Here is a 70,736-nt window from a genome sequence, read left to right as displayed (position 1 = left end):
TTCTTGGAAGCTTGCCCTTGAAAGATATCTTGTCACTGGGCAGCTCCTGTCATATTCTTTGCCCAGTCAAATGCTCTTGAGGCCACAGTACTCTGAATCACTGTGAACAAAAACAAGAGAGCCAGATTTTTATTTTTTGTTTGTTTGTTTTGGTTTTTTGATACAGGGTTTCTCTGTGTAGCTTTGGTGCCTGTCCTGGATCTCACTCTGTAGGTCAGGCTGGCCTTGAACTTACAGAGATCCACCTGACTCTGCCTCCCGAGTGCTGGGATCAAAGGCATGCACCACCACTGCCTGGCAAGAGCCAGATTTTTATGAAAGAAAGGTTTCAAAATACATTTCTCTCTTTGAAGCTGTCCTTTGTAAGTATTTGTCACAGCATGCATTTATGAGGGAGTGGATACAGTAACTGCAATAGGAATCATCTGGGGGTTATAGCAGATAGTTTAATATTATCATGACTGTGTGATAACCGTGATATCTACTGCAGTGTGAGCGTGGTGTGAGGACCTTTATAGCTTGGGGGTTGTAGGAGTTGGTGTAGTATTGTGTAGGAAGGAAGAGGCAGATTACAATGACAAAACAGCTGTGCATGGGCTCAATTGTTACAGGCTTTCCAACACAGGGCTATCAGCAGAAGGAAAAGGAAGAAAGTGCAACTGGATCATGACATTCTTGACATGTCGAGACTAGAAGAGTGGATTTGAGGGAGAGACAGAAGGGCAAATTACAGTTTGCTTTGTTGGCTCATACTAGACACTATCCAGGTGCAAGAAGATCATCCAGAATTAAACAGAGTTCAGGGGTGTGATGGGGACAGGAAATACTGTGTATCTGCAGTCCAGTATTGTCATCTTTAGCTTCAACACTGGGTGAGCTTGGCTAAAAAGAGAACAGAGGGTTCCAAGAGCCAAGCCTTGTGGCTCTCAATCATTTGGAGATGAGGAGGATAACAACATACACATGAGAGAAGGATCCAAGAGTAATAATAATAATGATAATGATAACAATAACAACAACAATAATAAATAATACAATATCCAAAGAAGCAAGCAAGCATTAAATCCCAAGAAAACAATTGATAGTTACCAGGCTGGGAATTTTTAGGTTACAAGTGAGTGTAAAGAGACTTTTTCACAGAAAGATGGAGACAATTGGAGATCCTGACTGTAGTGCATTGAGAGGAAGGTGGGAGGTGAGGGGTTTCACACAGTTTGTCAGGGTTCTACCAGGGAAGGAGCATAGCTGTTGGTAGTGTGTAAAGACAGGTCCATTGTCCGGAGTACCTCACAAGACTGGTGATGCAGGGGTTCAATGAATACAGGTCTGGAAGGACATGGCTGAATAAATAAATATTACTAGCATGGCCTACTGGGGAACCATGGAGAGATCAGGACCACTGCTACCTCTAGGTGCAGTTGTGGGCAGACAGTAGGGAAAGGATCCATTCACTGAGCTGTCTTCCCAGCCCCTTCATCTGACTGTTTTTTTCTCTTCCTTCCTCCCCTTTCTCTCCTTTCTCCCCTTCCCTTCTTTTCTCCTTTCTTTTTATTTTTCTATTCTCTTTCCACTTCCCTTTCCTTCCCCTCCACCACCTTATTTACTTTCCTTTCTTTTCTCAGAAAGACTGTTTATATATTGCCCAGGTTGGTCTTGCGATAACCATCTGAGTAACTGGGATAGTGGGTGTGCATTGCTAGGTCCAGTTTGACTTTCTAATCACCTTTTAAAACTTTGATGGAGAGCTGAGGAGATGGCTCAATGGGTAAATAACTTGCCCCACAAGTACAAAGACCTATATTCCAATCCCAAGAACCCACATAAAGATGGCTGTAGTAGCATGTATCTGCAATCCCAGTGCTCCTACAGTGAGAAGAGATAAGAAGATTCCTGGATGCTCCCAATCCAGCCAGCCTGCATATATGGTAGTGAACACCAAAGTGACCTTCTATATTTGATAGAATGGGGAAGGTAAAGCCCTACAGTGAAGATTGTGTTCTGACTTCTATATGGCATATATTCACACACCTGAATACGCACGTATATACAGGACTCACACATGTGAACATACATGCATACATGCACATACATTTTATATATATATATATATATATATATATATATATATATATATATATATATGTAATAAAATTTTGGCAGAGTGATTTCCACAGATGCCTTTCTGTATTATTCTGGTACTTTCTTCTTGCAGAAGTTTGGTGGCTTTCATGATGCCCAGTACTCACATGCCATTGGCATGGCTCCTGGTGATTAATGCTTGCAGGAGTCAATTTAACCCTCTTTTTCCCAAGATCATAAACTCCTTAATGGTACAGGCTGTGCTGGCTCAACAAATATTAGCCAGCTTCAATACAGATGGGCCCATGAGGTACTGAGTTCAAGCCTGAGAACTGCAAACTTTCTGATATGTATTTGTTTTCCACCGCTTCCTTTATTTGAGTTAAAAGGTTCCCTTGATATTTGAGCATGATTCTTCCTTCCTCCATAGTAATTCTGGATCTCAGTAAATAGATTTGTATTTGGTTTCTGTACGCTCCTTGTGAGTCTGTCAAGTGTTGCTGTAACAAGGTAATTGAGGCTGATAACTTGCTCACACTAATAAAGAGATTTGCTCACAATTCTGGGGAACATAGGGTACAAGCATAAAGGGGATAGTATTCTGGTAAGAAACCACTGTTATGATTTGAATCTAGAGTATCCTTCAAAAAAAACTTGTGTGTTGGAGGTTTGGTCTCCAGCGCAACAGTGTTCAGATATTGGCCTTGGGAAGTGATCGTGTCGTGAAGGCTGGTTCTAAACTCTGTCAATGAACTACCCCATTCATGAGTTCATAGTCTATGAGTATTTGGACTAGTTGGAAAATGAGACCTAGTTGGAGGAGATGGGGCACTGGTCCTTTTACTATTCTCTTTATGGCTGCCCTGAGTCGAGCAACCTTTTTTGCCACATGCTTTTGCCACCATGATATTGTGTCTCACCTCAGGTAGCTGAACATGGACCAAAACCTCAAAACCTCTAAACTAAAATCAACCTTTCCTCCTTTCAGCTGATTCTCACGAGTATTTTGTTTTGGCTGTGAAAGATACAATGGTAAAGAAGTAAGAAAGGAAGTGGCCATGAAAATGGACCAAATCATAGGTTGCTCCTGTTCTCACAAGACCCAATTCGTTCTTTTGAGACACCCTCATTCATAAGGGTGAAGCTTCCACTACTAATTATTATCTAGTGTCTCCTGCTTTTTTTTCTCAAGCAAAGTTCTCCTAGTATATAGCTCAGGTTGGTGTAAAACCTGTGTCTTCTAGCTTTGGCCCTCTGAGTGCTGTGATCATAGGCTTACATTACCACGCTCAACTGGTCCCCTTTAAAGGCTCTACTACTTCAACTCTGTCACACTAGGTATCAAGCTTCTAGCATATGAAACTTTGTGGCACAAACTACATCTGAAACTCAGCACTTTGTTATATCACATTTTTGATCATTTGTAATGTCACTTTTAAAGTTTTGCTCCTGTGCAAGTACTTCCTGACAGTTTAATCTTCCTCTTTAGGAAATACCTTTCTTATTGTACAGTACTGTCAAATGTTAGAGCTAAGAATGTTTGATAATGTTATGCAAATTAAAAATTTATGCTTTTAGTAAATAATGAAGTGATTCATAAAAGGAACTACATAAATTAACTGTCGTTGGTGATGAACTTAAATAAGGCAAATAGATATGAATCCTCCCTCAAATAGAAGCAGTTTTGCCTACCCAAGGTTCCCTGAAGATGGTTCTTTGTGCCCAGTATTTCTTGATGTTGTGGAGGAAGCAAAGGCTCCTTTATGATCCTAAGGTGCTAGTTTTGCCAGACAAAGACAAAGGGATATTTAACGAAAGTCTTCACACATTTAATTAGCCTTAAAATTGCTTCTCCATATTTGCACATTGTGCAATATTTCAGATCTTCAAATGTCTTTCTGTAATTGGACCTGGCTCCAAGAGGCCTTATGTTGTAAGTGTTCATTCTGTCATGAGGAAGGAGTGGGAAAGGGATTAGTTGTCTGTTTTCCCTTTCCAGAGGATTGCCAAAGTAAATTTGATTCTTGCAGATGAAGTCAGTTTTAAAATTGTGGTTCTCTGGTTCTCCTGCAGCTCATTTGGAAGAAGACAGAGTAATTCTGAGAAGACAGCAGGGAAGGCTGCCAAAATCCTCCCTGTCCTGGCTGAGGCTTTTGTTCCCTTGCACTGGGTTCAGCTTGGTAGTCTCTCTCAGTCTGAAGGACGAAGAGCCAGGTTTAAACACTGTCCTTGCTGATTTGAGAGCTCAGGATAGTCATCTGCACTTGCTGATTTTCCTTCCAGTCTGCTTACCACACCTTTTCTGGAGTTGGCTGCGGGTTAGTTGTGTCTGTTCCCAGGGATGGGTATTTGCCTGTGAAATACTGGAGGAAGTTGGCCTTGAGCTATGTTTGTAGGTGTTACCTAAATTGGTAAATGTAAAGCTATCATAAGGGAGACACTTGTATCCCTTTGGCTATTAGACTATTGAAAAAAATTGGCCTCTAAGAAATTGGAATTTCTTCAAGAATCTTAAGATGAGAGAAAGAAAACCCTGGAACCCACTGCCAGCCAGAGGAGGAACTTTTCTCCTAGGAAGAGATTTTATACAAATCTGACAACTTGTGTTGCAGAAAAGATGAGAGCTGAGACAATGATGTAATATTGACCTTGACCAGGACTACTTGGTTGTACATACCTCTGGCCCATTATTGAAACATAAACCTTGTGTTAGGACACAAGGGAAATGGACTTGAGGGTAATAAGACCTCTTTCTTCCTTTTCCTAGTGTGACCATGTTGAATAAATATTTTCTGCTTTTCACTATTACTTGTCTCTGCAAATGGCCTATTAAGGATGGTGATTGACTCTGATTTGTTAGAGCTTCCAGGGCTCCAGGCTTTGAGCCTTACAGTTCTGATAATAGGGATATGCAAAAGTTAGAGATTGCCACATCTTTGTATCTTCTCTTTTACTTGTGGGTTTGGAGACAGCAGGTGGGGACTGTAGTGCACTGTTAAATACTAGTGAGAAGCTGGGTGGTGGTGGTGAATGCCTTTAATCCCAGCACTTGGGAGGCAGAGCCAGGCGGATCTCTGTGAGTTCGAGGCCAGCCTGCTCTACGGAGTGAGATCCAGGACAGGCACCAAAACTATACGGAAAAACCCTGTCTCGAAAAACACAAAACAAAAAACCAACCAAACAAAAATGCTAGTGAGAATTACTCAGGGGCTATAAGAACCATAGGATTTCATAGTGGCGAAGTGCTGCTAGTCATGGTGGAAAGAGCAGAGATAATGAAATCAGACTGGTATGGATGGCATTAGGCAAGTCAACTGAAGCTCAATCCTACATTTGACCTCAGAATTTTCATATCTAGAGATATTGTGATATAACAATCATAAAATGGAATACTTTGTGTTCTGAAAAATCATGGTAAGTTATCTTTCTGGGCAATACTTTGCATAACCAGAGGATATAAACACTAGCATTTAGCTTCAGTTTTGTTGTTTGAGAGATGGGGCTGGGGAATAATCAGGCCATATATGGAGCAACGCCTAGCAGGTAGCAGACAGTCCCAGTAAATACAAGGTTTACTATCGTCTTTTACAATTCCTTAATTTGAAGTGGATCATACCAAAACACAGTGACAGAACTCAGGAAAAGGTCCTTTTTCCATCCCTTTCCCTACTTGACTGGCAGTCATTCAGATCTTTTAGATAAATTCTTATGAAAGAATAAAATGAATCACTTTAATTGTATTTTCAATCAAATGACTAGGCTTGGAAAAACTGCCCTTCAAAAACAAGAAACAAAGAATTTTCCAGACAAATAAGTTGAGAAAGCATACCATTAGATTTGTTTTTTTTTAATGTGAAAGGAAATTAAATTGAGAGGATGCTAAACATTGATATAAATGAATATTAAACTATAAAACTTACTAGTTAAGATAAATATACAAACATATAGGGAACACCATAGTGCTGTTATATAGAATTAGTGAATTACTTTTAATTCTAGAATTAAAAGATAAAAGCATTTAAAACAGCTAAACCTGTATGTTAATGGATAAGAATAGAAAGAGATGTAAAAATGATATCAATAACAAAATGAATGTTTGGGCAAAATAAAAGAGGAAAACTTTATGTGTGATTGGAGTTGTACTCTATCAGGTTAACATACACTGTTATTAAAGCCAACACTTGCTAGCCTGGGCACACTCAGTATTTTCTCTGCATATGCCTCTTCTCAGCCATTATTTATGACAATTTCTTCTGGTTGTTACTTTTATACTATAAAGCTACTTTTCTTTCCTTTATTCCAAACTCTGTCAGGAGGAGCTACCACCTTGACTCAGAATGTGCAAATATTAAAATGCCCTGGAGTAAAAGCATCTTTTACCTTAAGTTTCATATTAGTTTGAAGATCTGGATTACCAAAAGGTCTTTTGTACAGGTTAGAAAGTAATGATTTTTTTCTTTTGGAGAAATGTAGCCTTTAGTTTTTCATTTACAAGTGTGAGAGTATAAAAATAAAGGGGACGTCACAATATATGGAGTCATATGGGCTAGAAAATGGGCATGGAATTGACTCCCAGGTTCTCTGTGTGACTTACCAGTTGCACTTCCACTGTATCACAGATTCTCTTCTATTATGTTTATTTTACTATTTTGTGTATATGTATGTTCACCATGAGTATGCCTGGTGTCCACAGAGGCCGGAAAAGGAAATCAGGTCCCCTGGGACTGGAGTTACAGGTGGCTGTGATCCACTATGTGGGCACTGTGAAATTGAACTTGTGTGCCCTACAAGAGTAACAAGTACTCTTCACCGCTGAGCCAGCTCTCCAGCCCCCATATCAAAGACTCTTTAAATGAAAATTCCAAGTGATTTCTATGGGATAGACAACAAAGGCATAACAAATAGCTCCAACCATGCTCATCTTGGCCACCAGAACCTTCTCTTATCAGTCTCACAATAACTTTTCAGCCTTTTCTGCTTTAGTGTTGGAGTTTCTGAATTATAAACTGGAAGGCTTATTGTACTCCTAGCACACCATCCCTCCTATTGTGGTCTCATTAAAAGCTATTGAATTAAGGAGTGTAGGGTAAGAGATATACCAAGCAAGGTCTCATTCAAGCAGTGGGAGCTCAGAGGGCCAAGTGGCAAATTCATCTTGGACTCTTGAAGAAAGAGTTGTGAACAGGAAGAGGAAGATGGGCCTGGACCCCTAGAGGTCCAGAGGAGAAGAGGGGAACAGGCTGGTGGAGAGAGACATGTGAAACTTCATGTTTTAATGAATTCCTAGAGCATGGCTGACATCCAGATTTGTGATGTTGGCATGTGCAGAGTGCAAGGCTTTGAGGCACAGGCTGGGGAAAACTGTCCCCAACAACAAATCAGAGCAACAAGGATTTAAGGCAAGCTTCCAGTGGGCTAGCAGTTACCCTTACTGGGTGGTTGGCCTCAGTCTCTGTAACCATGTGTGTGCACGCTGATATGGCTCTTTATACTCAAGTGTATAGCTAGAAACTCTAATTTCTTTTTGACTTCTCAATAAGCACCATACTTTACTGAAGATGAAAATTAAAATAGATAATTCCATATGCTGGAGAGTGTGGTCATTGTATTATTCAGAGTTCTCTAGAGGTACAGATTTATAGAATGAATCTATCATCTATCATCTATCATGTATGTATGTATGTATGTATGTATGTATGTATGTATGTATCTATCTATCTGCAGAGGAGAGAGAGAGAGAGAGAGAGAGAGAGAGAGAGAGAGAGAGATAGAGAGTAGAATTTTAAAACCTCAAAGCCCACCCCTACCCTAGTAATATGCCTCCTCCAAAATATCTACACCTCGTAATCCTTCCTCAAATAGTTCCACCAACTAGGGACCACACATTGAAATATATAAGCCTATGGGGACGACTCTCATTCAAAGCACCAAGTTCCAGTCCATAGGCTTGTAGCTATATTATAATACAACATTCATTTAATCAAACTTTGAAAGTCTTCATAGTCTTTCATAGTCTCAAAATGGTCAAAAGTCCAAAGTCTCTTCTAAGACTTATGATGAACTTTTAATTGTAACTCTTATAAAATAAAAAAGAAAATTACCTATTTTTAATATACAATGATACAAAATACATGTTACCATCCCAAAAGAGAGGAATAGGGGCATAGTGAGGAAATACTGGACCAAAGCAAAATCCTGAAAAACACACTCTGAATCTTGTATCTTTATGACTGATGTCAAAGGGCTTAGATGGCTTTTTGAATCTTGTACTCCTTCCAGCTTTGTTGACTGCAACACAGTTTTCTTTCTTGGGCTTGTTCCACTTGCTGTATGCAGCTCTTCTTGGTAGGAATCCTATGGCTCTGGCACTTCCAACATGTTGGGGTCTCCATTGCTATCAAAGCTTTACCTTCACAGCTTCACACAATGACTTTTCCAGGCCTTCATTCAGAGATTCCCCTGCCACACACCTGGCCTCAACTTTTCTTAACCATAGAGGAAGATTCTACAATCTCTACTTCTGTATCCATCAAGGCTCTAGAGCCATAATCTTGTGACTGAAGCTGGCATGTTCTGTTGCCTGCTTGGGATGGAGTCTGGTCCTCCCCATGAGTTACATTTACATAAACTTGATTTGTTTATACTTTCCTTTATTGCATAAGGTTTCCTTTAATTCTATAGGCATTTTCTTTTCACAAGTTACAGGATTAGTTAGGTGGGGGTCTCACCTGAGGACAACACTCCCTTTACTCCCTTTCTTTCACTCATCTTCTTTAGCACAAATGAAAGCTTTAACATTAAATTTCCTGATGCTGTTTCTTCTCAAATTGTACATTTCATATTTCTCCCCCTACCCTTCCCCTTTTTCATTGTAGATTTGCATAAGGGTTGTCACTAATAACACATGACAGAGTCAATACTAGATTGTCTTGAAATTTCCTCTGCCAATGATATGAGTCTAAAAAAATTCAATTTATTCTTACAAGAGCAAAAGGAAGTCATATTATATAGCCAAAATATCACAAAAATGGTCTATAGCCCAGTTGATAACATTGTTCCTGTTTGAAACCTTTTGAGCCAGGCCTCCACAGTCCACACTGTTCTCAGCACCCCTGCCCCACTTTAGCCTATCCCCATTTCTAAGTGTCAGCTTGAACACCTAGAAACACATTCTTCCCAGAACCTCCAGTATACACCTGACAGAATCTCAAAAGCACTCCCTACCAGGCAATCAATACCTACCACACTCTCCTGATAACCAGAGAGGGCAACAGAAACCAATGAATGGAATAACCACTGAACAAAGACATGACCAGATATCAAGACATGGATTTATAATCATCCCAAATCTAGATCCTTGGACATTAGTGTACAAACACAATCAATAACAGCCAGGACAACAGCCAGACAATATGTCTCCACTAAACCCCAGCAACCCTGCTACAGTAAACCCTGAGAAATGCAATATCACTGAAGAACAAGATAACAACTGCACAATAGCCTTTATGAATATTTTAGAGGTCCTTAAACAAGAAATGAATAAATCCACTAATGAGCTCTACGAAAACACCACCAAAAATGGAATGGAATAAAAAAAAAGTTCAAGATATGAAAGTAGAAGTAGAAGTAATAAAAACCCAAACTGAGGGAAAATTGAAAATGAAAAATTTAGGAACTCAAATAGGAACCTCAGAGGAAGCCTCAGCAACAAAATACAAGAGATGGGGAGAAGGAATCTCAGGCATGAAGACAAGATAGAAAAAATTAGATTAAAGAAAATGATAAATCTAAAAATATGAGGCACAAAACATCCAGGAAATTGAGAACACTATGAAAAAAACAAATCTATGAATACTAAGAATAGAAGAAGGAGAAGAAACCCAGGTCAAAGGCACAGAAAATATTTTCAACAAAATCATAGAAGAAAATTTGTAAACATAAAAAAAGAGGTGCCTATTAAGGTACAAGAAGCATACAGAACATCAAATAGAATGAACCAGAAAAGAAATTTTCCATGGCACATAGTAATCAAAATACTAAATGTACAGAATAACGAGGAAATACTAAAATCTTCAAGGGAAAAAGAACAAATAACATAAAAAGGCAGACCTATTAGAATAACTCCTAGCTTCCTGACTTTTATTGAACAGTCTAAAAGCCAAAAGTGTCAGGGCAGATGTGCTACAAATTCTTAGGAGAGCACAGATACCAGCCTAGACTACCATATCCAGCAAGATTTTTAATAATGATAGATGGAGAAATATTCCATGATAAAATCAAATTAAAACAGTATCTATCTACAAATTCAGCCCTACAGAAAGCACTGGAAGAAAAATTTCAACCTGAAGATGTTAGCTACACCTGAGAAAACACAAATAACACCAGACCAGAAAATCATATGGGGGTTGGTAAACCCATACCATGACAACAAGTAACAGAATCAACAAGGACTGCTCATTGATATTCAATAACAGTGGTCTCAATTCACCAATAAAAAGATACAAACTAATGGAATGGACTTGAAAGCCAGACCATCCTTAAGCTACATTGAAGAACCATATGATAACATCAAGGATAGACTTTGCCCCAGAGTGAGGGGATGAAAAAAAATATTCCATGCAAATGGCCCTAATAAGCAAGTGAGGGTAGCTATTTTTTATATATATATATTTTTTATTTTTTATTTTTATTTTTTTTTTAAAGCCTACAGCACCCAGTATTCCCAGGCGGTCTACCATCCAAGTACTAACCAGGCCCAACCCTGCTTAGCTTCCAAGATCAGACGAGATCGGGCGTGTTCAGGGTGGTATGGCCATAGACCAGGGTAGCTATTTTAAAACCTACAAAATAAACTTCATCAGATGAGATAAGGAAGAAGTGTACGTACTCATCAAAGGAAAATCCACCAAGAGGATATTGCAGTTCTTAACATCAAAATATATAATATAAAGAATCAATAAAATAAAACAAAAATCTATAGTGTGATGAATTTTGCTATAGTTAAAGTCAGAAAATGATTCTGGGGAAAGCTGTACCTATCTACTTTTACACACAGTGTAGTTGGATTTGTTTCTCTGGTCCTGCCAGACCCCCACAGTCCCATGGGCCACTTACAAAATAATCACTCAGAAGCTTATATTATTTATAACTGCTTGGCCATTAGCTCAAGCTTATTACTGACTAGCTCTTACACTTAAATTAACCCACAATTTTTATCTATGTTTAGCCATGTGGTTTGTTACCTTTTCTCAGTTTTGCCTTGACATCTTGCTTTCTCTGTGTCTGGCTGATAACTCCTGACTCATCCCTTCCTCTTCTCTGAATTCTCCTCATCTGCTCACCCAGTCTATATTTCCTGCCTGGCTACTGGCCAATCAGTGTTTTATTTATCAATCAATCAGAGCAACACATATTCACAGCATACAAAACAACATCCCACAGCACTTCCCCTTTTCTGTCTAATCAAAAGGAAGGTTTTAACTTTAACATAGTAAAATTGCACATAACAAAACAGTTATCAATAAAGAATTACAGTTATAATATCTGGTCTATTTGTATTTGGCAAAATTAAAGAAAATATTCTATCTATCCTATATTTGTGAGTCTGAAATTCCATATCTAATTTATCTTTTATCATAACCAAGGAAAATTATAACTATCTAATCTTCAACTACATCAAAGACCCCAGAAGGACATGCTATTACCTAAGTAAACAGGAAATGCATTGTAAGCAACTTTCAAAATTCTGGAAATGACAGAGACAGCTGCCTGCCTGGACAGTCATCTAAGTTCCTCTGCAGTGTTGAGGCATCCATCTTCAGCCTATAGGCCTAGAGTCTCTCAGTTGCTTCTCTCTGTGTCCTGTAGAATATCTGGCAGTCTCTGTGAAGCAGGAACCTGAAGGACCATCTTGCCTTGCAAAGTTCAGTGGTCACCTTCCTATGGGTCCTACATGTCCAGTCGATACAGCATTTTTTCAAACAGTCCAGGCAAGAACAGTTTCTTGCTCAAATGGCTATTTTTGCCAAGAAGAAGATAAATTCCATATGGAGTGTCTTCAATGCCCATCTTCCCCTTTGAAGTAAATTGGTGCTGCCAGGAGCAGATATGTCTCATTGTCCAGAAAGTCTAAGTTTTTATAACATTTTAAATGTCATATTCTGTAGGTCTTTGAAGTGTTTGAAGATTATCTACCTAACTGAAATATATCTATATGTACACCTAGAAAACTTAACTAACAAGTGTGATTATCATAAATGACTAATTATTAATCTGTATTTCTTAATTGTATTATGATTTTAAATGAGCTGCAAAACACACCTTAAACAAGAGTAGAAATATATATATATATATATATATATATCATAACAAAATTAACTTTAATTTTATATCAATAAACTAAAATCCATAGCAATGTAAAACATTTTAAACAAGTTTTTGCTCTTTAAAAGTGGATTCAATAATCTACCCTTTTATTTTATCATATCTATATCCTACATTTCTATATCATATACCCCTTTCTTCTTTTAGAAAGAGATTGACTATGACCAATAACAATTTATAACCAACAATCTAAAGAAAGACAAACATCCATAATCCATTTTTTGGGAATGTGGTCACGGTGTTCTAGGCTACTTCCTGCTGATTGAGGGCACTGGTAGTCTTATGGGGGTACAAAGCAAATTTTAGGATTATGGCCAAGTCCTGACTGGAGTAGTCTGTGATGCTGTATTCTCTGAACTAATTGTTCTGAAGCTGTTCTGGATGTTGGATCATCTGGAGACTTCTCAGGGAGTCTTGGCTGATCAAACCATATTAGCCAGGAAGCAATCCACAAGTTCTCATCTTCTGTGGAAAAAAAAGCAGAACTTCTTTTCCAAAGCAATGTATCCTTAGACATAAATTTTGAAGTCAAGATACCTTTAAAATACATATATATTGGTTTAACTGAGCAGCCTTTACAATCAAATGTCTTTCTGCAGTTAAAAATCCCAAAGACAACATAATCCAGACTCTCTGTGTGATTTCCATCTTTATGTGGCTTATTTTTTATATTACTTTTACTGTCTCTTTAAAGACTTTATTTTTTAAAATTATGTATTTCTTTATATAACTGCATATACTCATTTTCCTCTCTCTTCCAAGCCTACATATATTTTTACATATAATGTAAACCGTCTAGAGATTTATTTCATTTGAATCTGTTTTTTTTTTTTTTTTTTTGGTGGGGGGTGCGGATCTGTTGCATTAAACTGCAGCATGACTAGGACTGAAATGGCAGCTTTGGCTGCTGGCTCCACCTGTTTCATTTTCTCAACATGGCGGAGGTAATTCACCTCCAGCTCTGGGATCCATGCTCTCCACTGACTCTGGGAGGCAGTGGGTTCATGCCTCCATCAAGCAATGTGTAGCCCAGAAACTTTTTTGTTGTTGTTGTTGTTGTTGTAGCAAAAGCTAAATCCACCATGTAGCATACTTCATTGCTTGGAGATGCCTCTGTGTACCACAGTGGGAATCTGCCATGCTGCTTAGCTCAACCCACATGCCGTGAACCTGCCATAATGTAGCTCATGGCTTGCCTGAGACATATTTAGGAAGCTGTTTTTAGCTCTGTTTTAGAATCTTTTTTTTTCTTAATTTTCTCAGGTTTATGTGGCCAATGGTGAGTGCCAAATGTAGCTGGAAGTTTTCTTGTGTCCCACCTGGTCCTGCAGCAGCTCAGACCCAAGTAAACACACAAAGGCTTATATTAATTACTAATTGCGTGGCCATGTCCTATAGCTCAAATTTCTTGCTAGCTGGTTCTTACAACTAAACTCAGCCCATTTCTATTTATCTATATGTTGCCTCATGTTCCGTGGCTTTACCTGTGTGCCATTACATGCTGGTCCCTGGATGGCAGGATGCATCTCCCCTCTTTGCCTTTCTTCTTCCTGTCTCTCTCTTAGATTTTTTTGCCTAGATATATACTGACTTGCCATAGGCTAGAGCAGCTTCTTTATTAACCAATCATAGCAACACATATTCATAGAACACAGAATGACATCCCACAGCAATGTAGAGATGTCCATTTACATAAGTCATTGAAAAGAACATGGTGCAAAGAGGTGGAATGGTGGGGCATCCAGTGGGACCAATGTTTTTAGATTTTTTTGCCAAGTTATTAAAAAGCTTATTCTTCTTTTATGTTTGTTTTATAATCCTGAAACTTAGCTATTTTCTTTATTGCTGTTTATCTATTCCAGACTTCCATTGTATTACACCATTTGGCCTCCCTCAACTCTATTACATGACAAGTACTTGCATAATTTATTAACCTCCCATGTAAGCATGACTCATCAAAGGAAATGTCAGTAACTCCAATATTCACACACACACACACACACACACACACACACATACACACACACACACACACACACACACACACAAGGGGGGGGGCACTGAAAATTATGTTCATCTCCTTGCCTGAATTTCAGGACTTGGTGAGATTTCAGTAAAACGTCTTGGGAAGAAATTTTCATCTTTAGACAGTTTTTACTTGGATTTTATTTTCAGGAGTAAAGAAAAGGAAAAAATTAAGGAAAATCAGAATGTTCTTCGTAGTAAATGTGCAACAAGGCTTAAATATGAGAAGCAACTATTAGATGTGGTGGCTTTTGTCCACAATCTCAGCAATTGGGTAGCTGAGGCAGAGGGATTATGAGTTCAAGGCCATCCTGGGCTACGTAGTGGGCTCAAAGGCAGCCTGAGACATCAACTATATACATACATACATACATGGGTGGGTGGATATGAACACATTCCTCCTCACAGATACCACCTGGTCACAAAGGCTTTGGCATCACTGAACCCAGCCAGTACCAGAATACGCATAGGATAAACTGCTTCTGATCATTCAGAGAGTTCATATCTTTCCTCCTAATGACTTCTGAAGGAAGGCTCTGGTCAACAGGATTGGAGTTCAGAGCTAAGGTCCCAGACTAGGCATACCTATAATTTGACTTCTCCTGTAGTCAGCTATGGATGCCAGGCTGTACAGTAGTTAAGGAATATGGGACAGCCCTGGTTATAAAATACAATAAGTAAAAATAATGCCCTGAAGAGACTGCCACTGTTCCCTGAGACAGAGTCTGCCAGCACCCGATTGGACTAAGCAGTGAGTCTTTATCCTCATACCTGAACACCCCAGCCCCTAGGCTTTGGGCCCAGGGGCACAACCCTGTGCCCCTACATCACCACACATTGCAGTTCCAGTTTCAGGCCAGTTGGCAGGCAGACCTCCTGCACATGGGTCAGACTACCAGCATCCCCCATCAGACCCTGTAACCCAAGCCCCACCTCCCTTAAAGAAATTGAGGAATAATTAACAAAAAATGGGAAGAAATCAGTAAATCCCTTAAAGAAAGCCAAGAGAAAGCAATTAAATAAGTGAGGGAAACAGTTCAATATTTGAAAACTGAAATCAAAAAAATAAAGAAGACACAAACAGAAGAAATGCTGGAAGTGGAAAATCTGAGTAAATGAACAGGAACTACAGATGCAAACATAACTAATAGAATGCAAGAGATGGGGGGGGGCAGATCTCTGGCACTGAAGATACAATAGAAGAAATAGATTCATCAGTCAAAGAAAACACTAAACCCAACAAAGTCATGACCCAAAATGTCCAGGAAATTTGGGGCATCATGAAAAGACCAAACCTAAGAATAAAAGGGATAGAAGAAGGAGAAGAATACCAACTCAAAGGCACCAAAAATATATTCAACAAAATCGTAGAAGAAAACTTTCCCAACCTAAAGAAGGAAATGCCTGTAAAGATACAAGAAGGTTACAGAACACCAAATAGACTGGATCCAAATAAAAGTCCCCTTGTCACATAATAATCAAACCACTAAACATACAGAATAAAGAAAAAATAGTAAGAGCTGCAAAGGAAAAAGGCCAAGTAACATATAAAGGTAGACCCATCAATGGAGACTCTAAAAGCCAGAAGGACCTGGACAGACATTATGCAGACACTAAGTGACCATGGATGCCAACCCAGACTATAATACCCAGCAAAACTCTCAATCAACATAGACAGAGTGAAGAAAATATTCCATGATAAAACCAGATTTAAACAATATCTGTCCACAAATCCAGCCCTACAGAAAGCATTACAAGGAAAAATTCAACTTAAGGAAGTTAGATACAGCCATGAAAACACAGGCAATAGATAGTCCCACACCAACAAATACCAAAGAAGGGCAACATACAACACTACTACCAAAAATAACAGGAATTAAACAATAACTTGTCATTAATATCCATTAATATCAATAGTCTCAATTCACCTATAAAAAGACACAGGCTAACAGAATGGATATGAAAACAAGATCCATCCTTCTGCTACATATAAAAAACACACCTCAACTTCAAAGACAGACACGAACTCAAAATAAAAGGCTGGGAAAAGTCTTTCCAATCAAATGGATTTAAGAAGCAAGCTGGTATAGCTATCTTAATATCTAATAAAATAGACTTCAAACTAAAATCAATTGAAAGAGATCAGAAAGGACATTATATATTTATCACAGGGAAAATCCACCAAGATGAAGTCTCAATTCTCAACATTTATGCCGCAAATACAAGGGCACCCATATTTGTAAAAGAGACATTACTAAAGCTTAAATTGCACATCAAACCCTATACATGAGTAGTGGGAGACTTCAACACCCCACTCTCACCAATGGACAGGTCTGACAGACAGAAACTTAACAGAGAAATAAGGGAACTAATAGACATCATGACTCAAATGGACTTAATATTTATCTACAGAATATTCCACCCTAACACAAAGGAATATACCTTCTTTTCAGCACCCCATGAAACCTTCTCTAAAATCAACCACATACTTGGCCATTAGACAAATCTCAACAGATACAAATAAATTGAAATAACCTATTATATCACCATGGCTTAAAGTTAGATTTCAACAACAACAAGAATTACAGAAAGCCTATAATCTCATGGAAACTGAATAATGCCCAATTGAATCACCAATGGGTCAAGGAAAAAATAAAGAAAGAAATTAAAGATTTCCTAGAATTCAATGAAAATGAATGTAACCAAATTTATGGGACACTATGAAAGCAGTGCTAAGAGGAAAATTCATAGCACTACATACCCACACAAAGAAGATGGAGAAATCTCATACTAGTGTCTTAACAGCACAACTGAAAGCTCTAGAACAAAAAGAAGCAAACTCACCCAGAAGAAACAGACACCAGGAAATAATCAAATTGAGAGCTGAAATCAATAAAATAGAGACAAAGAGAACAATACAAAGAATCAATGAAACAAAGAATTAGTTCTTTGAGAAAATCAACAAGATAGAGAAGCCCTTATCCAAATTAACCAAAAAGCAGAGAGAGAGAGAGAGAGAGAGAGAGAGAGAGAGAGAGAGAGAGAGAGAGAATCCAAATTAACAAAATCAGAAATGAAAAGGGAGATACAACAACAGACAACAAGGAAATCCAGAGAATCATCAGGTCATACTTCAAAAACCTATCTGCAAAATTGGAAAATCTGAAAGAAACGGACAATTTTCTGGATAGGTACCACATACAAAAGATAAATCAAGACCAGATAAACTATTTAAATAGACCAATAACTCCTAAGAAAATAAAAACGTTCATTAAAAGTCTTTCAACCAAAAAAAGAAAAAGGGGGGGGGCCAGATGGTTTCAGAAAGAATTCTACCAGATTTTCAAAGAAGAACTAACACCAATAGTCTTCAAATTGTTCCACAACATAGAAACAGAAGGAACATTACCAAACTCTTTTTATGAGGCTATAGTTACCCTGATACACAAACCACACAAAGATGCAACAAAGAAAGATAATTACAGACCAATTTTCCTCATGAACATTGATGCAAAAATACTCAATAAAATACTGGCTAACCGAATCCAGGAACACATCAAAAAAAAATTATCCACCATGACCAAGTAAGTTTCATCCCAGGGATGCAAGGATGGTTCAACATATGAAAGTCTGTCAATGTAATACAACATATAAACAAACTGAAAGAAAAAACCCACATGATCATCTCATTGGATGCTGAAAAAGCCTTAGATAAAATCCAACACCCCTTCATGATAAAGGTTCTAGAGAGATCAGGAATACAAGGAAGATACTTAAACATAATAAAGGCAATTTACAGCAAGCCAATAGCCAACATCAAAATAAATGGAGAGAAACTCAAAGTGATTCCTCTAAAATCAGGAAAAAGACAAGGCTGTCTACTCTCTTTGTACTTATTCAACATAGTACTTGAAGTTCTAGGTAGAGTAACAAGACAACCAAAGGAGATCAAGGGGATACAAATTGGAAAGGAAGAAGTCAAACTTTCACTATTTGCAGATGATATGATAGTATACATAAGTGACCCCAAAAATTCTACCAGGGAATTCCTACAGCTGATAAACTCCTTCAGTAAGGTGGCAGATATAAGATTAACTAAAAAAAATCAGTAGCCCTCCTATATACAAATGATAAAAGGGCTGAGAAAGAAATCAGAAGAACATCACCCTTTACAATAGCCACAAATAATATAAAATACCTTGGGGTAACTCTAACTAAACAAGTGATAGACCTGTATGATAAGAACTTTAAGTCTCTGAAGAAAGAAATTGAAGAAGATATCAGAAAATGGAAAAATCTCCCATGCTCATGGATCGGTAGAATTAACATAGCAAAAATGGCAATCTTACCAAAAACAATCTACAGATTCAATGCAATCCCCATCAAAATCCCAACACAATTCTTCACAGACCTAGAAAGAACAATATTCAACTTCATATGGAAAAACAAAAAACCCAGGATAGCTAAAGAATCCTGTACAATAAAACAACCTCTGGAAAAACAAAAAACCCAGGATAGCTAAAGAATCCTGTACAATAAAACAACCTCTGGAGGCATCATGATCCCTGACCTCAAGCTCTACTACAGAGCTACAGTAATAAAAACAGCTTGGTACTGGCATAAAAAACGACATGTGGACCAATGGAATCGAATTGAAGATTCTGACATTAATCTATACACCTATGAACATATAATTTTTGACAAAGAAGCCAAAACTGTACCATGGAAAAAAGAAACCATCTTCAACAAATGGTGCTTACATAACTAGATGTTAACATGCAGAAGATTGCAAATAGATCCATATCTGTCGCAATGCACAAAACTGAGTCCAAGTAGATCAAAGACCTCAACATAAATCCAGTTGTACTGAACTTAATAGAAGCAAAGGTATGGAGAAGTCTTGAACGCATTAGCACAGGAGACTATTTTCTAAATATAACACCAGTAGCACAGACACTGAGAGCTACAATTAATAAATAGGACCTCTTGAAGCTGAGAAGCTTTTTTAGAGCAAAGGACACAGTCAATAAGACAAAACGACAGCCTACAGAATGGGAAAAGATCTTCACCAACCCCACATCTGACAGAGGGCTGATCTCCAAAATACGTAAGTAACTCAGAAAGCTAGACTTCAAAACACTGAATGATCCAATTAAAAAATGGGCTACAGAGCTTAACAGAGAATTCTCAACAGAAGAATCTCAAATAGCTGAAAGACATTTAAGGAATTGCTCAACATCCTTAGTCATCAGGAAAATGCAAATCAAAATGACTGTGAGATATCACCTTACACCAGTCAGAATGGCTAAGATCAAAATCACTGAAGAAAGCTTATGCTGGAGAGGCTGTTGAGCAAGGGGAACTCTCCTCCACTATTGGTGGGAATCCAAGCTTGTACAGCCACTTTGGAAATCAATATGGTGCTTTCTTAGAAAATTGGGAATCAATCTCCCCAGGACCCACTCTTGGGCATATACACCCAAGGAATGCTCAATCTTACCACAAGGACACTTGCTCAGCTATGTTCATATCAGCATTATTTGTGATAGCAATAACCTAGAAACAATCTAGATACCCTTCAACTGAAGAATAGATAAATAAAATGTTATACATACACACAATGGAGTACTACTCAGCAGTAAAAAACAATGATATCATGAAATTTGCAAGCAAATGGATGGAACTAGAAAATATCATCCTTAGTGAGGTAACCCAGAATCAGAAGGAAAAACATGGTATGTACTCACTCATAAGTGGATACTAGATGTAGGGCAAGGGATGGCCAGACTGCAGCCCATGGCTCCGGAGAGGCTAGCTGACAGGGAGGGACTATGGGAGGGACACATGTATAGCCCAGCAAAGCAGAAGTAGATGGGATCTGCTTGAGTGGGCTGGGAGTTAGGGGGTGGCAGAGGGCAAGGAATGGGGAGTGAGAACATAGGGAAATGGGAGGGTCGAGCTGGAGTAGTGACAGAGTGAAAGAGTAGGAAAGGAGAGACTGTGATAGATGAAGACATCATGGGAGTGGGAAGAGGTAAGTTTCCAGGGAAGCTCTCAGGAATCCACAGGGATAAAACCACCTTGGACTGCTGGCAGTAATCGAGGGGGTGCCTGGACTGGTCTACTCTGGTGACCAATTTAGTGAATGCCCTGACTGTCATCATAGAGCCTTTATCTAGTGACTGATGGAGGCGGATGAAGGGATCCAGGTCTGGGCTCTAGGCTGAGATCCAGGAATCCAATCGATGGGAGATAGGAGGGATTCCAGGGTGGGGATGTTGAGACCATGATGGGAAGACATGCAGAGATGACCAGACACACTGGTGGAGACTCTTGAACTGTGGACTAGTGGCTGTGGAGCCCCCATAGGACTGGACTAGGCCCTCTGGATTCAGAAGACAGTTGTTTTGCTCAAACTGTTTGGGGGACACCTGAGTGGGGGGATTGGGATCCATCCCTGGTGCATGGGCAGGCTTTTGGGAGCCCAGTGCCTGTTGTGTGGCACCTTGTGCAGCCTTAGTTCGGTGGGGAGGGGCTTGGATCTGCCTTGGCTCGGTGTGCCAGGCTCTGCTGACTCCCTATGGGAGACCTTGATTTGGAGGATGTGGAGATGGGGGTGGCTGGGGAGGGGGGGCTAGAGGGTGGGAGAAGGGAGGAAGTGGGATCTGTGGGTGGTATGTAGGGTAAGTAGAAAATTTCTTAATAAGAAAAAAAATGGGAAAAAAAGTGAAAAAAAAAATACCCTGAAACATCTTTCTGCAGGTGGCAAGAATTTTGCCGAGAATGTCCTGTGTCTTTGAGATGCCACCTTAGGGACAATTACTCCCTGGTGTTAGATATGAGGACATGGTATGGCTGGGAGGAGTCTCAGGAAACTGAATTATACTCACACATTCCAACATTCCTTACAAGACTGAAGTGACAGAAGCTGTAGCTGAGCCATAAATGGCAAAAGGGAATTTTTGAAGTCATGGAAGGTACACTGAAATTACAAAAGTTCTGCCTTCCGTGTCCTTTACATATGTGCCTGTCTCTTTCATGTCCTTTACATATGTGTCTCTGATGGTTTGAATGAGAATGGCCAATTTGGTTCATATATTTGAATGCTTAGACCTCAGTCTGTGGAAACTATCTGGGAAGAATTAGGAGGTGTACCTTAGTGGGGTGTATATCACTGGGGGCAAGTTTTAAGTTTTCCTAGTTTTCTCTCTGTCTTGTGCTTGTGGATCAAGATGTAAGAGATAGGATCTCTAGCCATGCCCCCATGACCCTGCATGTGCTGGCAAGACCCTTAGTCATTTCCGGGGCCATATGTCCTACGTAATCCATGTGCTGTATGGTCATGTAATTTGCGTGCAGCATGATCACGTAATCTATGCAAATGCGTGGTGTAGCTATGTAAGCCCATATGCGCATGTGTGGGTGAATCCATAAAAGGCAGATCCCATGTACCCTCCCCTCTCTTTCCACACATGTCTTCCAAATAGACCTAAGCATGTTCTTTTCTGTCCCTTCTCCTAATAAATTCTTATAGTGGGTTTTGTTGTGCCTCATGACTTTTTCTCATAGGGTAAACAGTGCCACATAAAACTAACAGTAAACCCTCAGTTACTGCAACAGTAGCATGCTTGCCTGCCTGCTGCCATGCTTCCCACCACAGTGGTCGTGGACTTTCTAACCCTCTGCAACCATAAGCCCCAAATTAAACATTTTCTTTTTTTAAAGTTACCTTGGTCATGGAGTTTTGTCATTGCAATAAAAAAAGTAACTATGACAATGCCTTTGACAAATAAAAGCATAAACCTAACAAAAAGGATGTATAATATTAAAAAATTGAAGCATTACGTGAGTTATAATCACATGTGACTCTAGATGATGGGTGGTATCTGGAAACAGGAATAGAGCAAGTGTGAGGAAGGAAAGTCAGCAATTGCAGACATCGGAAACATGCCTCTGCTTGTGTCCATTCACAGGTAACACCCTGAATCCAACTGTGGCTGTTTACTCTTTGGTGCTGTTCACCTTTTTCTAAATATTTCCTGGTACAGAATTTAAAACAATCCCAGGGTGTGAAGAGAAAGAGGTCTTTCTTTATTTCTGGGACCTGTCTCAGCATGGAGGTATATCCATGTTAAGTCCTGGGAACAAGGGAACTTCATAGCCTGGGGCAGACATGCTGGTGAGACCAAAGAGACACCTGCTCCATGTCTGACCTACAGCAACTTGCTGTTGCCTATATACACAGAACAAAGTATTGAACTGTTGAAAAAATAGATACACACACACACACATATGCGCGCGTGCACACGTGTGTGTGTGTGTGTGTGTGTGTGTGTGTGTAGCTTGCTAATTCTGTCAGTGCAATTAACTTTATGCCAGGTCAAAACCTAATAAAATCGACAAACTTATCAAAACATCAGTTAACTTGGGCACCAGAGAGATCGTGGGGTGTATATGAGCTGTGCTGTTAGGGCGTAGGAATGCCCGGACCCTTGTTTCCAGTTATGCGGCACAGAGCAGGCAACTGGCTCTCACAGAGAGACAGATCTCTGGAGAACTAATAGTGCCTTGCTCTGAAAGTGGACTTGAAGGAGACAGGATGTCTATGCACAGGACTGAAGACACAGGCCAACTTCCATCCACTTAACAACCCTAAAATCAAACTGCAATTTGTTTGGCATCACACCCCACAACCAGTGTCAGCCCACAGGCCCAGAACTCTGTGTATGAATGCTGATTGCATCATTCCATCCCAAACTGCTCAACCCCACCCTTTTCTACAGCCCACAGTATGGTAACATTTTGGGGTTTCATGTTTTTGACTAAAACTACTTCAGCCTGTAGCTTCGTCAATATAGTTTAAGAACTTGATATTTACTAAACACTGGCACCAGCTGAGCCGTTAGGGGTGACTCATTGGAAGCTTTTGTTCTCCACTATTTGGCAGTCAGTTGGCAAGATTCAAGCATAAATAAACCCCAGTACACAACACTTTAGCCCAGAAGGGATTTTTCCCCCCCTGTGAAAACTCAGAGCAAACTATTTGGCTGCTTTCAAACTTAAAAATATAGCTTATTGGTTCCAAATGCCGTTTGTAGCAGCATAGCTCTAGGACCACTGGAGTTTGAAAATAATTTACATTTGGCCAGAATTTTGGCCACAAAAGCATCTAATTACATTTTCTATTTTGAATAACAAAATAAAAACCAAAGTATTTTGTTTTAAAAATTTGCACCTGTATAGTGAATTTTCATGAATTTTCCCCACCTTGGTGGAACCTTAAAAAGAGCTTTCAGCCACAGACAATTATCCAACCAACCACAATATTTTACCAAACATTTCAGAAATCAACACATTACATGTATTCAAATGAATGTTTAAGTTTGGGTTAAAATTAATTTGAAATCTTACAGCAACCTTTATTTAGGGCTATTCACAGTAAATGGAACAAATGGTTTCTGTTTCCTTGGAGCTTACCAATGAAGAAGGAATATTTAGAACAAGGATTAAACAAATATAAATTAAGTAGTAAAGAAATGAAGTAATTCAAGTGTGTTTTGGTAACACCAGTCTAAGCTGAGACAGAACATTTGCTTAGTGTGGTGTTCAGTGGGACTCGGTCCCCCTGGTTCCTGATATCCTGCATGTGCTAAATCACCACAGTGGCCAAGAGCCACTGCTTCTACCACACTGATATTTTCCATCTTCAAAGCCCAAACCTACTGCCATAGAAATTAGAGTAAATTATGCCTACCCTATATTCTCTCAATACATTCTTCACCTTCACAGACAAATATGGTCGTTTCCTGTTTTGATGCTAACGCAGCAGCTCTCCATAGCCATTAGCAGAGCGCTGAATCCTCAGTGGGGTGTCAAGACACTTTATAAATGACTCTCAAGGCTTCTTTTAAGTTCCTACCTCACCTCAGTCACAAAGATACAAGCTTTCTCTTTTGTGTCACCCTGGGCTTCTGTGACACACAACACTACACATGTTTAATACAAACGGATGTTAGAAGAGGGAAGGTGGCAGATCGTTTCCAGGGAATAAACCCAAAGATAAATAACAGCTTTGGGAAGAGGTGGGTGATGCCTGAGTATTTCTTACTCAAAGTAACATAGGGAACTTTGACAGGAAAGTCCAGAGTCCATTCTAAAAGGATTGGCTTGGCTTAGAGAGCCCCTCACTTCTAATGAAAGGGAGTGCCAGTAGCTGATATGGAGCCAGAGAAGCTTGGAAAATCTGCACTGTATGTTCATTAACAGACATTTTGAAAAGCCAAGGGAAAGGCCACATCTATGGCAGCAGCACAGGCAGAAGGGCCCACTAAGGAAAAGGTTCTGTTCTCTCAATGCTAGGTACTCTGAGATGCTCTAAGATGATATTTCAAAATACCCCAATGCATTAGCATCTTAGCAGCTTAAACCCTCTGTGGACATCACTATTGGGATTCTCAGAGCAAGAGTCACGGGACTACATGCTGAAATTTGGCCAAAGAACCCTGCAAGATTCTGAGGCAGAAACTCTGAATCAAAATCGTGTAGTACTCAGCAAGTTAACAGCCTGGGGGGTCTGGAGTTCACAGGGAAATTCACAATGAGCAATTTCTAAGCAGTGCGCCCGACAATGAGGTACCAAGCTGAGGAAAGGGGTGACAGTCCCAATGGGTCTCCTGAAGGACCTCCCAGCTGCACCAAGGATTCCAAGACTCCATCTGTCATGCACCACCCACAAACCAGACTACATCTGGAACCCCATCTCTGAAAGGAAGGCTCAGAAGCAAGGTTAGGCCTGAAAATACAAAGAAATTTTCTGGTGGAGATGGGATTGTGGGAGCTGGGAGTAATAACGAGAGCCTCGAAACTGACTTGAGTTCTCAAGCCCAACAACTCACCCAGCTCACTCCTTTACATCTAATCATCCTTTATTTAATGCCCAATGTCGATTTAGCATGCCAGCTGAGTCTTGCTTGTGTTTTTGCCCTATATTTCTTTTTCTTTTTCTTCTCTCTCTCTCTCTCTCTCTATCTATCTATCTATCTATCTATCTATCTATCTATATATATCCTAATATATATATGTATATATATAATTTTAATTTTTACCTTCCAAAAACCATAGACTGGTCTGATGGGAAAAGTCTCTGTGTCTCAGGCTTCTCAGACAGGACGGCTGTTGCACAATCCAATCTCTTTCTTTTTTTAAATTAAAGAACATAATTTTTAGAAAGTTAATTTTTATTGTTTTTAATTCTGTGTATGTGTGTATGTGTATGTGAATACAGATGCCTTCAGAAGCCAAAAATGTCGTGTCCTCCTGGAGCTGGTGGTACAGGTGGTTGCAAACCACTCAATATGGCTGGAATCCTAACTGGGACCTCTGGAAAAAGAAATGTTCTTAACCACTGATCTCTCCTACCCTTTTTGATCATTTTTAAAATTGCTTTCTCATTTTTTTGGCTTTAAAAATATGTTCATATAATATATTTTGGTCATATTCTTTATTCTTTCCCCTCTCCCAGCTCATCTCAGATCCTCCCCACCTCTCTACCTAACTTCATTCTCTCTCCCCTCTCCCTTCTCCTTTCTCTCTCTCCTTCCCTATCTCCCTTAAAAATCTAAACAAGCAAAAAAAATCAAAAAGTCAAATAATGCAAACAAATCAAAAGTAGAAAAAGAAGCACACAAAAAACTAGAGTCCATTTTGTGTTGGCCAACTACATCTAAGCATAGAGCTCACACTAGGCTGTGGTTGATTTATCCAGTGTCACTTCATTGGAGAAAACTGATTTTCCTTCTCCCAGCAAGTATCAGTTGCAAAAGATATTTGGCTAGGAGTGGAATTTGTGCTCGCTTTCCTTTCTCAATGCTGGGATTTTTGTCTAGTTTGAAACTGTATAGATCTGTATGTGCTATTATAGTTCTCATGAGTGCGTGGGTGCTTCAGCCCTGTTGTATGTGTAAGATACTATTTCCTTGGAGTTATCCACTACCTTTGGCCCTTTTAATCTTTCTATCTTCTCTTCCACATAGATCCCTGAGCCTTGAGGGGCAGACTGAGTAGTCCAAAATCTTTCACTCTCTGAATGTTGTCCAGTTGTGGGTCTCTGTGTTAATTACCATCTTCTGCAAGAAGAAGCTTCTCTGATGAGAGTTATGTGATGTGAGAATCTATAGGTATAGCAATATTTCATTAGGAGTCATTTTATTATATGTTTACTATATGTTCATTTAGCAGAACAATAGTAGTAGGCTTTCCTCTGGGCCCATGACCTATCTAGTCTCAGGTTCTTGGCCACTTTAACAGTGTCAGGTGTGGGTTCCATCTTGTTCCATCTTAGATTCCATCAAAAATCTTGGTTGCTCCCATAAAAGTTGCATTACTTTTGCACTAGCACATCTTGAAGATAGGCCACTATTGTAACTCAGAATCAGTATCTGGGTGAGATTGATACTTACTTTTTCCCTTTTGTAGCAAACATAAGCACCTTCCAGCACCATGAGTGAGCAGGGGTAAAGCTTCTAGTTGGGCATCAGCTTGATTTTTTCTATCTTTGATGAGATAAGTAAGTAACATCTTCAGCTATAGAACCTTACCATGAGGCCCCATTGGAGACTGATCAGTAACCTTGGTAATAGCCTGTGAGGTTTGGGTGTGGTATAGATAGAACCCTTTGGCCAATGACTCAACAAGATGCAACCAATTGGCAGAATATGATGTATGTTAGAAGCATTCTTTCCCCTATTACATGGTGACTTGATTTAAATTGCTTTAACATATGTATACATTTTAGAAGCTTCTTAGTAGATTTTCTGAAGTTCTTAGTGTCAGTTATCTCTCCCCATATTCACTCCTTTACCTTGTCCCCTCAATCTCCTCTGAATTAATCCTCCTATTATAGTTTCTCCTGTACCTCTTCATAACACTGTGTTCTATTTCTCCTTTCTTAGAAGGCCCCCTTCCCCCTCCCCCTGTACCTTACTAGCTATGCTTATTATAAATGAAATACACATATCAAAAGCATAGGAGATAACATTTACATATAAAAGAAAACATGCAATATTTGTCTTTCTAGGTCTGGATTACCCTACTCAGGATTATAGTTTCTAGCGCCATCCATTTATCTACATATTTCAGAATTTTCTTAACAGATGAATAATATTTCATTGTGAAAATGTACCACATTTTCATTATCCATTCATCAGTTGATGAACATCTAGGCAATAGAAGACATTATAACAGATACCAAGGAAATTCAGATCTAAAAATCTGTTCCACCACTGTGAGTCTCCTGAAGACCTAGAAAAGGCCCTGGAGCTCACTGGTTTGAAAGTGTTTGGCAATGAAATTAAACTAGAAAAACCAAAAGGAAGAGATAGTAAGAAAGTTCAAGCTGCAAGAATACTTTTAGCAAAAAACCTTTCTTTCAACATCACTGAAGATGAATTAAAAGAAGTAGTTGAAGATGACTTGGAGATCAGATTGGATAGCCAGGATGGGAAGAGTAAAGGGATTGCTTATATTGAACTTAAATCTGAAGCTGATGCAGAGAAAATCTTTGAAGGAAAACAGGGGGCAGAAATTGGTTGGCGATCACTGGGAAGAAAGGACAAAGGCTGGAAAGAATAGCACCTGGAGTGGTGAATCAAAAACCCTGGTTTTAAGTAACCTTTTTCCTACAGTGTAACAGAAAAACTCTTCAGGAAGTAATTGAGAAAGCAACTTTTACTAACGTGCCCCAGAATCTACCTGACAAATCCAAAGGGTTTGCATTTACGGAATTTGCTTCATTTGAAGATGCTAAAGAAGCTTTAAACTCCTGTAATAAAATGGAAATTGAGGGCCAAACAATCAGTTTGGAGTTACAAGGACCCAGGGGATTACCTAATGCAAGAAGTCAGCCTTGCCGGGCGGTGGTGGCGCACGCCTTTAATCCCAGCACTCGGGAGGCAGAGGCAGGCGGATCTCTGTGAGTTCGAGGCCAGCCTGGGCTACCAAGTGAGTTCCAGGAAAGGCGCAAAGCTACACAGAGAAACCCTGTCTCGAAAAACCAAAAAAAAAAAAAAAAAAAAAAAAAGAAGTCAGCCTTCCAAAACTCTGTTTGTCAGAGGTCTGTCTGAGGATACCACTGAAGAGACACTAAAAGAATCCTTTGAGGGCTCTGTTCGTGCAAGAATAGTCACTGATTGGGAAACTGGTTCCTCTAAAGGGTTTGGTTTTGTAGACTTCAATAGTGAGGAAGATGCCACAGCTGCCAAAGAGGCCATGGAAGATGGAGAAATGACGGGAACAAAGTTACCTTGGACTGGGCCAAACCTAAGGGTGAAGGTGGCTTTGGTGGCCCAGGTGGAGGCAGAGGAGGTTTCAGGGGCTGAGGGGGTGGCAGAGGAGGAAGAGGTGCATTTGACAGCAGAGGCTGTGGAGGCTTTGGGGGTCCAGGAGGCTTCTGAGGTAGCAGAGGAGGGGGGGGGGACTTCAAGCCACAAGGACAGGTGACTGGAAGTTTGAATAGTTCCTTCCAGGCCAATCTTTCCCAATTAATTTAAATAAAGGACTCTGGGGTTTTACACTGTTACCTGTTAAATGACAGAACCTTTTAAGGACATTTCAAGAGATTTTTTTTTCCTACAATGTTTTTTGTCTTGCATTGGGGGTTATAAAAGAATGTTTATCATGCTTTTTACTTCAGTGACTTTAGGACAAATTAAAAGTCCTAAACTCTGAAAAAAATATGTTCTACCAAACTATAAAAACTAAAAGAAATGGATAAGATTTTTTATAAATACAACCTACCAAAGTCAATTCAAGATGAAATAAACAATTCATACAGATCTACGGCCTCTAGTGAAGGAGAAGCAGTAATTAAAATCTTCTAACTAAAGAAGTCCAGGGATAGTTGGACAAAATTCTACCAGCACAAAATTCTACCAGACCTTCAAAAAAAGAAGTAATACCACTAACTCCTCAAATTATTCTGCAAAACAGAACCTGAAGGAACATTTCCTTATTATTTTAATGAAGCCAGTATTACCCATATACCAAAAATTATACAAAGACTCAACAATAAAAAAAGATTATAGGCTAATATTCCTGATAAACATAGATGTAAAAATTCTTGATAAAATACTTGCAAACCAAGTTCAAGAATGAATCAAAATTACCCACCATGATAAGGTTTGCTTTATCCCTGAGATGCAGGGATGGTTCAATATTTATAAATCAATAAATGTAATCCACTACATAAACAGATTAAAAGACAAAACCCACAGGATATAGAAAAGGCCTTTGGTAAAACCCACTACCCTTTCATGATAAAACCCTGGAGAGATTAGGGATACAAGGGACATACCATAACATAATAAAGCCAATTTATAGCAGCCCACAGTCCACATGGTAGAGAAAAACTCAAATAATTTCCAGTGAAATTAGTATGTGACAAGGTTGTCCATTCTTTCCATATCCAATATAGTACCTGAAGTATTTTTTTAAATAAATACCATTCTTATTTATTTATTTATTTATTTATTTATTTATTTATTTATTTTTTGTTTTGTTTTCAGAGATAGGGTTTCTGTTGGTTAATTTGCGGTGCTCTTACCCTGCAAGGAAATGTCACGAAACACTAACAAGAGTTTTGTTAAGATAAGAGTGAGAGACAGGTGTGCACAGGCCTGTGGAAAGACACATGAGTGAAGTGGGGCCAGGAATCATGGTGCCGGCTTACAAAGGCTGGGCCGTGCCTGCGCACATAGGCCCATGTGCCTATTCCACGCATGCACATAGATCACATGGTTGCGCTGCGTGCTTTACACAACCATATAAAACCACAGGGTCCTGGTCATGCAAGACGTTTTTGACCTGGAAATGACTAGGCAGAAGTGACTAGGTCCCGCTGGGCATGTGTGACCATGTCCAACCATGGGGGCATGTTGTGAATCCATATCATCCCAGACTCTTGTTTTCTTTTCTTTTTTTTTTTTTAAAGAAAAAATGGTGGGTGAGTGGGTATGGGGCATTGTTTCTCTCAAAGACTGCTTCTGGCTGAATGGTGGGCATCGGTTGGCTCTTGGGGAAATGGGGAGGGTAGCTTCTGAAGTCCTAGGATGATGGTGGGAGTCCTGGGATGAAGTTCTGTCATCCCTTGTTCTGCAGCTGTCCATCCTTCATGGTGTGGCTGGGAACCTTTTGTCTGACAAGATACTGGTGACATAGAAAAAGCTTAGAGAGAAAAGAATCATTAGTATTTTATTTTTTGGAGCTGACATTTATCTGAGGTAGATCTAGCCTGTCCAGATGGAGGCATGTTAAGAAGTGGCTGTGAGAGAATTAATGATTATTATGATGTTTTAGTACTCTGCTTAATTTTTTTTTACCTGAGACAAGCTTTATTAGAGGTAGTTTATTTAAGGCACTTTTTCCCTTCATTAGTTTAGCATTCAGGAAGCACAGGTGATCAGTTGTTTGAGTATTTAACAATGATAGACTGTTACATTATATTTTTTCCTTACCGCCTGGATATTTTTGATGGTCCTTTTGCCTCCGGCTCTGTGTGGCCCTAGTTGGAAAAGGAAAGGGTGACACCTTATTCCTCTGGAATTGTTGACAAGGCAGTGGATCCTGATGTCCTCTGGAGCTTGAGAGAAAAAGGCCCTGTTCTTGTCACTGTATATGAAGAGAGATTTTTCTGGGATGAAGGTGAGATAAAAGGTTTTAGATGAGACAGGTGGACCCAGTGAGGAAAGCCCTCGAGTTTAGCAGCTGTAGGAGTCATAAGAATTACCTTGAAGGGTCCCTGCCATTTAGGGGAAAGGGGTGAAGGGCACTGGCCTGGAGGGAAAAGAAGAACCTGATCCCTGATGTGGATTGGAGATGGGCAAGGATTGTCACATGGCTGAGGTAAGGAATGGTCTGCAAAGCTCCATAGGATAGACCTTAGGTGACATAGCAGGAGAGTTAACAGGCTATCTGGAATAATTGGAGGGTTGGATAGAAGACCTGGTGTTAGAACTGGCCTTCCACACATTAGTTCAAATGGAGAAATTGAAAGAGGCTTTTTAGGAAGAGCCCTGAGCCTGAGGAGAGCTAGAGGCGATAATCTTACCCAGTTGAGGTGAAGTTCCTGTGACATTTTAGTAAGAATAGTTTTTAAAGACCGGTTGGTACACTCCACCTTTCCTGAGGATTGAGGATGGTATGGGATATGAAAATGCCAAGGAATGTTAAGAGCCTTAGCTAGTGTCTGCCTCTTTGTCCCATGGCTGTAGCCAAGAGAAAGATAAAAAATTTAAATAACGCTTTTCGGAGAGCTCTCTTGGCTGAAGAGGATCGCTGAAGCAGGAAGGTATAAAAGTTACAGTTACGATCTTGCCCCGGACTTCCCTTCTGGAGCACAGGTGAGTGCCCTGGCTCTGCCCGGACCCCATCCCTGGGCACCAGCCATTCCGGGGAAGACCTGCTCAACTTGGCCCTAGGTTCTGGCCACTGGGCAGGTTCCCTTCTAGCCCCACCGGGAAGGATCCCCTTCTCCAAGACCCCCGGCAGACCCTGCAATCTCCACGCCCTGCCCCCATGCCCATCCGCCCAAGACCCCAGCCACTTCCTGAGACTTAGAGGTGGGCTCCCAGCTCCCATCCTGTCCCAGACTTCCCTTCTGGACAAGAGTGCCAATCCTGCCCTGGACTTCCCTTCTGGACAAGAGTGCCCAATCTGCCCTAGACTTCCTGTCTGGACAAGAGCTCCCATCCTGCCCCGGACTTCCCTTCTGGACAAGAGCTCCCATCCTGCCCCGGACTTCCCATTTGCACAAGAGAGCTCCCATCTGGAGAAGAGAAAGAGACTTCGTGGATCTGTCAGTTCTGTCTGAACCAAGTGTGCTGATAAGACCAAGAATGAACCACAAGGAGAAGGGCAGACATCAAGGCAGAAATACATACAACAAAATGAATAGCAATACAGCATTACCAGAACCTAGCCCTCCTCCAACACCTAGACCTGAACATCAAAAATTTGAAGAAGCAGAAGAAAACAGCCTTATGAATGACATCATGAAGAAGGTAGAGGCTTGTGTAGAGGAAAAGACAAAAAATGGGAAGAATGCTGTAAACAACTAGAAGAAAGGGCAAACAAATTAGAAGAAATCAATAAAGTCCTGGAAGAAAACAATAAAGTACTGAAAGAAAATCAAGAAAAAGCAATGAAACAAATGAAGGAAACAGTCCAAGACCTGAAAAGGGAAATAGAAAAAATGAAGAAGATGCAAATAGAGGGAATGCTGGAAATAGAAAATCTGAGTAAACGATTGGGAACTTCAGATGCAAGTATAACCAACAGAATGCAAGAGATGGAAGAGAGGATCTCTGGCATTGAAGATACAGTAGAAGAAATAGATTCATCAGTCAAAGAAAACACTAAAGCCAACAAAGTCATGAACCAAAATGTCCAAGAAATTTGGGACACCATGAAAAGACCAAACCTATGAATAATAGGGGTAGAAGAAGGAGAAGAATACCAACTCAAGGGCACAGAAAATATATTCAACAAGATCATAGAAGAAAACTTTCCCAACTTAAAGAAGGAAATGCCTATGAAGATACAAGAAGCCTATAGAACACCAAACAGACTAGACCCCCCAAAAAAGTCCCTTTGCCACATAATAATTAAACAACTAAACATACAGAATAAAGAAAGAATATTAAGAGCAGCAAAGGAAAAAGACCAAGTGACTTATAAAGGCAAACCCATCAGAATAACACCCAGTTTCTCAATGGAGACTGAAAGCCAGAAGGACCTGGACAGATGTAATGCAGACACTAAGAGACCATGGATGTCAGCCTAGACTAATATACCCAGCAAAACTTTCAATCATCATAGACAGAGTGAACAAGACATTCCAAGACAAAGCCAGATTTAAACAATACTTATCCACAAATCCAGCCCTACAGAAAGCACTAGAAGGAAAATTCCAACTTAAGGAAGTCAGATACACCCTTGAAAACACAGACAATAGATAAAGCCACAGCAGTAAACCCCAAAGAAGAGAAGTACACACACATCACAAAAAATAACATGAATGAACAATCACTGGTCATTAATATCCCTCAATATTAATGGACTTAATTCACCTATAAAAAGACATAGGCTTACAGAATGGATACAAAATCAGGACCCATCTTTCTGCTGCATACAAGAAACACATCTCAAATTCAAAGATAGACACTACCTAAAAATAAAAGGCTGGGAAAAGACTTTCCAATCAAACGGTCTTAAGAAACAAGTGGGTGTAGCCATCCTGATATCCAGAAATATAGACTTCAAACTAAAATCAATCAAAAGAGATCAGGAAGGCCATTACATACTCATCACAGAAAAGATCCACCAAGATGAAGTTTCAATTCTGAACATTTATGCCCCAAACACAAGGGTACCCACATATGTAAAAGAAACATTACTAAAGCTTAAATCACATATAAAACCCCACACATTAATAGTGGGAGACCTCAACACCCCACTTTTACCACTGGACAGATCTCCCAAATAGAAACTTAACAGAGAAATAAAGGACTTAACTGATGTCATGACTCAAATGGACTTAATCGATATCTACAGAACATTCCATCCTAACTAAAAAGAATATACCTTCTTCTCAGCACCCCATGGAACCTTCTCTAAAACAAACCACATACTTGGCCACAAAACAAATCTCAACAGATACAAAACAATTGGAATAACCTCCTGTGTTCTATCAGACCACCATGGTCTAAAGTTGGATTTCAACAACAACAAAAACTACAGAAAACCTACAGTCTCATGGAAACTGAATAATACTCAACTGAATCACCAATGGGTTAAGAAAGAAATAAAGAAAGAAATTAAAGACTTCCTAGAGATCAATGAAAATGAAGATACCACATATCCAAACCTATGGGACACTATGAAAGCAGTACTAAGAGGGAAATTCATAGCAATAAATGCCCACATAAATAAGTTGGAGAAATCTCACACTAGTGACTTAACAGCACACCTGAAAGCTCTAGAACAAGAAGAAGCAAAGTCTCCCAGGAAAAATAGACACCAGGAAATTATCAAAGTGAGAGCTGAAATCAATAAAATAGAAACAAAGAGAACAATACAAAAAATTAATGAAACAAAGAGTTGGTTCTTTGAGAAAATCAACAAGATAGACAAGCCCTTATCCAAATTAACCAAAAGACAGAGAGAGAGAGAGCATCCAAATCAACAAAATCAGAAATGATAAGGAGGACATAACAACAGACATTGAGGAAATCAAGAGAATCATCAGGTCATACTTCAAAAACCTGTACTCCACAAAACTGGAAAACCTAAAAGAAATGGATAACTTTCTGGATAGGTACCACATACCTAAGTTAAATCAAGACCAGATAAACTATTTAAATAGTCCAATAACCCCTAAAGAAATAGAAACAGTCATTAAAATTCTCCCAACCAAAAAAAGCCCAGGACCAGATGGTTTCAACACAGAATTCTACCAGATCTTCAAAGAAGAGTTAATACCAATATTCTCTAAATTGTTCCACACAATAGAAACAGAAGGAACATTACCAAACTCCTTCTATGAGGCTACAATTACCCTGATTCATAAAACAAACAAGGATACAACAAAGAAAGAGAACTACAGACCGATCTCCCTCATGAACATTGATGCAAATATACTCAATGAAATACTGGCAAACAGACTCCAAGAACACATTAAAACAATTATCCACCATGATCAAGTAGGATTCATCCCAGGGATGCAAGGATGGTTCAACATACAAAAGTCCGTCAATGTAATACACCATATAAACAAACTCAAAGAAAAAAACCACATGATCATCTCACTAAATGCAGAAAAGGCATTTGACAAAATCTAACACCCCTTCATGATAAAGGTCTTGGAGCAATCAGGAATACAGGGAACATACCTAGTCATAATAAAGGCAATTTACAGAAAGCCAACAGACAACATCAAATTAAATGGAGAGAAACTCAAAGCAATTCCACTAAAATCAAGAACAAGACAAGGCTGTTTGCTCTCCCCATACTTATTCAATATAGTACTTGAAGTTCTAGCCAGAGCAATAAGACAACATAAGGAGATTAAGGGGATACAAATTGGAAAGGAAGAAGTCAAGCTTTCCCTATTTGCAGATGACATGATAGTATACTTGAACGACCCCAAAGATTCCACCAAGGAATTGATAAAATCTTATAAACACCTTCAGCAACATAGCAGGATACAAGATCAACTCAAAAAAATCAGTACCCCTCCTATATACAATGGACAAACAGGCTGAGAAGGAAATCAGAGATACATCACCCTTTACAATAGCCACAAATGACATAAAATACCTTGGAGTAACACTAACCAAGCAAGTGAAAGACCTATATGACAAGAACTTTAAGTCCCTGAAAAAAGAAATTGAAGAAGATGTCAGAAAATGGAAATCACCCATGCTCATGGATAGGCAGGACTAATATAGTAAAAATGGCAATCTTACCAAAAGCAATCTACAGATTCAATGCAATCCCCATCAAAATCCCAACACAATTCTTCACAGACCTGGAAAAAATAATACTCAACTTCATATGGAAAAACAAAAAACCCAGGATAGCCAAAAGAATCCTGTACAATAACACAACCTCTAGAGGCATCACAATCCCTGACTTCAAGCTCTACTATAGAGCTACAGTAATAAAAACAGCTTGGTACTGGCATAAAAACCGACATGTGGACCAATGGAATCGAATTGAAGACCCTGACATTAATCCACACACCTATGAACATATAATTTTTGACAAAAGCCAAAAGTGCACAATGGAAAAGAGAAAGCATCTTCAACAAATGGTGCTGGCAAAACTGGATATCAACATGTAGAAGGCTGCATATAGATCCATATCTATCACTGTACACAAAACTTAAGTCCAAGTGGATCAAGGACCTCAACATAAATCCAGCTACTCTGAACCTGCTAGAAGAGAAATTAGGAAGTAGTCTTGAATGCATTGGCATAGGAGATCACTTCCTAAATATAACACCAGTAGCACAGACACTGAGAGAAACAATCAATCAATGGGACCTCATGAAACTGAGAAGCTTTTGTAGAGCAAAGATATGGTCAACAAGGCAAAGCAACAGCCTACAGAATGGGAAAAGTTCTTCACCAACCCCACATCTGACAGAGGACTGATATCCAGAATACATAAAGAACTCTAGAAATTAGACATCAAAATGCCCAACAGTCCCATAAAGAAATGGGCTATAGAACTAAACAGAGAATTGTCAACAGAGGAAACTCAAATGGCTGAAAGACATTTAAGGAATTGCTCAACATCTCTAATCATCAGGGAAATGCAAATCAAAACAACTCTGAGATACCACCTTATGCCTGTCAGAATGGCTAAGATCAAAAACACTGAAAACACCTTATGCTGGAGAGGATATGGAGCTAGGGGAACTCTCCTCCACTGCTGGTGGGAATGCAAGCTTGTACAACCACTTTGGAAGTCAATATGGCGCTTTCTTAGAAAATTGGGAATCCATCTCCCCCAAGATCCAGCTACACCACTCTTGGGCATATACCCAAGGAATGCTCAACCACACCACAAGGGCACTTGCTCAGCTATGTTCATATCAGCATTGTTTGTAATAGCCAGAACATGGAAACAACCTAGATGCCCTTCAACTGAAGAATGGATAAACAAAATGTGGTACATATACAATGGAATACTACTCAGCAGAGAAAAACAATGACATCATTAGGTTTGCAGGCAAATGGATGGATCTAGAAAAAATCATCCTGAGTGAGGTAACCCAGACTCAGAAAGACAAACATGGTATGTACTCACTCATAGGAGGGTACTAGATGTGAAACAAGGATGACTAGACTGCTACTCACATCACCAGGGAGGCTACCTGGAAAACAGTACCCCAAGAAAGACACAGGGATTGCCCAATGACAGAGAAATGGAAGAGATCTACATGAACAGCCTGGACATGAGTGGGGGTAATGAAGGGCGAGGGTCGAGGGAAAGAGAGCTTGGGGGAGCAGGACATCCCAGCTGGATCAAGAACAGAGAGGGAGAAAAAGGAATAGGAGACCATGGTAAATGAAGACCACATGAGAATAGGAAGAAGCAAAGTGCTAGAGAGGCCCACAGAAATCCACAAAGATACCCCCACAACAGACTGCTGGCAATGGTCAAGAGACAGCCCGAACTGACCTACTCTGGTGATGGGATGGCCAAACACCCTAATTGTCGTTCTAGAAACCCCATCCAATGACTGAGGGAACTGGATGCAGAGATCCATGGCTAGGCCCCGGGTGGATCTCTGGGAGTCCAATTAGCGAGAATGAGGAGGGTTTATATGAGCGAGAATTGTTGAGACCAAGGTTGGATAAAGCACAGACAAATAGCCAAACAAATGGAAACACATGAACTATGTACCGATGGCTGAGGGGTCACCAACTGGATCAGGCCCTCTGAATGGGTGAGACAGCTGATTGGCTTGATCTGTTTGGGAGGCATCCAAGCAGTGGGACCAGGTCCTGTGCTCATTGCATGAGTTGGCTGTTTCAAACCTGGGGCCTATGCAGGATTGCTTGGCTCGGCCTGGGAGGAGGGGACTGGACCTACCTGGACTGAGTCTACCAGGTTGATCTCAGTCCGCGGGGAAGGCTTTGCCCTGGAGGAGATGGGAATGGGGGGTGGGCTGGGGGAAGGTGAGGGGGAGAACAGGGGAATCCGTGGCTGATATGTAGAACTGAATTGTATTGCAAAATTAAAAAAAAAAATTACGGTTACATCTAAAGATGGCATTGTAACATCACCCAGAAATATTTTTGAAGTCGTCTCAATAGTTTTTCAAATATACAGCTTTATCATCAAGTAATTAGGGATTCCCAGGTATCCACTTTTAAACTGACTATTACTTAAGTATTTGTGGCTGGAGAATATTTGAATAATTCTACCTCTGTTAAATATATTGTCTTTTTATGATATAACAAAGATGTATTTGGTATGTCTTATGAACATGAAAAGAATGTGTTTTCAGTTACTTACAATGTAGTAAAATTGTTGATTACACCAACTAGAAGATAGCATTTTCAAGCTTTTTATTTATTGTCAATTACATAACAATGAGTATTTATTGTCTAGATTATAACTAAGAATCTATTTTCCCATCCTTTCTTTCAAGCTTATCCAGTTTGGCCTAGAGTTCAGAGATTTGCCTGGCCCTGCCTCCAGAGTGTTCTGATATGATTTTAATCTGTTGTTTTATGTACTTTTGTAATTGTTATATCTTCCCCGTAAGCAGATTTCACATCATTTGAAATTTTTCTATTCATGGAAATATATTTTATTCATATGTATAATTTACTATATAATTGTAGAACCACTATAAATTTTTTTCACAGTTTGTGTTTACCTAGAATGTCCTGACAATTAGAGATTAGCTTGCTAGGAAAACATAGCATGTGTATTCTTCAGAATTTCCTGGGCCATCAGAGAGAATCTGTCGTTATGTTTTTAAACAACAGCAATAAAGCATTTCACAGACCTCCAAAGTCAGACATAGCACTGAAGATGACGATGTAGTACAATAAAAAAGTGTCACTGAACACTTAGACACGGAACTCAGATTGTTGAAACTGGATGTCACCTGAAAGCCTGTTTCCTGCCATCTAGCTTTTGTGGCTTCAGAATACTATGCAAGCTGCCAGTGGTGGAAAGCAATTAAACTGTCCAACCCATCTGCAACACCCATAAACTACAACAATTACCAGCATGGCAAGATATGCACAAAAGCTTAATAAGTGACACTCACATGTCTTTGACAACCAACAACAGTCTAATTGGACTTAAGGCCAACTCAGCAGGAGAAAAATAATGCCTAGTACTAAAAACCCAGACAGCTGCCTTGGGCTAACAAGGTTGTGGACCTTAGAAAAGAATCTCCTACTGCTGCTTTGCTAGACCAGAATAATTCATTACTACATTTGAAATCTTGTCTTTATACTCATAGGTAACTGTAGCTACTACTTCTCCTTAAAGAAGCCTCTTTTACAGCAAATGGAGTCCATCTCAGAAAAACTTGAACCACATACCAAGAGAGGGAGCCCATGCCTGACACTGCCTGGGTGGCCAGGAAACAGAGAGTGGGTAGCTCTACATAGGGTAGAACCAAACATGGCTGGCAAATTAAAAAATAATCCATGAAATGGTTCCAAATCATATGCTACTATACTCATAAATCACCGCCTTTTCCAGTCGTCATCAGAGAGGCTTCCTCTGACAGCAAATGGGAGTGGATACAGTGACCTACAGCCAGATATTATGCAGAGAGAAAGAGAGAGAGAGAGAGAGAGAGAGAGAGAGAGAGAGAGAGAGAGAGAGAGAGTATAATTGGAGGTCTTCATTGCGTCCCTCTCCTTGGAGATCAGTGAAACAAGCAGAAGAAGGGGAGAAAAGACTGTAGTAGTCAGAGGGGATAGAGGTCACTAGGAAAACATGGCCCACCAAATCAACTAAGCAGGACTCACAGAGACTGAAGTGGGAAGCACAAGGGGCCTGTATAGGTCCTCTGTGTATATATGATGTCTATTAACTTGGTGTTTTTGTGAGACTCCTGACAGTGGGAGTGGGTATATCTCTGACTCTTTTGCCTGCTCCTGAGACTCTTTTCCTCCTATTAGGTTGCCTTGCCCAGCCTCGATATGAGGGCTTTTGCCTTGTCTTATTGTATCTTGTATTTGTTGTGTTTGGATGTTGTCTCTTGGAGGTCTACTCTTTCCTGAAGAGGAAATGTGGGGGCGGGGTGGATCTAGAGGAGATTGTAGATGAGAATGAGCTAGGAAAAGTGGAGGGAGGCAAAACTGTGGTTGGGATGTATTTGTATGGAGAGGAGGATGTATTTTCAATTTAAAAAATAAACTGCTTTTTTAATGAAAAAAAATTAAAATAACAAACTGAGATCATACTCCAATCTCGGGCATCCCCAAGGAGTGAAGAAAGATCTATGAATCAGCTCAAGTTAGCCATCCTCTTCATCAAGGGATGCTAAGGGCTGCAGCTGTGCTGCAGGTGGTCCACGGTGAACCTGAGACAGCATTGATCCCCTCATCAGGAGCGAAAATGTGCCTGCCGTTGCCAGTGCAGTCCAAGGACACCCCCCCGGGGTGTCCGATGCAAAGAATATAGCTCAGACTACAGCCGAATGGTGGACTCACTGTGGTGAAGAATCATGGCAGTAGCAGTAGAGGTAATTGCGTGGGGGTCCAGTGGAGGCGAGCTCATTCATGGTCTCACAGTCTCGTGGTCTGGCTGGCTCGTGGTCTCACTGGACGGGGGGAGGAGGTGCCAAGTGGCAGCAGGTCCTCATTGATCTATCTGAGTCACAGCACCAGATGTCGGTTAAGCGGTAGTGCTTGTGGCTGGACGCAGCCCACGGTGGCCATGTCAACACATGTTGTGGTGGCAGAAGAATCACGAGCCATGGTAATCTTGAAAGGTAATCATGGTTACCTTTCAAGAGCTTTATTGGGAGAGAGAGGGAGAAAGAGAGAGAGAAAGAGAGAGAGAGAGAGAGAGAGAGAGAGAGAGAGAGAGAGAGAGAGAGAGAGAGAGAGAGAGAGAGAATACAGAAGGGGAGAGAGTACGGAAAGAGAGGGCACAGAGAGGGCATGCCTGCTTTTTAGGCTGGAACACCATCGCAGTCTAGTGACGTAATAAGAACATAATCCTTACAGTTTCTCTGTGTCGCTTTGGACCCTGTCCTTGAACTTGCTCTGTAGACCAGGCTGGCCTTGAATTCACAGAGATCCACCTGCCTCTGCCTCCTGAGTGCTGGGATTACCGTTTGGCCCATACTTGACATTTTAGCTAAAGCAATAAGACAAATTAAGGAGATCAAGAGGATATACATAAGAAAGGAAGAAGTCAAAGTATCCTTATTTGCATTATGTGATTTTATATGTGAAAGACCCTAAAGACTCTACCAGCAAACTTCTACAGTTGATAAACACCTTCAGCAAAGTTGCAGGATACAAAATTAACACATGAAACCCAGTAACTTTCCTATACACAAATGACAAATACACTGAGAAAGAAATCAGAAAAACAACACCTTTCACAATAGTTTCAAAAAATAAAATAATATGTCTTAGAATAACTCTCGAATCAAGGGAGTGAAGTATTTATACAATAAAACCTTGAAAACATTGAAAAAAGAAATTTAAGAAGATATCAAAAGATGAAAACACTTCCCATGCTCATGAAGTAGTAAGAGTAATATTGTTAAAATAGCCATTCTACCAAAAGCAATCTACAGATTCAACACAATCTCCATCAAAATTCCAATGCAATTCTTCACTGAAATTGAACAATAATCTTAAACTTCATTTGGAGAAACAAAAAAACTCAGTATAACTAAAACAATGCTGAATAATGAAAGAATCATTGAGGTATCACTGTCCCAGATTTCAAGTTGTATTACAGAGCTGTAGTAATAAAACCAGATTGGTATTGGTATAAAAACAGACATGTTAATCATTGGAATAGAATTGAAGAACTGATAATGTCACATATGCATGGACTCATAATTTTTGATAAAGAAGCCAAAAGTACACACTGGAAAGAAGGAAACATTTTCAACAAATGGTGCTGGTCAAAGTTACCATTTTGTCTTTTCTCTTTTCAATATATTTTCAGCCTAAACTTCTTCATTCGTTCTCACCTTTTTGTACCTGCCAGTCATTTTATTTTTATTCCCTCCTCAACTTTCTACCAACACAATATTAATTAGTCTTACTCGATTTCATTTTTCCTTTTCACTAGAAAATACATTACCATCACTTCTCTGTTACTTTCTAAAGTGATTGGCACTTAAGAGATAATTGTTAATATCTGACTATTATTGTAGTTTCTTTCATAGTGAGTCTTCCCACTATCAAAGAAGCTCTTGTTGCAGAGAGTATCTTGTTCTCAGGGGAGTACTAAGGATTGACCCCAGGTTCCTGAAAGTTAGTCCTACTGAGGAAAATTGCACATCAACTCTACTGTAACCTAGCCCCTCTTGAACATTATAAACATTTTTCTGAAGGAATAAAAGTGACTTAAAACTGTTTAAAAATCAACCAATTATCATACTTCAGATGTACAAATCCCACCACAAAATTGAAGAAACATAAATATTGACACCAGTGAAAGTTAATTATATTAAATTCTGTAAAAAGAATTCAAAAATGTTTATAAACATGTTCAATAAAATTGAAGAAAACACAAATAAACTTCTGAATGAATTCCAAGAGAACACAAACAGTTAAAGAAATGAGGAAGTCAATACAGGATATTAAAGTAGAATTCAATAAAGGGGAACACTGGAGAAAAAACAAACTAAAATACTGGAAATAAATATTCAATAAGTTAAATGAATGGATCATGAAGAGGGCATAGTATTATGGATGGAAGACAAAGGAGAGGAATCAATTGTATGAATGGATCTGTGAGATCTATGAGACATTATGAAAAGATGAAACCTATGAAGCATGGCTGAGAATAGAAGAATTTCCTGTCAAAGGCATAAAAATATTCAACAAAATCAGAATAGAAAATTTCCCAAATAAAAGTTATTTAGAAATCAAATGGGCAAGACCATAAGAGTAATTCTACACTTTATAATTAAAACAATAAATTTATAACATGGTGAAAACATATTGACATTTTCTCAAGAAAGAAATACCAAGTAGCATGTAAAGGCATAAGAATAATAGTTGGCTTCTCAGCAAAAATGTTCAAAGCCAGAAGGGCTCTAATGATGTATTTCAAGTTCCAAAGGAGCATAACTGCCAACACAGACTACTGTACACTATTTGTCATAATTGAAGGAATAATATAGATCTATAGAAGTTTTAAAAGGAATCCTGCAGACTGATGAGAAAGATAAGCACATCGATGAGGCTACACAAAAGAACAAATTATACTAGAACAGTATTCAAGCAAATGAGAAATAGAAAAACAAACACAACAACATCAACAAAATCCTGAGAATTAGTCTATACTTTTCAGTAATTCTGAATTATAATGGCCTCCATTCCACCAAATCAAAAGACACAGACTAGCAAGTCAAATTAAAATACAGAGTACATACACTTCTTTCCTCTAAGAAATATATATCACCATTAAAGACAGATGATACCTTAGGGTGAAAGAATGGCAAAAATATTTCATGGCACTATTCTGATACATAACAAAACAGACTTCAAAACTAGTTAGAAGAGATCTTTGAAAACTCTACATAGTCATTAAGGGAGCTATTCATCAGGAAGACATTATAAATCTAACCATATATACATCAACATTGGTGTGACCAATTTCACAAAACAAATGCTACTCGATTGAAAGACATAGATCAACACAATAGAGGAACATATGAGATAGAAATTTACTAGGCAATTTTAGGGTAAAAATGAACAAGTTTTTTTTTCCTGGCTAAAAAACAAAATGTCCTTGGATCTGTTGGCAGCTTCGTCCTTGCCAGAGCAAGGGTGCCAGAAATGTTTAAGCCAAAATATCTTTGGTTCTACTGTGGTCAGAGGTCAGGGTGTTGAGGTGAGTCTGGGTTTTCCTCATTGTTAGATCAGGATTGACCAAGGCAATGTGGAAATGTAAGAGAGCAGACAGGCGTTTTCAGAAGCAGAACTGTTCCTTTAATCAAAACTACTGAAGGGCTATCATTTCTCAATAGAAGGGGAGACTGTGCACATGTAGCATGGATGTGCTTGGGGTTTTACAGGATGGAAAAGGGGAACGTTGGGGATCGAAGAGTCTATCTGCAAGTCAGTCTCTCTGCAGTCTGGAAGTGGCAAACACCAGCGTGTTTGGTGTGGGGGGGTCTCCTGACCAGAAGCTTCCACAATCAAGTCAGTTTTCCTGTCCAGAGTTTCTCAGTCCACCTGAGGCTTTTAGGTCATTATTAACCCTTCATTCCGAATCCTGAGGACAGATAAAAAGAAAGGTGGGGCAATGGATTTTCCCATTGGCTACTTTCTGCAGATGCAGGAGGGGCTAGGCTCTATCTCCAGGATCTCAGGGAGCATAGTTGGGTAGAATTCATATAGTAGGAGGAGAGTTTTAACTGTTAGTGTGATTGCCATAATGCATTCCTATAGAGACCTTTGAAAAATAATTGTGAGGGGCCTGGAAACTGATGGTCTCATTAGAGTGAAACTGAGAGGTTGCCCAGGCAGGTGGAGGGGTAAGGGGACTAGAAGCAAGAGACAGAGAGGAGCCTATAAGAGGACATAAGTGTATAAGGATTCCCATATAAGGTGCAGAGTGGGGATTCATATTGTCTTTTGAAGGGTTGTGGGTCAGAATGGGAAGGATGCCAATAGAGTTAATAAGTTGGAAGACAGCGATACCTCCATGTTCAAGATTGTGGAAAGAGTAGCAGATCATACAAGACTGGAGAAAGCTGAGCTACCTTGGGACATCTGTCAGTCATTATGTGAAGATGTAACTTGAGAGGAATTTGGATCCATAGTGATGAGGGGACATAGGTAGCCCCAGCACGCTGGACCTTGGTGGGCACACAGACCCAGTAGTTCGATGGGGAAGTGGAACTGGCCACCTTTAGGAGCTGGTGAGAATATTCATCTGTTTAGGGAGAATATCTAGCTCTTTTGCGCAGAGATTAAGGAAAGAGGTGAGAGTAGAGTCTACCATGATCGGGGAGAAGAGGAAGAATAAAGGGTTGTGAGTGCTGAAGAGGATAATATGTCACTTTGAAAAGTTAGAGGTGGAGCGATGCCCTAATGGATGAAGTAAGAGGGCCAGTGTATGAGGCCAAGGATTGTAGAACAAGTAAGGTCAAAAGAATGTTAGTAGAAAATTTTCCTTCCAGGTCTAGTCATTCGGGTGACAGTGCCTAGTCCCACTGCCAGGAGTGCTGTACCAAAGTAAGCTAGCAAAAGCAATGGGTGACTACAAAGCATCGAAGGAAAGGAACAGGAGAAAACAGACGAGTAATGTGAAGAACTGTATCTGGTCTGGGGCAAAGAGGATGAAGATTCCTTGCAGTCAGAGCTCCTCCACAGCATCTCAAAGGTCTTTAGCAGATATTTCAAAAGAAATGGAGCTATTGTAGGATGAGAGCCACTATGAGAACTTACATGGAACATTCCAGTTGGATTTGTTAGTGTGAAACATTGTTCCTGGAGAAGGGCACAAATTCTATCTTTAGTAGTCATCTGTTCTAGTCCTCTTTAATTTTTGAGTATTCCAGCAGACAAAGAATTAAATTGCTCCTAAAGGATGTTAAACTGATCTGAAAGTTCTCTAAGGTTTTCTGAAAGTTAATGAGACAGAGAAACTGACACAAAGAAGCCCTCAGTCCAGAGGTGTTAGCTTTGAGCCCTGAAAAAAGTGCCCAGAGTGGCAAGAATAGGGATGAGTGGGATGGCCCATTATTCACCTTTTGAGGACACCCAACTACATGTAGGGGCTTGGGGCACAGCTCTCTCTTAACTGCTTTGAGTCGACAAAGGGGCTTTAGAAGGGGCAGAAGTTAGAGTGACTCAGAGAAGGGTCAATCTCAGAGGCCATTATGAAACTTAACAGGTGGCAAAGATCCAGAACATGAGATAGCCACTGGTATGTATTACTGGAGCATGTGATTCAAAGGAGGTAGTAATTGTAACATACAAAGAGTACAGCTGTTAGGACTATTGTAATTTCTACTGAGGCAAGGTGAAGTTTTGCCCTAATTAAAGGAAGAGAACAGGCAGTAAAAACATGTAAAGAGCCCTCGATAGGCTTTGTCATGGGTGTTAGCAAGGCTATTTTTGTTATTGCTGTCAATTACAAGATGTAAGGCCTTTGGTTTGGTGGAGGAACTTGAGAAATTTTTATTGGCTAGCATAAGTTCAGAATCATCATATTACAACCTGTTGGGGTGCACCATGTAGCGTGGAAAGAAAGAAGGCACTCCAAGATCAAATTTTAAGGCCTATGTGGCAGTAGGAGGGTCCAGTCTCTTCTGATAGACCAAACCCCAAGCAGCCAGACAAAGGTGGATTATTGAAAGTTACACAAAGTATTTCCCCATGCTGTTGTGCCCAGGTCGCAAGTCCCCCAAGCAAGACCACCACAGAGCCAAAATCCAATGGAAGCACACAGAGGTTTTAATAACAAAACAAGCAAGCTTGGTCCGCCGTCCAACATCCAACACAGTGGGTAGAGGAGAGCGGCCCCGAGCACTCATTTTAGGGGTTTATATAGGAAAAATTTACATGCAGCTTGGGATTGGACAAGGGGGTTAGGGGTGAAGCAGTTTTTTGAAGTTACTGGCTGAACTATAAGCATGAGGTTACTGATGGCTAACAGGATTCAGGATATCTACAGAGACATAAATTTTTTACTCCTTATGTCCTGCTTTTGTTGAACACAGGATATATACATTCAGATTTATTGTTCCAGTCCTACTCTCTTCTATGGTCAGCTTCTGGTCAGTTGAGTCCCCATTTCTTGTTTTGCCAAGTCCAGGATACGTAGATTTATTGTCCTAGCTTTAAGTTCAACTTCTAATCACTTCTAAAATTGCTGGTCAGCAAATACTTTTGGAGGAGGGGAGGGGGAAGCATCTCTCAAGATGGCTACTGATTTTTCCCTTTCAATACCAAGGTCCATAATCTAATTTACATGTCTTACTAAAGGAGAGCATCAACATGTCCCCATGACTCTAGTACTTTATTATGTATCATTTGGAATACAAAATAATACAAGAGCCTCAAGTGCACCTGAAGGATCTTTTAAGTCATGGGATGGCTGCAATGCCCCTTTAGTAAAACAATCACTGTTTTCCACAAGGATTCTTCAAGGTCAAAGTACTTCTAAAAAATAGTTGTTCATTCTAATGTCTACCCCATACAGTGATTCTGCTAAATTCCTACAACAACCTTGTCAGGAACATTAAGAAATGAAACTAATGAGGGAAAAATTTTAATGTCATGAATAATGTAAGTTTTGTTTTACAAGGTAGAATGTAATTATATGGCTGGCTGAACCATGTACTAGATTTCTGTAGAAGTTGTTTGCTGCATCAGACTCCTGCATAAGGAAAAAATACCTGGAATCTTTGTAATACAAGTCAGTTAAAGGTAGCATTTAATCGACAATTTAAAAAAAATTAGAATTCTCTTTGATCCTATTATAGGATTGTCTAGGTATCTTGAATAATCTCCCAGACCTGTAAGATTGAGGATAGAGTATCTGGCAGTTTTCTTTAATAAGGGGCATGGGTGACTAAGACGCAGAAGGACACATTACAGCTGTAAGAAGTACTCTTCTCCAAACAGATAGTATTCCATAGTTTGTAAATACAACCTTTGGCCTCAGTATTTAAGAAGATATGGCTTTTTTTCTCATTTGTCGATAGACATTGCAGTGCTGAGGTAAGCCAAAGATCTTGTCCTGTGTCTGATACATGTGTGTGTGTGTGTGTGTGTGTGTGTGTGTGTGTGTGTGTGTGGTGTATTCAGGAAGAGAATCATTAGTGACAAATCATTATCCAAATAGCACTTCATGTGGATAAGTAAAATGTGTGTGTGTGTGTGTGTGTGTGTGTGTGTGTGTGTGTGTGTGTGTGTGGTATTCAGGAAGAGAATCATTAGTGACAAATCATTATCCAAATAGCATTTCATGTGGATAAGTAAAATGTCTAAAGACTGCTGTCCCTTGAACTGTTAAAGAAACATACTTATGTTGGTTATAATTTCTTGCTGAGTGTTTGAGACCATGTAGGTAGCCAAAATTAATTGTTGTTTTTGTACTGTCAAGACCAATTGAGGATCTGGTCCTTGGAGGTCACTTGGGCTTGTGAGGAACCCTGGCTTCTCCAGCCTTTCTTTACCTGTTGTTCCTCTATGTGAGAATAAGACAAAGCCTTGCTTGGCCTGACTATGGCTCCCTGGAAGCTTGAGGAAATCTTTCATGTGTGTAGACCTTCCTCCTTGTAGACTGGATTTTGGTTAGAAATCACTGAGTGGTGTCTCCATGGCCTCTGATAACAAGAGAACAGGTGATTTTCCACAGGTACAGAACATTTCTAGAGATGGCCACAGTCCCCTGGGACCTCATTGACCTTGGAGGATTCGAGGAAAATATTCTGCTTTTAGTACCTCTGACCACAATAGAATAGCTTCCATGTACGATTATTAGACACCCAGAAGGGCAGTTACATGAGTCTGGTACTTTAAAATACTGTATAATATTTTCATAGCCAGATATTTCTAAGTTTGATTTGACATATGTTTTTATAATTGTTGATCTTAGAAACTTTAATACCATATATGTCATTTCTTAATCTCATCCACTATGTGCCTTAAATTACTTACTCAGACCTTCATAACCTGCAAAACCTTTCTAGTTTTTCTCCCATTCTGGAAATACTCACCCAATTAGTTTTCAACGTAAATGCTTTTTTACTAAAACATTTTCCATCTCTTTATAAAATTTTTGCTTTATACCATGAGGCATAAGTTATTCTTATCTAAAAGGAGGATAGTTGTCCAATAGGAGAAACATATTCTGGAATGGGGTAATGATCTCTATTTTTTAACATAATATTTTTATTGATTTTTTTTTTTTGGAATTTTACATCATACACCCTGATCACACTCACTTTCCAGTCCTTCCAAGTGTGCCCCCCCAACCCTCATGACCTACCCCATGAAAAAGTTAAAATAAAAATTAGAAAAAAACCCAAGTCCAATTTGTGTTACCAAACTCTCAGTGGTCTGCCCCTTAAATAGAACTGAGTCCTCCCCTCCCACACCTCCATCAGAAGCCATTAATTGTGGAGAACTACACTTCAGCATGCTTATCACACTTTATAAGCGTTCTCTTCAATGACTTCCTGTTTAGGCTGTTACTATGGGGGGGAGCATTAGGGATTGTCACAGAATCCTTCCATGTCCCTCTTCCTCAGTTGTGCATCTGCAGTCATCGATAACACTGCAAAAGTAGCTTCCTTGCTTTTTACAGTCAGTGGGAGCACAGATCATGGGCTTCCACATGGTTTCTGGTGACAGCACAGACCTCAGACATGGCCTCCAGCTGCAATATACCACAGACCCAGACGAAGCCTCTGGAAACAGTCTGGACCTCCAACATCAACATTACCTGAGGTGGCAGTGCAGGCCTTTCACATCAGCCTGGTTCTCAGCTACAGCATAGCTTACAGGCATCAACATAGCTTCAGGATGCAACACAGGCCATGAACATCCACATGGCCTTAGGTGGTAACAAAGGCATCAACCCAGCTTCCAGCAGCATCAGGACCACTCATACACACATGGCCCCTCAGTGATAGCATGGACCAGGGACATCAAGTAATAATCTCTTCAAATTAATTTTTACCCTCAAATGATAGGGACCATGTGTAGAACCAGAATTGGGGTAAGTATGAAGAAGATAACACTTTGACCAGAATTGTATGATTATCTATGTCTTGTCCTTAAAAGCAGATTTCTGTTTTTTAAACTTAAAAGCTCACGTTAATTGTTCCAAAGAAAGATTCAGAACAATTATCCATTACCAGTATTATTTTTTAATTTTTAGTTAATATGAACAAAATTAAATTGGGCTAAATTAATAACTTTAGTTTACATGAGCATTTACTTATGAGTCAATTTGATACTATGTACATGGTATAAAAAATAAATTATAATTACATATAAAGAGACAGTATATATGTAATCATATATAAGACATATTTTAATAAATGAAGATTTTGAACATCATTGTTTATTGGGATTATATTTTTATAATTGTCCTTGTGCAAGGGAAATATAACATAGACATTTAAAAAAATTTTAATTTCATAATTTAATTTAATTTTACATATCAGCCACGATACCCCCTGTTCTCCCCCCTCCCAGAAACCCCTCCCCCACCTCCCCTACTCCCCCCACTCCACCCCCCATTCCCATCTCCTCCAGGGTGAAGACTCCCCTGGGGATTCAGCTCAACCTGGTAGATTCAGTACAGGCAGTTCCAGTCCCCTCCTCCCAGGCTGAGCAAAGTATCCCTGAATAAGCCCAAGGTTCCAAACAGCCAGCTCATGCACTAAGGCAAGGTCCTGGTCCCACTGCCTGGGTGCCTCCCAAACAGTTCAAGCTAATCAGTTCTCTCACTTATCCAGAGGGCCTGATTCAATTGGGAGCTCCTCAGCTATTGGTTCATAGTTCATGTGTTTCCATTAGTTTGGCTATTTGTCCCTGTGCTTTTTCCAATCTTGGTCTCAATAATTCTCGCTCACAGAATCCCTCCTCTTTCTTGCCAATTGGACTCCTAAAGCTCCACCTGGAGCCTGACCGTGGATCTTTGCATCCACTTCCCTTAGTCATTGGATGAGATTTCTAGCATGACAGTTAGGGTGTTTGGCCATCTGATCACCAGAGTAGGTCAGTTCAGGCTTTCTTTTGACCATTGCCAGTAGTCTATTGTGGAGATATCTTTGTGGATTTCTGGGGACCTCTCTAGCACTTTGGTTTTTCCTATTCTAATATGGTCTTCATTTATCATGGTCTCTTATTCCTTGTTCTCCCTCTTTGTTCTTGATCCAGCTGGGATCTCCCACTCCCCTAAGCTCTCTTTCCCTCGAACCTTGCCCTTCATTACCCCCACTCACATCCAGGTTGTTCATGTAGATCTCTTCCATTTCTCTGTCATTGGGCAATCCCTGTGTCTTTCTTAGGGTCCTGTTTTCTAGGTAGCCTCCCTGGAGTTGTGAGTAGCAGTCTAATCATCTTTGTTTTACATCTAGTATCCTCCTATGAGTGAGTACATACCATGTTTGTCTTTCTGAGTCTGGGTTACTCACTCAGGATGATTTTTTCTAGATCCATCCATTTGCCTGCAAACCTAATGATGTCATTGTTTTTCTCTGCTGAGTAGTACTCCATTGTATATATGTACCACATTTTATTTATTCATTCTTCAGTTGAAGGGCATCTAGGTTGTTTCCATGTTCTGGATATTACAAACAATGCTGATATGAACATAGCTGAGCAAGTGCCCTTGTGGTATGATTGAGCATTCCTTGAGTATATGCCCAAGAGTGGTATAGCTGGGTCTTGAGGGAGATTTATTCCCAATTTTCTAAGAAAGCACCATATTGATTTCCAAAGTGGCTGTACAAGCTTGCATTCCCACCAGCAGTGGAGGAGAGTTCCCCTTGCTACACATCCTCACCAGCATAAGCTGTTTTCAGTGTTTTTGATCTTAGCCATTCTGACAGGCATAAGGTGGTATCTCAGAGTCATTTTGATTTGCATTTCCCTGATGATTAGGGATGTTGAGCAATTCCTTAAATGTCTTTCAGCCACTTGAGCTTCCTCTGCTGAGAATTCTCTGTTTAGCTCTATAGCCTATTTCTTAATTGGACTGTTGGGCATTTTGATGTCTAATTTCTAGTGTTCTTTATGTATTCTGGATATCAGTCCTCTGTCAGACATGGGGTTGGTGAAGATCTTTTCCCATTCTGTAGTCTGTCGCTTTGTCTTGTTGACCATGTCCTTTGCTCTACAAAAGCTTCTCAGTTTCAAGAGGTCCCATTGATTGATTGTTTCTCTCAGTGTCTGTGCTACTGGTGTTATATTTAGGAAGTGATCTCCTATGCCAATGCGTTCAAGACTACTTCCTATTTTCTCTTCTAGCAGGTTCAGAGTTACTGGATTTATGTTGAGGTCTTTAATCCACTTGGACTTAAGTTTTGTGTACAGTGACAGATATGGATCTATTTGCAGCCTTCTACGCATTGACATCCAGTTATGCTAGCACCATTTGTTGAAGATGCTTTCTTTTATCCAATGTACAGTTTTGGCTTCTTTGTCAAAAATTATATGTTCATAGGTGTGTAGATTAATGTCAGGGTCTTCAATTCAATTCCATTGGTCCACATGTCAGTTTTTATGCCAGTACCAAGCTGTTTTTATTACTGTAGCTCTATAGTAGAGCTTGAGGTCAGGGATGGTGATGCCTCCAGAGATTGTTTTATTGTACAGGATTCTTTTGGCTATCCTGGGTTTTTTGTTTTTCCATATGAAGTTGAGCATTGTTTTTTCCAGGTCTGTGAAGAATTGTGTTGGGATTTTGATGGGGATTGTATTGAATCTGTAGATTGCTTTTGGTAAGATTGCCATTTTTACTATTTCGATTCTATCTATCCATGAATATGGGAGATCTTTCCATTTTCTGACATCTTCTTCAATTTCTTTTTTCAGGGACTTAAAGCTCTTGTCATATAGGTCCTTTACTCATTTAGTTAGAGTTACCCCAAGATATTTTGTATCATTTGTGGCTATTGTAAAGGGTGATGTATCTCTGATTTCCTTCTCAGCCTGTTTGTCAATTGTATATAGGAGGGGTACTGATTTTTTTTGAGTTGATCTTGTGTCCTGCTATGTTGCTGAAGGTGTTTATAAGCTGTATCAGTTCCTTGGTTGAATCTTTGGGCTCACTCATGTATACTATCATGTCATCTGCAAATAGGGAAAGCTTGACTTCTTCCTTTCCAATTTGTATCCCCTTAATCTCCTTATGTTGTCTTATTGCTCTGGCTAGAACTTCAAGTACTGTATTGAATAAGTATGGGGAGAGCAAACAGCCTTGTTTTGTTCCTGATTTTAGTGGAATTGCTTTGAGTTTCTCTCTATTTAATTTGATGTTGGCTGTTGGCTTTCTGTAAATTGCCTTTATTATGATTAGGTATGTTCCCTGTATTCCTGATCGCTCCAAGACCTTTATCATGAAGGGGTGTTAGATTTTGTCAAATGCCTTTTCTTCATTTAGTGAGATGATCATGTGGTTTTTTTCTTTGAGTTTGTTTATATGGTGTATTACATTGACGGACTTTTGTATGTTGAACCACCCTTGCATCCTTGGGATGAAGCCTACTTGATCATGGTGGATAATTGTTTTGATGTGTTCTTGGAGTCTGTTTGCCAGTATTTTATTTTTGCATCAATGTTCATGAGGGAGATTGTTCTGTAGTTCTCTTTCTTTGTTGCATCTTTGTTTGGTATTAGTTCTTCTTTGAAGATCTGGTAGAATTCTGTACTGAAATCATCTGGTCCTGGGCTTTGTTTGATTGGGAGAATTTTAATGACTGATTCTATTTCCTTAGGGGTTATTGGACTATTTAAATAGTTTATATGGTCTTGATTTAACTTAAGTATGTGGTACCTATCCAGAAAATTATCCATTTCTTTTAGGTTTTCCAGTTTTGTGGAATAGAGATTTCTGAAGTATGACCTGATGATTCTCTGGATTTCCTCATTGTCTGTTGTTATGTCCCCCTTTTCATTTCTGATTTTGTTAATTTGGATGCTCTCTCTTTGCCTTTTGGTTAATTTGGATAAGGGCTTGTCTATCTTGTTGATTTTCTCAAAGAACCAACTCTTTGTTTCATTGATTCTTTATATTGTTCTCTTTTTTTTTTTTTATTGATTTCAGCCCTCAGTTTGATAATTTCCTGGCATCTATTCATCCTGGGTGACTTTGCTTCTTTTTGTTCTAGAGCTTTCTGGTGTACTGTTAAGTCACTAGTGTGAGATTTCTCCAACTTATTTATGTGGGTATTTAGTGCTATGAATTTCCCCTCTTAGCACTGCTTTCATAGTGTCCCATAAATTTGGGTATGTGGTATATTCATTTTCATTGTCCTCTAGGAAGTCTTTAATTTCTTTTTTTATTTCTTCCTTAACCCATTGGTAATTCAGTTGAGCATTATTCAGTTTCCATGAGATTGTAGGTTTTCTGTAGTTTTTGTTGTTGTTGAAATCTAACTTTAAACTGTGGTGGTCTGATAGAATGCAGGAGGTTATTCCAAATGTTTTGTATCTGTTTAGATTTGCATTGTGGCCAAGTATGTGGTCTATTTTAGAGAAGGTTCCATGGGGTGCTGAGAAGAAGGTATATTCTTTTTAGTTAGGATGGAATGTTCTGTAGATATCGATTAAGTCCATTTGAGTCATAACATCAATTAAGTCCTTTTTTTCTCTGTTAAGTTTTGATTTGGCAGATCTGTCCAGTGGTGAAAGTGAGGTGTTGAAGTCTCCCACTATTAATGTGTGGGGTTTTATATGAGATTTAAGCTTTAGTAATGTTTCTTTTACATATGTGGGTGCCCTTGTGTTTGGGGCATAAATGTTCAGAATTGAAACTTCATCTTGGTGGATCTTTCCTGTCATGACTATGTAATGGCCTTCTTGATCTCTTTTGGTTGATTTTAGTTTGAAGTCTATTTTCCTGGATATTAGGATGGCTACACTGGCTTGCTTCTTAAGACTGTTTGATTGGAAAGTCTTTTCCCAGCTTTTTACTCTGAGGTAGTGTCTATCTTTGAATTTGAGGTGTGTTTCTTGTATGGAACAGAAAGATGGGTCCTGCTTTCATATCCATTCTGTTAGCCTGTGTCTTTTTATAGGTGAGTCAAGTCAATTGATATTAAGGGATATTAATGACCAGTGATTGTTCACTCCTGTTATTTTTTTTTTTTTGTGGTAGTGTGTGTGTACTTCTCTTCTTTGGGGTTTACTGCTGTGGTGTTATCTCTTGCCTGTGTTTTCAAGGGTGTATCTGACTTCCTTAAGTTGAAATTTTCCTTCTAGTGCTTTCTATAAGACTGGGCTTGTGGATAAGTATTGTTTAAATCTGCCTTTGTCTTGGAATGTCTTGTTCACTCTGTCTATGATGATTGAAAGTTTTGCTGGGTATATTAGTCTAGGCTGGCATCCATGGTCTCTTAGTGTCTGCATTACATCTGTCCAGGTCCTTCTGGCTTTCAGTCTTCATTGAGAAACTGGGTGTTATTCTGATGGGTTTGCCTTTATAAGTCACTTGAATAGGGCTGCCTTTATAAGTCACTTGAATAGGGCTACAATGAACATAACTGAGCAAGTGTCCTTGTGGTTGGTTGAAGTGTCATTTGGGTATATGTCCAAGAGGGTTATAGGTAGCCTTAAGGTAGATTGAATACCAATTTTCTGAGAAACCACCATATTGATTTTCATAGTGGTTGTACAAGTCTGCAATACCACCAGCAATGGATGAGTATTCTCCTTATTCCACATCCTCACTCTCATGGGCTGTCACTTGTGTTATTGATCTTAGCTCTTCTGATAGGTGTAAAGTATGTTTGATTTGCATTTTCCTGATGGCTAAGGGTGTTGAACAACTCTTTAAGTGTTTCACAACTATTTGAGTTCCTCTACAGAGAACTCTCTATTTAGACATGCCGCCATATTTAAATTGCATTATTATTTTTTATATTTATTTTCTTGAGTTCTTTATATATTTTGGATATTACCTCTCTATCAGATGTGGAGTTGGAAAAAAATTTTCCCATTCTGAAGGCTGTTGTTTTGTCCTATTGATGGTGTCCTTGACTTTGCAGAACTTCTCAGTTTCATGAGGATCCATTTGATTTTTTAGTTTTGTTTTATTGAAAGAGATTCTTCTCTCATACAATATATTCTGACCACATTTCCCCTCCCTCCACTCTTCCCAGCTCCCTTCTTTCTCATCCAGATCCATTCTTCTTCCATTTCCTCTCCATAAAAGAGCAGTCTTTCAAGAGATGGAGGTTCCATTTATTAATTGTTGATCTTAGTGCCTACACTAATAATGTTCTGCTCAGGAAGTTTTTTCCTGTGCCAAGGCTATCTGCCACTTTCTCTTCTCTCCACTTGATAGCCACTTGTAAATTAAAAATTAGTCTTCTCCAAAGGAGTCTCACTGGGTAAACAAACCCTTCCTAAGTGTAAGCGTGATGACCTACAGTAGATGGCTATCAAAAAAACAAACTCACAAACTCAACAGCATCTTTGGAGATTCTTTGTCTCATAATGTTAAATTGAGGTGTTTTTTTTATTCCTACCTTATGTTTGTGCATATATTATGGCATCTGATTTTGTGTTTTTATGGGATACCTGAGCATTTGAATGTGTTCTCTGTGTATATATGTGTTTCTTGTGCTTTTTCTTTGGTCTCTTTTCTTATTTGGTTTTTTTTTTTTGTCATATTTGATTTTTTAAAATTTTATTTTATTGTTATTTTTAAATGCCTGTTTGTTTTCTTAAGAGAGATAGAAAGAGTGTAGATCCATATGAAAGTGGAGGTATGAAGGAACTGGGAGGTGTACAGGGGTGGGAAACCATCATCACAATATACTGCATGAAAAAAATTTATTTTTAATAAAAAACAAATAAAATTATTTTCCAGACACCATGTTTCATCCTTTGATGCTAATATGTATCTTTAAACCCAAGAGTACATTTTTTTTAAAAATATGAAATTGAATGTACTAGCATTTGCTGCACATTCATTCAGGATGGTAATGTCTTTTTAGTTAACACTTCTCTTTATTAAAATAAAGTGTCCTTATTTATCTCTTCTGGTCAGTTTTAACTTGAAGTCTCTTTTGTCAGATATTGATAACAATGAGTGCTTGCTACTTGGTCCTATTTAATTGGAATGCTTTTGTCCATCCTGTTCCTCTACAGTGGTGCCTATCTTTAAAACTAAGATGTGTTTCTGTTAGGGAGCAGATAGATGGAGTTTGTTTCTTGATCCATTCAACTGGTCTCTGATTTTTGATTGAATAATCAAAGCCACTTATATTTGTTATTGAGATGCATATGTTGATTTTAGTCACTGTTGATTTTTGGTGTTCTTGTTTGTGTTCTCAGTGGTACTTTGTCTTTTAGTAATTATACTTTTGTATTTTTCCCCTAATCTATGTTACATTCATTCCTTTCTTCCTCCTGAAATATTGCTTCCTATATTTTCTTTTTGTTTGATTTGTTGCATATCAATTTTTAGAATGTTTATATCATGTAAAGTTTTTTCCATTTTGTGGAAATTGGAAATATCCAATTTTTACAATTTGGCTATTTCCTGTGGAAACATCCAACAACTGTGGATAATTTTGCTGTATATGTTAGCCTAGTTTTGCTGTCAAGGTCTTTTTTGACTTGGAATGTATTGCTCCAGGTTCTTCTGGTTTCAAAGTTTCAACAAAGAAGTCAGTTGTTTTTCTGATAGGTTTTCCTTTATATATGACTTGTGTTTTCTCTCTTGCATCTTTCATACACATTCTTTTCTCTATATATTGAGTATTTTAACTGTGATAAGCCATAGAGATTTTCTTTTCTGAAGTTGTCTATGTAATGTTGTGTATGCTTCTTACATTTGTTTGGGTATTTCTTTTCTTAGTTTGGGAAAGTTTTCTTCTGTGATCTTATTAAAAATCTGGTTTGTACAACTGATCTGGAATTTTTCTCTGCCATCTAATTCAATAATTCAAAGATTTGTTCTTTCCATGGTGTTTCACATTTATTATATGTTCCTTTCCTGTGTTCTTTAAAATTTCTTTGCTTATTTTGTTGATCTTCTAATTTATCTTCTAATCCTGATATACTGTCTTCTGCTTGATTTATTCTACTTGTAAGGTTTTACTTTGAATTGTTCAGGTATTTAAATTCCATCTTCATTTCAGCACGAGTCCTCTTCAATGATTCTATCTCTTTATTGAATTTCATTTTCAAATTCTGGGTTGTTTCTGTCATTTCTATCAGCCTTATGTTTGTGTTTTCTTGGACATCACTAGATCATCAAATGCTCCTTTTCTTTTTCTTTAAGTTTACAGCACTGTTTCTTTGTGTCTTCTTTAAACTTCTTGAATTCTTTGATGAAGTTAATGATTGTTCTTATAAATTCTGTGTCTCATTTATAAACAGTTCTACAGGATTGATGGATCTGGGGAACTTTTGGGGAGATACTGACTAGATTTTTCATATATTTCATATTCTTGTGATGAGATCTGGGCATGTAGACTTCTTTTATACATTCTCTGTCTGATATGGACATAGCATCTTGGGGCCGAAAAGAAGATTGCAGGCTGGGTTGAGATTCGAGTTTGGATACAGCTTAGGTGTAATGAAGTCAGGTCGACATAGGGGGCTGGTGTGCAGGATGTTTGTCCTGGTGCGTGGACTAGATCCTTTAGAAGGAGTTTCAGGATCTGACTGCGTGGAGAGATTGAGGAGCCTGTGAGTCATGGGCAGGCAGAGTAGATCCTGGCAGAAACCTAGAGGTTGATTGTAGCACACACAGTGGTAGACAGACTTAGCTAGGGTATTAGAAGTGGGGTCAGAGCTAGATGAGGTGGGGGGGCAGTTGTGGAGGACATTTTGAAATATCATAAAGACTTACTCAGACTCTGGAGAAAAATGATTGAAGTTTCTTTCTTTGCTTCTTATGATTAGTGTTAGTTGGAAGGTTTTTTTGTTTTTGTTTTTGTTCCCTAACAGCCTCTCTATACTTTTCTGCTTCTCTTGTTCCTGCCTTGCTGCTCTTGAACTGTTCTGCTACTTCATGGCAGGAAACTGACTGTTGATTTCTCCCACAAATTAGTGGCCACTGCCAGTACAACTCAAGGTATCTGCCACTGTCAGAATGGTGTTTGGGAGCTAGAATGAATAGAACCAAGGCACATTTGAGATCACTTAAGCAAATTTATTCTCTGATGGTAGGGTTTCCAGCTTGGGAGAGGGTTCTGGTCTTTGCCGACAGACCATAGACTTCCAGATCATTTATCAAGTAGCAATTGCCATATCTCTATACTCCAAAGGCAGGTAAGAACTCATAATCCAGAAGCCAAACACAGGATGGAATGTTCTACTGTGCAGTCTATATATAGGACCTGCTCAATGGGGACCACGCATATCCTCAGCTCTCAAGATGCTGTCATTAACACTATGGGCCTGGAATTTAGCTTTCCAGCCACCACCTAGCACTGTGGCTCAGCACTCACTTCTTTCTCTGATGTCTCTGCTGCTTCTTCATGTTGTCACATTGGCCTGTACTACTGAAAGTAGGTAAGAAAAGGCCACACATAAGAAGGCTTGAGAGATTGCTCACTGGTTAAGACTGCTTATCATTCTTGCAGAGCAACTTTTTAATCTAGGTTTCATTCACTTACATTTGGATCATTGAATACTTAGCAAAACAAAACTGAAAGCTCACTACAAGAGACATGGTTCCAGGAAAACAGCTTTCAAATTTGGCCTTAAAAATCTTTTCAGTATGAGTTCTAATGTCTAAGCCCATGTTTCTCATTAATCCAAAAAACTTAACATCTTTTTAAAAATAGAAATATTATTACTTTGTATGTCCCAAATATGGGATTCAATAAAGAGCAAATTAACTAGGTCAAACTAAAAAAAGTAATCACATGGCTCTGCTTCCCCAGGCCCAGTAAACTTGAGAAAAACGCATGTGTAATTGCTTTCCATTCTGTGGCCTTTCAGTTAACCATTAATTATAACTCACAATATCATGGGAACTGGATTGGAAAAGATGAGATGGAGGCACAGGGGGAAATTAACAATAACAACTATTATACTTATACTGAATTTATCCCATTGGAAACAGTTATATTAATTGTTTGGAGTACAAGATGTAGTTTGAAAAATTATTATTTTTTTTGTTTTGTTTTTTTTCGAGACAGGGTTTCTCTGTGAAGCTTTGCTCCTTTCCTGGAACTCACTTGGTAGCCCAGGCTGGCCTCGAAATCACAGAAATTCACCTGGCTCTGCCTCCTGAGTGCTGGAATTAAAGGCATGCGCCACCACCGCGCGGCGAAAAATAATTTTGTAATATGTCTCAAGATGTGCTTAAGAGGTTAGAGGTCCATTATGCCATATTAGTTTTCTGTTGTCCCTATAACAAATTATCACAAATCTCATAGTTTAAGGCAACACAAATGTATTATCTTCTATATATCATAAATCTAACATGGATCTTTCTTTAATTCTTTTTTACTTTATTTTTATTTATTCTATGTGTCTTTCACATCCTGCATCTTGATTCCATTCATTTCCCCATCCCATGGCATCTGCTCTTTGCCCCTGCAACACCCCCTAAAATAAAACAAAATTTAAGAGAAAAAAAGGAAAGAAAAAAAATTAAAAATCTCATCATGGTCATGGAAGCTGCAGTGTGACACAGTGAGTCATGCAGTAAACCCCTTTGTTTATATATCTTCACCTGCAAGTGTCACTGCAAAGAGTCACACTGTCTGGCTCAAGGCCCCTGGTTTCTATTACACTATCAATACTGGGCCCTCTCAGGGATTCTTCTTGGATGTCCTGTTGTTGCCCTGTGTTATGGAGATCCTGCAGCTTTGGGTCTATGGGTCAGGCTCCTTTACACTCTCCAGCAGGTCATAGATGGGATGGATGTTGGGGTGGACCAAGTCATAACTCTGGTTCTGGGCTGGGTAACTACAGGGTTGGTCAGCCTGCCAGTTCTCTCCTGTCCTCACTTCCACGGTGAGCTCCCCTGTGTAGCCCTGGCTAATTCATCCTTAGCAGCAATGAGTGAGGGGTGGGACCATTTTTCCTGCTTTCACTCCCTCAGGGTCAGCTCTCCCATTACCTACACCATCAGAGCCAGCTCTGCTGTGTTACCCAGGTGAAGTGCAGGACACTCTCCTGAGTACTGCAGCTGGAGAGGGGCAGGAATAGCCCTCCTGCTCTTATGATTCCAGGGCCAGCTCCTCCACTAGTCTCAGGCATTGATAGAAGGAGGATGGAGGGGGTACATCTCTCCTCCACTCATGCCATGGCATGTCAGATGAGCAATGGCATATGCCTACTCATGCTCATTAAAAAACTGGGCCTGCCTAAGGAAAGAACCAACAAGCTTGATAAAAATTTGAAAACTCCTTGAATTGAATCACAGAAAGAAAAATGAAAAAGATAATAGCATACCTAAGAACTTTGGGACAATTATAGAAGTTGTAATGCATACATAACTAAACAGTGCCCCCAAATACCAGAATGAGAAAGAGAGAGAGAGAGAGAGAGAGAGAGAGAGAGAGAGAGAGAGAGAGAGAGGAGACTGAGGGACAGAGAGACACAGAGAAAGACAGAAAATTAAAGTAACAGCTGCAGAGAATTTTTGAAAATGCAGATTCAGGAATCTCAGAGAATATCAAACAGGATAAATAATAATATTAAAAAACACTACCTGTGCATGTTATATTCAAACTGCAGAAAATGTAAAAAGTTGAAACAAAAGTGTAGGAGACCCTTTACTTTGGGTTTCTTTGTGGAAATGTTAAGAATAGAATCTAGAAAAACTTGAAAATGTGTATTCTAGTCTCCTTTCTGTTGATGTGATGAAACACTGACCAAAAGCACACCAGAAGAGGACAAAGTTTATTTGACTTACACTTTCATATCATGTACCATAGTTGAAGGAAGGAAGGGTAGGAAATCATGCAGGGACTTGAACAAAAACTATGGATGATGATGCTTGCATCTTTTCTTGCTGATTCATGCTTAGTTAGCTTTCTTATACATCCCAGGACCATCTGTCTAAGGAATGGGCTACCCACAGTGAGATGGACCCTCTTACATCAAACAACAGTTAAGACATCCTCCTAGACATACTGACAGGGAAATGTGATCCTTCAATTGAGGCCCCCTTAGGCCACTCTTGCCTGTGTCAAGTTTATAGTTAAAGCTAACTAAGATATTCATTATGGTTGATTTAATATATGCAAGTGACCCGTGTTTCTTGGAAACAACAGATAGCTGATTTTGGTTTTAATATACATATCTAGTCGGTATCTTTTTATTGGTGGTTGAGGCCATTTATACTTAACTTTGTTATTGATGGATAATTTTAGTAGTTGTTTTTTTTTTTAAAAGATTTATTTATTTATTATGTATACAGTGTTCTGTCTGCACGTATCCCTGCAGGCCAGAGAAGAGGGCACCAGATCTCATCACAGATGGTTGTGAGCCACCATGTGGTTGCTGGGAATTGAACTCAGGACCTTTGGAAGAGCAAGCAGTGCTCTTAACCTCTGAGCCATCTCTCCAGCCCCAGTAGTTGTTTTTCTAGTTGGTTAGATTGTTCTTGTTTTCTGTCTCCTCTATTATTAGTATTAGAAGATTTCTGGTTTACTGTTTTGGACAGAATGGAATCATTACTGTTAATATTCTGATCTGCCCCTTGGAAACCTGCTCCTTGGGGCCACCCTGCGTCCTGATGTAAAAGCCTCATCTTAAGGAAAAACCCTTTCCTTCTCTCTCTCTTCCCTCCTTCCCCCACGAGGCACGCACACCTCTGCTTCCCCTCCCTTCTCTTTCTTTCTGCCTCCCTCTTTCCCTATCTTTCTCTTTATCTCCCACTTAAATAAATTCATTTCTGCACAAATGCAATGCCTTGGTTGTGATTGACGTGCCACTGCCCACCACCCGCCACTACATCTGCCTAGCATGTGTCCTTCATGAGTGGGACACCCTGGTCTGGCCAGGCAGGAGTCCTTTACATGCAATATCATAACATTGGTGACTCAGCAGAGGCCCTCCTCGCACATTTCTCTTGCCTGCTGGCAGTCTGAGACATGATAGGGGCCCTGGAACCTTCAGGACCCTTTACTGCCCACCATTTTTCCAACTGTAGGTCCGCTGGGGACCTTTCACCCTATTGGTAAGATTTCTCTCTTCCCTTTTGGCCATTTCCCCACATGTGAGGATTCGCTCGTCTTTCTATCATTGTCTCCCAAAGTTCTGGTGCTGGCACCACACCGCGTGTCTTGCCTTTTGGGCTTTAAGCCCTTCAGCCCCGTCCCTATGTGATGGCATATGGAGACAACACGTTCCCAGTTAATTCCATGGCCTTTGGTACAACGATCCATTGGCTATCTTGTGCCATTCCTTGGTCCTCACTGACCCTCTGGGATGCTAGAGGTCAGTCAGCTGGACTTTTACCTCACTGTGGAAAATGCACCTACCCTTTCCTATCCCAGGAACTTCCTTACTGCCCCCGCCCCCATGTTCCTCCAATCTCTGCTAAACAGTTACATGTTGCCAGGTTCCTTTCTGTGACATGTAAACCTTGTTCTTTCCTTGTCCCTTGCCTCTAATTCTTCTCCTTGTTTGTAATTCTAACTCTTAAATCTTTTTTCTCTGTTGCTTAACTCTGTTGCCAGAACCTCATCTACCTGTTCCACCCTTGGGACCTTAGCACGCAGACCTGAGGTCCCCCCTCCCCCACTGGCAGCCAAGTAAAAGGGGTGGCTTCACTGCTACTCCATTTTGTGGCATGTGCACCCTTTAAAACTGCTCCTTATCTCTCTCCGCTGCATCTGCCTGGGCCTTCACTATTATGCTTTTGTCTCATACTCTTCTGTTTCTCTGTTTCTTGTTTCCCACCATTCTCTTTCCTGCTGCTGCTGTCATTGCCACTGCTTGGAGCCAAGCCCCTGGTCGCCTGCCTTCCCTCTACCACTACTGCCACTACCAGACTCCAGAGATGGCCGCATAAATGTGCTTCTACTTGACTTTTAAATGCTTCAATTTATTATGGTGGTATTGTGTTCCCCAAAATATTGTGCATGCTAATAAACTTATCTGGGGTCAGAGAAGAGAACAGCCACAATATTAAAAATAGAGGTTAAGCAGTGGTTCCACACGCCTTTAATTCCAGAGGCAGAAATTTGTCGGATCTCTGTGAGTTCAAGGCCACATTGGAAACAGCTAGGCATAGTGACACATGCCTTTAATCCCAGGGAGTGATGACAGACAGCAGAAAGGTATATAAGGTGTGAAGACCAGGAACTAGAAGCATTTTGGCTAGTTAAGCTTTTAGGCTTTGAGCAGCACAGTTCATCTGGGATTCATTCTGGATGAGGACACAGAGGTTTCCAGTCTGAGGAAACAAGATCAGCTAAGAAACTGGCCAGGTGAGGTTAGCTGTGGCTTGTTCTGTCTCTCTGATTTTCCAGCATTCACCCCAATAACTGTAACTGGCCTCAGGTTTGATTTTATTAATAAGACCTTCTAAGATTCCTGCTACAATTTATCTGTTCATTTTGTTTTAGAAAAAAAAAAAACACATGACAACATGGTCAGTCACCATATTTGATAAGGGTAGTCACGTAGTCAGGCACCATCTTAAATAAGGTAAAAATAGACAGGTCATATGGCCTTGCCATTATCTTTACTAAGGGTACCAGGAAGTCACTTCTTGACTCAGTTGTGTGTGTGTGGGGAGCGCACATGCTCCTATGCCAGGATAATGTAACAACAGTAATGCTTAAGAGATTTTAAATCCTTTTAAAATGTCATGCACTTTATTTTTGATATTGCAAGAAGACATTAGAGAAATCTTGAACCTTCCTTGGGAGCAGTTTTTAGGTCTCTTGATAAATGATTCAGGATACAAATACCAGTTATACATACCTTTTAACATAAATCTATAATTCTGCTAGAACTCAGGAAATAAGTCTACTTCTTCTGTTTTGCAGATACCCATTGTCTGCTCTTCTATGATGTGGATTTCAGTACTGATTGATAATACTAATTTATTTAAAACTTTTATTTCCTTTTATAAAATAAAAATTCATATAAACTTCACAGGATCAAAAGAAATCATTGGTTCTACTTCACAGAGGTCAAATGAGCTCCAGATCCTGGTCTCCTTTTCCCAATTACTAAGACCATGGGCCAAGAGGTCCCAAATAAATTTATAAAAATTTAACCCATGTCTCAGTCTGTATCTATTTCAGTGGACTTCCATTTGGCTGACTGACACATCCAGGCATTGGCTACTGACTTCAACCTTGAGACACTAGTCCAGCAAAACATAATTATTTCCTTTCTCTACATCTAAGTCAGATAGCCACATACTTCTGGTAAACACCCCATTGCCTGGGTTCCCTCATTGCCTTTGACTAGCCAGGGTCCTGACCATCTGCACCTCATTTCAGCTTGAAGCAGTTATGGAAGAGAATGCATCATCCTATGTTCCTTGTTCCCAAGACAGGCTAGAAGGTGGGGTTTATGGTGGAATCCCTGACATAGGGGACAAATTAGATACCAAATGACCACTGGTATACCAGGAAACTGGACCCAATATTGTCAATTGATATTTATTAGCTAAAATGGTTCTGCAACAGGATAAGACACTTGACCTTCTTTATGCAGAACAAAGGAGGTATTGTATGACCTTGGGAAATAATTATTTCTATGTAAATCATTCAGGATTATAATCTGGCTGTACTCGAAGGTCAAAACTATAGCTACAGGGCCTTAAAATAGTAATAGATAGATTCAAATATCACTGCCAATGGCTTGAAAATGTCTCTCCTTACTCAAAGTCTATTCAGGCTTAAGAATGTAAGCCACCCTGCCCTTGCTAACTTTATTAAGCTGTAACAAAATGGGAAACATATATATTCAGATTTAATTTATACATCCAACATATTTTGTTCCCCTAGTCCTCAAACACCGTTAGAGATCTGAGAATATGGCATTTAATACAAAAGCTATTTATGATAGAGAGACATGTCAGCTCCTGGCAGCATCCTGTATTTTGTCCAAGAAGATAGATGGCCACAGAAGAACTTGGAAGCTTATGGCAAGTCCAGCCATCCAGTGAAAGGCTGAGATCCTGTCCAGACTGTGAATAAGTGGAACAATAAAGGAATGATTGACCCATACTACAAAGTCAAGGTGGGTCAGTTTCCCCAAATTTCTAGTTCACAGAAAAAAATCTGTCAGATCTGGGCTTATCACCTGAACAAGTGCTGCCTTTGGGACTTCTGTCCCTACCAACAAGCATGGAGAGACTTGGGATTGCTGCCTAGGAAAGCTCTCTCACTTCTTCTTAAATTTATCTTTCTCAGATCTGATGATGTTTGATGACTAGGGTATCAGTTTAACAGCCCCCAATCCCAAGATTACAAACTCATTAATAAGTTTCCTATTAAAATTACACACAGGTATGCCTCATTCATAGACTTCATGGTACAGGATAGACTGGCTTCAGATATAACTCTGGAGGTTCAAAGTTTTAATATTGATAAATGAAGTTTTGATAAACTAATGCAGCATTAACTACAAATGCTTATTAAGAGTCCTTAAATTTCTATGGATTTTTAACTCTTTTGCTGTGATGTAAATCTATTCCAGATGTCTTACAGATACCTGCAGGTTCCTGGGAAAAGTTCTGTCACTGTATCAAGAAATCTAGTCTGATGAAAACTAACAATCTCCTGAGCCCATTTCTGACCCCACCTATTTTTTGAGCATATCTTACAGATTCACTCTTCCCGCCTGACCACCAGAGAAATAGCAGATGCCACGGCTTTTGTACTCCTCTTTTAGTGTGCCATTCCCTACAAGCTCCTGGAACATCACTGCTGCAACCTGTTCTCTTAGCCCTCTCAAGGAACAGACACCTGAAATCTTCCACCATGCAGTTTCCCCGTCCCCACTTTGCCCCTTGCCAGCTTGAAGCAGTTTCAAGAATTCAGTGCCCTTGTTCCCCCACTTGCTATCCACAACTCACATTTATAATAATCAAAATGGAGGAATGTTAATATTCTGACCCACCCCTTGGATACCCACCCCTTAGGGCTGCCCTGCATCCTGACATAAAAGCCTCATTTTAAGGAAAAACTCCTCCCTTCCTCTCTCTCTTCCCCCTTCCTTGCCACGAGATGTTCACACCTCTGTTTTCCCTCCCTTTTCTTTCTTTCTGCCTCCCTCTTTCCCTATCTTTCTCTTTATTTCCCATTTATATAAACTCATTTCTGCATGGATACAGCACCTGGGTTGTGAATGATGTGCTGCTGCTCACCACCACTGCTACATTTGCCCAGTATGTGTCCCTCACGTGTGGGACACCCTGGTCTGGACAACTGGGGGTCCCCCCTCCCCTATGTGCAACATCATAACAATTCCTACCTCTTTTTTTGTCCATTTATTCCTCTCATGAAATTGATTTTTGTGTTCTTGTGATGAAGATGGTCTTTTATTCTTTTCTGTTTACAGTACTTCTTTATGTGTTTTCTGCCATCTTGGATTCATTGTTATGAACTACCTATGTTATTGTTTTGAAATATTTTATTTTTCATTAAATTTTAAAAACTATGCTGGACATAGCATTATTGATTGGCAATAATTTATTTTTTAGGCTTCAAAATACATTTTTTTTATGCTGTCATGACTTTTATGGTTACCCACAAGAGATCTCATGTTATTCTGGTACTCATTTCTTTGTGAGTTAATTGACATTTTTCTCTCAAAGTATTTTTAATGGATTTAAAAAGATATTTTAAACATTATATTTAAAATTATATATGAATGCAGGAGCCTATGGAGGATAGAAGCTGCTGGAACTGGAGTTGCAGGCAGTTGTGAGTTTCCTGACATGGGTCCTGAGAACTGAATGTAAAGGTTCTGGAAGAGCAATATATTCTTTAAATTACAGAGTCATCTCTCCATCCCAAGAGAAGCACTTATGAAAAATGGAATATTTTTTATTTAGTCTTTGACAGTTTCACACATGTATTCAATACATATTGATCACATCCAATACAAAAACCCTCTTTTACTCCCAACTCCTCCCATACATTTTCCTCCTACCTTCATGTCTTCCTCCCTTGTCTTCTTTTTATTACCCATTAGTCTTGTCAGTGCTTCCTACATGCATGTGCCTGTGTCATAATCACTGGCTCATGAAGAACCTACCAGTGGTCAAACCCCTGACAAAAGGTTCTCCATTTCCCAACATCCATCAAATCCCAGGAGCTTCTTAGCTAGAAGTGGAGAGACTCATAAGCTCCTCTCTCATTCATGCTGGAATACAGACTGTCTTGGTTTTGTGTCAGTCTTCTTCAGAGAGCCATAGTTGCTGTAAGTTCATGTGTGCAAGGACTAGGTTATATCTAAAGACATTTCGCCTCACTTCTTTACAACCCCCAGCTCTTTTATTCTCTCTACTCTCTTTTCTGCAATGTTCCCTGTAGCATGAATCTTAAAAGTTCTTATTAATAAAATCAAACCTGAGGCCAGTTATTGGGGTGAATGCTGGTAGATCAGAGAGACAGAACAAGCCACAGCTATCTCACCTTGCCAATTCCTCAGTTGGTCTTGTTTCCTCAGACTGGAAGCTTCTGTGTCCTCATCCCAATGGCTCTCAGCTGAATTGCTGCTGCTCAAAAGCCTGAATGATTAACCAGGCCAAATGCTTAACCAGCCAAATGCTTCTAGTTTCTGGTCCTCATGCCTTATAAACCTTTCTGCTTTCTACCACCACTCCCTGGGATTAAAGGCTGCTTTATGGGATTAAAGGCATGGGTCACCATGCCTGGCTGTTTCCAATGCGGCCTTGAACTCACAGATATCCAGAGGGATTTCTGTCTCTGGAATGCTAGGATTAAAGGCGTGTGCTAACATTTTCTAGCCTAAGTATCTTGTGGCTTTTCTGTTCTCTGACCCCAGATAAGTTTATTAAGGTACACAATGTTTTGGGGAACACAATACTACCACATTTCCTCTCTTTTTGTCTAAAATTAAAAAAGGCTTATAACTAATACAAGAAAAACTATCCAATAAGTATATACAATATATACAGTCAAGATTACATTAATGATGTCTAGTCCATTAACATTTGACAGATTCAGATAAAAAAACTCCATTAATATATAACCATGTCCAGTCCAGTAACATTTGACAAATTCAGACAAAAAATTTTCATTACTTATCTTATTTAAAACAAATAATTCCTTTTTATAAGTAGATTCCATAATCTCCCTTTTTATCTTATCATAACCATATTCTCTCTTTTTTCTTTTCATAATACATTCAGTAGTCTACCTTTTGTCATACATAGTTTTAAAAAATAAAGTCTTTGGGCTGGAGAAATGGCTCAGAGGTTAAGAGCACTGACTGCTCTTTCAGAGGTCCTGAGTTCAATTCCCAGCAACCACATGGTGGCTCACAACCATCTGTAATGAGATCTGGTGCCCTCTTCTGGCCTGCAGGCATACATGCTGTATACATAATAAATAAATCTAAAAAAATAAAAAAAAATAAAGTCTTTAAAGAGACAGTAAAATTAATATAAAAAATAAGCCATGTGAAGATGAATATTACACAGAGAATCTGGATTGTGTTGTTTTTGGGATTTTTAACTGCAGAAAAACATTTGATCGTAAAAGATGTTGAGTTAAACCAATATGTATATTTTAAAGATAACTTGACTTCAAAATTTGGATGTAAGGATGTGTTGCTTTGGAAAGGAGACTCTGCTTTTTTCCCACAGAAAGCCAGAGGCCATGGATTTGTTCCAGATTAAGACACATCAGATTTGACCAGCCAAGACCCCCTGCAGGGTCTCTGATGACACCATGGCCCAGATGATCCAACATCCAGAGTGGTTTGAAGGCAACTGGCTCAGACAATACACCCTCACAGACTACTCCATAATCCTAAAATTTTCTTTGTGTCACCATAAGACACAGCGCCCCCCTCCAGCAGGAAGTAGTAAGAGAAGCTACGCCCAAATTCCCAAATTATATGTAATTTTACTTTAAGGTTAAAACCTTCCTTTTTGTAAAAAAAAAAAAAAAAGAAAAGAAAAAAGAAAAGGGGAAGTGCTGTGGGATAGTCTGTATGTCAAGTGTGTTGCTGATTGGTCAATAAATAAATCACTGATTGGCCAGTGGCCAGGCAGGAAGTATAGGCGGGACAAGGAGGAGAATAAAGCTGGGAAGTGGAAGGCTGAGTCAGAGACACTGCCAGCTGCGGCGATGACAAACAGCACGTGAAGATGTTGGTATGCCACGAGCCATGTGGCAAGGTATAGATTAATGGAAATGGATTAATTTAAGCTGTAAGAACAGTTAGCAGGAAGCCTGCCACAGCCATAGAGTTTGTAAGCAATATAAGTCTCTGTGTTTACTTGGTTGGGTCTGAGTGGCCGTGGGACTGGCAGGTGAGAGAGATTTGTCCTGACTGTGGGCCAGGCAGGAAAACTCTAGCTACAGTTCCCCAAGTCTTGAGTGAGGGGCATACTACTATAAATGTCTTTTTCTTAAACTAAGCACCCAGCAGTCACTTATTCTCAGTACTGTTATCAGCTATGAGTCTGTGCATTGACTGTACTCACTTCAACAAGAACCTTCTCTAAGACTGAAAGCAACACTATGCTATGACTATAAACACAAGTGCCAAAAAGACAGTTTGACATTTAGCAAAATAGCAGTAGTAAATGGATCTCCCTCCCTAGACCTATGACCTCAGCATCCATGACCACATCTTGACCAGATTTACAGTATCAAGCATGAATCCCTCTTGTGG

The 70,736-nt window shown here is 39.5% G+C and overlaps 1 non-coding gene and 1 pseudogene across 1 annotated transcript; one reads left to right on the top strand and one right to left on the bottom strand.

The window, feature by feature from the left end:
- Positions 1-10,780: 10,780 nt before the first annotated feature.
- Positions 10,781-10,899, bottom strand: LOC131922999 (5S ribosomal RNA). The gene has a single exon (XR_009382458.1). It is a non-coding gene; the product is annotated as a 5S ribosomal RNA (ribosomal RNA).
- Positions 10,900-22,434: 11,535 nt separating this feature from the next.
- On the top strand, positions 22,435-29,033 carry LOC131922284 (nucleolin-like; annotated as a pseudogene).
- Positions 29,034-70,736: the final 41,703 nt, after the last annotated feature.

This window comes from Peromyscus eremicus, chromosome 12 (genome assembly GCF_949786415.1).
Source record: "Peromyscus eremicus chromosome 12, PerEre_H2_v1, whole genome shotgun sequence".
NCBI lineage: Eukaryota > Metazoa > Chordata > Mammalia > Rodentia > Cricetidae > Peromyscus > Peromyscus eremicus.
The sequence above is the reverse complement of the archived record's forward strand: the minus strand, read 5'-3'. Positions and strand labels throughout refer to the sequence as shown.